Genomic DNA, 72,089 nt, shown 5'->3' with positions numbered 1-72,089 from the left:
CTGGAAAAATGTGTTTCAATTTTTTAGGGATCCCAAGGATTCTGGTCAAGCAAGGGTTTAAGTACGAAACACTTAGTATTCTGTATCAGAGTCCTTGCTTTATCATATAGTTTTGAAAGTGATTTCAGTGATGAGGGAAAAGTTGGCATCTAAATAATAGAAGAGTATGACACCCAAGGCTGAACTAGGCTGTAGAATAGGAGTCTAAGAATTGACCCTGGAAAAATGTGTTTCAATTTTTTAGGGATCCCAAGGATTCTGGTCAAGCAAGGGTTTAAGTACGGAACACTTAGTATTCTGTATCAGAGTCCTTGCTTTATCATATAGTTTTGAAAGTGACTCCAGTGATGAGGGAAAAGTTGGCATCTAAATAATAGAAGAGTATGACACATAAGGCTGAACTAGGCTGTAGAATAGGAGTCTAAGAATTGACCCTGGAAAAATGTGTTTCAATCTTTTAGGGATCCCAAGGATTCTGGTCAAGCAAGGGTTTCAGTACGGAACACTTAGTATTCTGTATCAGAGTCCTTGCTTTATCATATAGTTTTGAAAGTGACTCCAGTGATGAGGGAAAAGTTGGCATCTAAATAATAGAAGAGTATGACACATAAGGCTGAACTAGGCTGTAGAATAGGAGTCTAAGAATTGACCCTGGAAAAATGTGTTTCAATATTTTAGGGATCCCAAGGATTCTGGTCAAGCAAGGGTTTAAGTACGGAACACTTAGTATTCTGTATCAGAGTCCTTGCTTTATCATATAGTTTTGAAAGTGACTCCAGTGATGAGGGAAAAGTTGGCATCTAAATAATAGAAGAGTATGACACATAAGGCTGAACTAGGCTGTAGAATAGGAGTCTAAGAATTGACCCTGGAAAAATGTGTTTCAATTTTTTAGGGATCCCAAGGATTCTGGTCAAGCAAGGGTTTAAGTACGGAACACTTAGTATTCTGTATCAGAGTCCTTGCTTTATCATATAGTTTTGAAAGTGACTCCAGTGATGAGGGAAAAGTTGGCATCTAAATAATAGAAGAGTATGACACATAAGGCTGAACTAGGCTGTAGAATAGGAGTCTAAGAATTGACCCTGGAAAAATGTGTTTCAATTTTTTAGGGATCCCAAGGATTCTGGTCAAGCAAGGGTTTAAGTACGGAACACTTAGTATTCTGTATCAGAGTCCTTGCTTTATCATATAGTTTTGAAGGTGGCTTCAGTGATGAGGGAAAAGTTGACATCCAAATAATAGAAGAGTATGACACCCAAGGCTGAACTAGGCTGTAAAATGGGAGTCTAAGAATTGACCCTGGAAAAATGTATTTCAATTTTTTAGGGATCCCAAGGCTTCTGGTGACTTTCATTTTAATGAGGTCAATACGAGGCTTGAAGGAGAGATTTTCATCAAGCAAGATGTTTAGGAATCAGACGCAACGATCCTTAGGCCTATTAAGGAAACCCCTCGATACAAATACTTGATTTAAACCAGAACAAGCCCTTGAAACTCTTGAGAAAATAAGAAAACATGAATTTCCAATATTTATGGCAAGATAATTAACATCGAACCACTGAGTAACTCTTTCAAAAAGGGCAATCACGTTTGAACGGAGATCGGACTCAGTTCTACCGGCTGTGCCAAGAGTACTGTCATCAGCAGAAGCTATAAGTGTATCAGAGAAAGACGAACTCTTGTCACAATTAGTGACAGTTGCAGGTTGACAAAGACGACAGCAAGTGGTAGCTTTTAGATTTTTAACCGCATTTATAAGTCGTTAACATAAATTAAAAAGAGTATCGGCCCAATCACAGATCCTTGTGGAACGCCAAACTCTATTTCAGAGGGGTTGGAAAAGAGAGGATCAACCGAGATAACTCGACCAGATAAATATGATAGAAATTCAGAATATGTACTCCCTCGTATTCCAATAAGGGATAGTTTCCAAAGAAGAATCTTCTGTGTTATTGAATCAAATGCTTTTCGTACATCGAGAAAAAGAGCAGCAGATATCAGACCAGAGTAAAGAGATGTATGTATATAGTTCAGAAGATTCACAAATGCATGCTCAGTTGAGTGCTTTGCCCTAAAACCAAACTGAGAATCACGAAAAAAATGTTTAGAATTAAGAAAATCAAGAAGTCGAGAAAGCATAGCTTTTTAAAATTTGTTATTAAAAACTGATAAGAGAGATATCGGACTATAACTAGCAGTGTCATTCCGTGATCCACCTTTAAAAAGTATAATAACACGGGCACGCTTTAAAGCATTTGGGAAGACACCCTTTCCAAAAGACATATTGACAAGTCTCATAAGAGCAGAAGCGATGACAGGAAGAATGAACTTGAGAACCTTTATTAGAAATACGGTCTGGACCAGAAGACGAAGAACCCTCCAAAGCATTAACAATTCTGGCTATTTTAACTTCACAGATAGGCTCCAAAGCCATTGATTTAAGACAAGGAGGTCCAAGATAAGACCTATAATTATTTAGAGAAGAAGAAGGACTTATACAAAAGACAGTAGTTTCCCCGATATTAGTAAAGTAAGAAGTAAGTGCGTCTTGCACTTTCAGATCACCCTCTACCATTTTACCATCAATCAAAACACTTAAATGGACAGAAGGGGGCCGAAGAGATGGCCTGATAGCAGAATTGATTACTTGCCATGTTTTCTTAGTGGGTTTACCGCACGCAGAGGATTTACTATAGTAAAATTTCGATTTGGCCCTCCGGCAAACCGATTTGTAAACTCTTTTGTAATTCAACTGGGATGCATAACAAGTATCCAATATAATTTCTTTCAAAGAGTCATAAAAAGAATTAAAAAGACAATCTACATCAGATTAATTTTCAAAAATAGCCCAAGAATGATCTGCCAACCGCGATCTAAGAAGAGCCAACTCCTGACCATTAAATTTTAAAGATGAAAAACGAGCTCCTTGGAGCCTCCTAGGTAAGGAGTCAGAAAAATCATACACAGAAAAAAACCGGTAAATAGTCTGCGATATCACTCATCAAAACAGAATTTTGCACCAAAGTCAACGATGAAAGAACATTACCAAGCAAAGAAGCAGCAGTATCAGTTATGCGAGTTGGAATGCATGCTGAAGCTAATGTGCCACAAGCAAGCATAGCTGAGAGGTATTTTGATGGCTCGAGGTATATATTTCGAGGTATTTTTAATGGTAAACCTCCATATGCAGTTATACAAAACAGTTTTTTAGTAGTAGCAGGTGCCCAATAAATAAAAAGAAACGTGGCTGACAAATCAGCAAAAATAAACTAAAACACACGGTACAAACTGCTTAAGAAGGTATAGCTTTTCTTCGAAGTTGTAGTTGTCTTTAAAACTAACCAAATTATAAAAAACTAAGCTCCTGAAACTTATAAAAATAAGCTCCTGAGTGCACGAAACAAGAAAGACATTTTCAAGTATGTCGTATTTTTCAAGTATGCCCGATATCTTCTTCAAGTGCCGCCTTTTGTTAGAAACCGCCATATTGTTGTGAAATATGGAATTGTTGAGCCTCTGAGTGCCGTGGAGGAGGTAATTCAGAATTAAGTGAAAAAACTAGAGCTTCTGGATCACGAGTGGGCCCACCTCAAATAGTTATGGTATTATGTAGTTCTTTCTGTTTGTATTTTTTTTTCTTGCCAGTTTTGCTTTTTCTTTCTTTTTTGTTTGTGCTCGTTTAAGACAGGTTATTAATAAAATTCATTCATTCATTCATTCAATTAATGTTTGAATTTTTGCGGACGAAAAGTGATGTCAAATTTAACAACTTAGTTTTGCTTATTGATTTCACGGTTTAACATGGCAACACTGACAAATATTTAGTAGTGCCTTAAAACATTCCTTATTGTTTTGATTTCCACGGTTCAACGTGGCAACACAGACAAAATTTGGTAATGCCTTAAAAAATTTATTGTTGTAAAAAAAAATTAAAGAATTAACAGGTTGCAAATGTTTCAATATTCAAGGATAAAAAGCTATGTCAAATATAAAAACTTAGGTTTGCTTATTGATTTTCACGCTTCAACGTTACAACACAGACACAAATTTGGTACTGACTTAAAAACTTCATAACTTTGAAATATCCAAAAGAGATATCTTAAAAAATCAGGGTTTTCAGATAAGACTAGACCGAAGACGGGCCTAAGGGACCAAAAAAGTGTTTTTACTATAATTTACTAGGAATTTTAATTGTTTTGAAAATATGCTTTTTGTTTATTCTGGGAAGAAGACGGGACGCAGAAGGGAAGAAGGCAGAACCCACTTGAAGCATCTTTACGCACTAAATCACAAGGCTGTATCCAGGGGGGGGGTATCCGGTTTGAACCCCCCCCCCCCTGAAATTTTTGACCGAGTCGAAAATTAGTCTAAAAAACACCCATCTCGAGCATGTTAGACAAAGTCCACGGGAAAAAATCGGGTAACCCTCCCCCCCCCCCCCGAACAAAAATCTTGGATATGGCCCTGCTAAATCAATAGTTTTTGAAAACCAACATATTACATTGTGTCAAACACTTGCATTTTTATGTATTTTGTATTTGTCGTGTATATTTGTCTTGTTTATCTTTTTCTTGTATTTTTATGTACTCCGTCTCTTTTGTTTGATTTTAACGGGTAACAAAATATTATAATTATTATTGTTATATCTTTTAATCTTTGTCATGGAGAAATGAATCTTACCAGAATGATACATTTTTGTACTTTTGTTTATTTTGAAAGTGTCTATTTTCGTTTTATTTTGGAAAGAAGATATGAGGAAAGACGGCGGCAGCCTTTTGGAAGGATGTAAAAATTTTTTATTACTTCCAATATAACTAATTTGTACCGGAAACTGTTTAATGTAACTGGAAACTAACAAATATGTCTTTTGGCCTTTGTCATAACGAAACAAAATAAATCTTACCAGTAGGATACATTTTTGTACTGGAAGTAATACATAAAGCTCCCAAGGTTCTGATCCTGGCTATAAACAGCCTCTCGTCTCTTTGCTTCTACTATGTCTATCAAGTCACCGGCGTATTCTAAAACAAACTCACCCTTCTTAAAATATCGAGTTGTCACAACCCCTCGACCCTTTTCAGGAAACAGCTCAACCTAGACATCAAAAAGCATTTAAGAATCATAAAAATTGAAATAATGATCAAACCCATCATAAATTTCATGCGCTAAAGAAACAAATATCTAGAAATATATAAATATATATATATATATATATATATATATATAAATATATATATATATATATATATATATATATATATATATATATATATATATATATATATATATATATATATATATATATATATATATATATATATATATATATATATATATATATATAGCTGTTAATATACTAAAAATATTCAAGAGGCAACAGAACAACATAAAATATTAACAGAGTATGAAAAGGATTAATTGTCATTTAATGATTCTTATTCGGTATATAAGAAAAAAGACTCAATTAATCAAAGTGAATGATCAATGGCAAATATATTAAAGATGACAAATGTGGCACTTAGTGAGCCTTGATAAAAAAATGACCAAAGTGGCGCTTTTGGGATTTTTATAAGAATCAACTAGAAATAGGGCAGATGACGAAAGCGGATGACAAAACATGCAATGGCTAACTGATCAAACTACATAATCAAAGTGACACTTTTAGTTCATTTCGTATGACATAAACATTTTTACATATTTTTGGAGTGAACCAAAATCAACCTTTGTTAGGATGAGCTGACGTCTAAACTGTTCAAATAGTATGTTCCCTTTCTGTATGATCCTTTGCAACCATAATTGTATTTTCCTGTATGATCCTTTGCAACCATAATTGTATTTTCCTATATGATCCTTTGCAACAAAAATTGTATTTTCCTGTATGATCCTTTGCAACCATAACTGTATTTTCCTGTACGATCCTGTGCAACCATAATTGTATTTTACTGTATGATCCTTTGCAACCATAATTGTATTTTCCAGTATGATCCTTTGCAACCATTATTGTATTTTCCTGTATGGTTCTTTGCAACCATAATTGTATTTTCCTGTATGATCCTTTGCAACCTTAATTGTATTTTCCTGTATGATCCTTTGCAACCATAATTGCATTTTCCTGTATGATCCTTTGCAACCATAATTACATTTTCCTGTATAATCCATTGCAACCATAATTGTATTTTCCTGTATGATCCTGTGCAACCATAATTATATTTTTCTGTATGATCCTTTGCAACCACAATTGTATTTTCCTGTATGATCCTTTGCAACCACAACTGATCTGTATGATTCTTTAGAACCATAATTGGAGGTTCAACAACGTCACCTCACTACCCTAGAATAAGGACTTGTCCTCATGAGCCTAATTCTGACTAAAATAATGAATAACTTATTTTTTTAAGTTATATTTATAATCATAGTTGCAAATAGATCTGGCTCTTATGGGGAGAGGGAGGGGGAATATATATTAAGCCTATTTTATTCCAGTGGAAAGGGCCCTTTAGACCCATCTGAGGAATTGTGATTTCCCACTTTGTACAAGTATATTTATTATTGTCCCAGAAGTAATCATATGTACTAAAATATATTAAAATACATACTAAAGTATAATTTCAAATATGCAAAAAATGAATATTTTGTATTTTTTTATAATTCTTTTGAATTTTTTTTTTACAAAAGCAATCCATTTTTACAAACAAAAATTAACTCTTACTTTATTTTTGAAACAGTAAACACCCTGCTCTCAAAAGTTGGATCTAGTTTTTGGCAAGAAATAAAGGAATCATCTAAAATTAGCAATTATTAAGTTGTAGACATTTGTACAGGAAAATTTATAGCAGCTTTTTTTAGTTCCGCTTGACAGTTAAACATCAGTAGTTAAATTAACTTATATTCAATGTTTAAATTAAACTTTATAAGTAATTAAGTTTAAATTAAAATATAAGGAAATGATTCAGAATTGTCAACTATTAAGTAGGAAAGTAATTATTACAAACGAATGAATTCAAAAAAATATTCAGCAGCTTACGAAAGCGTCGTTTGCGAGGGCGGCTGCTAAACACAAATAAACAAAATGCAGCATTAAATGCTGTAATAATGGACAAGAAAATGTTTGTAATATAATTCGTTTTCAGTGAAGCACCATTGACGCAGTAGGCTTTAGACTTATACAGTTATGAAAGGGGGCAGTATCTAAACTCTAGTCTTTTGTGAAACTATATTTGTCTTGAACGATCTTGGAAAGGACTAATAAAATTAAACTGTATATTTGATATAAAATGATATTAATTCCTTCAGGCTCATCAGTTCAAAATTTAATTTTACTGTAATTTTTATGTTTATTTTCAACTTTGTAATAAGTACAAAAGAAAGTACTTGTAATATAATTTGTTTTCAGTAAAGCGCCAATGATGCGGTAGGTTTTAGACTTTTACATTGAGAGAAGAAGGCAAAAACCAAACTCTAGTTTGCAGTGATTTTTGTTCGTTTTAAGATTTATTTATTCGTTTATATCATTACTTATTGTATGTTTGTTTGCTCTGATTGTTTATTTAATTTCTGTTCGTTTTTGTTTCGTTTATACTTCAATAGCAAAATATTTTTGTTCGTTTTAAGATTCATTTATTCATTTATATTAACACCTATTGTATGTTTGTTTGCTCTGATTGTTTATTTAATGTTTGTTTGTTTTGAGTTTCGTTTATACTTCAATAGCAAAATATTGTTGTTCATTTTACGTTTAATTTGATTACTCAATTTAAACTTTACTCGTTTTAAGATTTAATTGTTCATTTATATTACTACCTTCTGTATGCTTTTTGCTATGATTGTTTATTTAATTTCTGTTCGTTTTGGGTTTCATTTATTCTTAAATAGTAATTTCTGATTGTTTTGAGTATGAGTTATAGTAGGTTTCCATTTATTCTGATCTTAAGTTTTATATGGCCTTTAATTTTCTTTAAAAATAACTTCTTTTTCGGAAACTTTGTTTTAATTTATAATAATGGAAAATTGAAAAATTCCAAATAATTGGAATTGGAAAAACGTTAAAAACAAATGCGAACAAAAAGAAAGAGAGCTGCAGCAAAAATGGAAAAAAAATAACGTACAAGAGGCCCTAGACGATCGATCATTTTGATCAAAAGCTTCCTTCAATCGATTGACTCAAGCATTGACGGTGTTTGATAGAAAGTTTAACTGACTCAATCATTTTGATCAAAAGGAGTGTTTTACATTACTTTTGGTCAAGATTGAAGGGTCAATTGAAGATTAATTAAAGCACACGTTAATCGATTGATCAAAACTTTTGATCAAAATAATTGACCGTCTAGGGCCTCCTTAAGGATTTTTTTTTTTTTTTTTGTGTGTAACCCAACCTAGACGCCTAAAAATAACTCTTAATTTTAAAATATATTGAATAAAGAACATAACTAACCTTAACGCCATCTTCTTTTCCCGACAGCACCGCCAGTTCCAAATTATATTTTTCGATTTCTGTAATAATATTCTTTGGCTTTCTTTCACTCCGACGAATTGGATAGTACTCGGTAAGTTTGTGGCTCCCAATGGAGTCACCTAATTTTAACCTAAAATTTTTTTGCATTAAAATTAATAAAAGAAACTATTTATTTTTAACAACTGAGACTACTGACCATACATTAACATCAAAGTACTTTGTTGAACCTTATTTGTACCACAGAGAAAAAGAAAATTGCACTCCAATTTTCCTATGTAAATAAAAACATGCTTTAATTCCATTGGTTTATTTTTGTAACGTATTTTCGCATCAGTTAGTCACAATATTCCTTGATTCTAAAGTGTCAAACTGCGACGCTTCTTCGAACCTGAAATAATGACACGGATAGGGCATTCTTTTAAATATTTCCAGAGAAGATTCCTTCAGGCAATCCCTAAAAGAGACGAGACCTGTTTCCAAAACTCCTCTAATGTATCCAATGTACTTATATTATTTTAAGCTGTGTCAGTTCCACGACTAGTTGTTATTAGAAGCTGTTTCATAACTGAAATCCAAAAACTATATAGAACATATGAGATTAAAAATTCTAGCTGACCCCAGAGAAACATCTCATTTTGTAACCCTAATATTATTTTGATTGAACTGGGTAGTGATATATTGCTTTTGTGGTAATTATCTTTAGTTATTTCCTTTGTTTTATGGTTGTATACAAAAATGTATTGATTTGTTATAAATTATTATTATTACTATAATTATTATTATATAAATTATTATGCTTGAAAAACTGCACTTCAAAGGTCGTCTTAAAATCAACTTAACAGACTCGACCATCACTAGCATAGATTTCAAAGGCAACCAGGTATATTGGGAGTCAATCAATAAGCTTTTTTGAGTTTTAGTTTTTTTTTTCTTATGTAGGATCTTACAGCCATTAAAATTTCAGCTCAATCAGAGCCTGATTTTTAAGCCTCCTTATCCAATCCCCCCTCACCGAAATCAAAATTCCAAAAACAATATGAGACAAAAAAGTTGTTGCCGGTTAACGAAAAAGAGCACAATGAAAAGCAATGCAACTTTTTTGTTTACCCCCTGAGATACAAATGACACCTCTTCCCTCAAACACCCCCTGATACACCTCTTCTTAGCCTCATTAGCCATTCCCCCAACTCATAACTTCAAACAAAATACGAAAGAGCAAAGTAAGGGTGACACCGATTAAAGAGAAAGTGTATCTCCTAGTTAGAAATTGCCGGGTTTATACACCCCCCCCCCCTAAACTGTGAAAACGATCAAGAGTTCCATAGCAAGGACTGTTGATAGTATAATTATAAATAATGAAACAGTAATTAATTTATCCTATGTGGGGTCTTTCTACTATTAAAATTCCAGCTCAATCAGAGCCCCTTTTTGGTCTCCTCAGCCCCTCTCCCCAAACCAACTCATAATACCATACAAAATATAAGAAAACAAAGGAAGGGAGATATTGATTAACTGAAAAAGCTAAACGAAATACAACACAACTGCTTTGTTTCCCTTCTCAAACACAAATAAACACAATGGCATAACCAATTGAAATACAAAATAGTGTTTTCATGTTCTTCTGAAATAATTAAGTATTATATCACATAAATATAAAATAACCAAGTAGGTATTGACAATAAAATCAGTAGGTAAATTTAAATAAAGTAAAAAATATAAATAATAAAAAAAGCAAGTATTGTATCATACATATAAATAAAAAAGCAAGTAGGTATTGAATATGAAATAAGTAAGAGAATGGAAATAAAAGTAAGTGATATAAATAATAAAATATGCAAGTATAAATTGTTATACTCGTCAATAAGTGCATTCCAGTTTAACACCTTTGCAAACTAAGCAAATTTTATTTTTCTGTGTTTGTACTATGTGAAGGAACTCCTCCCAAAACATGAGCAATCCAAAATCACAAGATATTTTTTTTTTTTTATTATTATTGAACGATAAGAAAAATGTTTCATGGATTAGCTTACCTAGGTTGATACTAACGCCAAGGAAGACTGTGAACTTGCTTGTAAAAAATTTTGTGCCTAAAACTTATGATGTGTATATTCCAAAATATCAATTTCCAAAAATATCAGGTTCAAAGGTTGTGCACGGACATTTAAACCTTTAAATCCAATCTATAATATACCCTCAAAAAAAATCATGGGAGTGTATAAAATTTAGAATAAGATATTTCAATGCAATAGCGTTGAAATAACTTTTTAATTAACATTTTAAATGTATCGACAAACTCTCCAACAAGGCAGTCTATATGTGCCTGGCACAGATACACATCTGTGCCAGGCACAGATAAACACAGATACAGAGGTATGTATGATACTGCAGCCTATCATTGCCGGAGATGCTAGATGACACTGTCTCCGGACATATTAGATGGTAGCCCTGTTTCAATATCGTTCCAAGCCTTGTTGCTTAACAACGATTGACAATTTGCTAAAAAAAAAAGAAAATAATAAAAGCGACAAAACGCTGTAATCTTTAGCACCGAAATATCAAAAGAGTATGGCTACCGAGGCATGCAAAACTGTTAGGCCGTCAACTATTGCAACTAATAGAACACATAGGAGGTTTGTGGATACAATTTAAAAACTCAGCGGGATGACATCACGACTGTAGGCGTTACTGCTCTGCAGCTCACAACACTCCGACCAGTGCCCAAGTCACCTACAAGGAATTCGACGTTCAATCTTAAGGAGTTCTTGGTTAACCCAATGGTGAACTAAACTTTCTCCATCTCTCTGGGCAAACAAACACAGAATCTTATCTGCAGAGCAAGGACATCGTTAAAAGAGACACAATACTGAGCATTAATGGGGACATAGGGTGCAAGGCTGAACAGCAAGGACTAGGGGCACAAGCAATAGGACGCAGAGCTAAACATCGAATGGTAGGGGCCTCAATATTGGAATCAATATATTAGTTAAGAACAAAAGCGCTTACTTTCTTCGGTTTTTATTTTTCACTAGATCCTTCTTTGGTTGAATTTTGAGATTCGATGAGCTAGTTGATGGAGTGAGCACCTTCTTCTGCTTTGCCTCCCTCTCTACATCCACCACATAGATCTTGTGAGCTGTGGACGGTGATATAGTTGAGCTATCCTGTGGAGGTCCAACCTTCTTTGGAGATGCAGAGAGCGATCTTTCATTGATGGATACCATCTTTTCATCTAAATGGTTCTCATCTTTAGATATAGCTTCCACCTTAGCATCTTTAAAGGGAAAGCATTTTGCAGACAATGTTAATTTGCCTCGGGATTGCTGAGATCCTTTAACATTGGTAAAAATCTACAAAAATAAGCAACATTACAATTTTTTTAGACTTAATTGGACCAGCTTGGCAAAGAAAAATATTAAAGAAACGAATAGATTAGGCAAATATAGGTCAAAAATGGTATTTCAAAATAGGTAGAGAATATTTTGAAAGACCAAGAAATTCCGGATATGACAAGCAAAGAATGAAGCTGTAAAATTTTCAAGAATATTTTGTCGGGTGAAAGAGACTCGCGGGGAATCTGCTGTTTCTAAGGTGGGTTTAAACAAAAGATTCTAATGTGGGTTATTGAATTAACTGGATGACTGTTTGCCTTTCGGAGAAAGAAGAAAATATATTTGGAAGGTTAGAAGAAGAAAAGAAGAAAAAATATATAGAAGGAAAGTTAGAAAGCAGAAAGCACTTTTACATCTTCGACGTCAATATGTCTGAATGAGAGGGTGTTTCACCTGAAGTGTGAGTGCGAAACACTAAGAAATTTTAAAGACATCATCTTTGAGCGTGGAAAATACGAGGAAAAATGGCCAACAAGTGTAACTTCGAGCGTGACTTGTTTTCCAATTAGTTTTCATAGAAGTGTGAGATTTTTGTTTTTGGGTACTATAATATATTTATAACTTATGATTAGCTTGAACTTGACCTTGAATTGATTTAATGAAATTTATTTTAGATTTCAAACTGCTGACATAATGGCCATCCAATGGGATTATCTAATTCCAGAACACTGTTATAGTAAAATCAGTATATTCTTCAACGGAAAATAGTATTTCTATCGAGAAAAAAACAACAATATTGAAAGTGGTGTTTCCTAATCTCGAGGAAGACATTGAATACAAGTTTCAAATTCTAGCTATTACCTCCAAGGGCGCTGGAGTTAGCGTATTCACGAATGTTTGACCCCTATTTTTTTTTTAAATATAATATTGACATCTGTTTTGTTAGCGCAACGGTTTTAACAAGTAATGGGCCGACAGGTACCCTGTACATACAGAGGTATTAACAAGCTTTCTATATTCATCTATTGGATTTCTTGAGCGCGAATTTAGATGTCGCTATCACTGTATTCAGATATAAAAATTTCCAGGGTACCCAAATTAGCCTGCTGCAACAACCTTCAATCGAAAGAAGCCCAACCCGGGTATTGAAGAATCAACTCTAGTCTTATCATACTGTTTGCCGCATTACTTCTTTTTTTTCACGCACTTAGGTAGTTTTAAACTTAGCGAGTGCCAAGTTTGAAAAAAAAGAACGCGTGTGAAAAATAAGAGGAAAATTATCGAAAAGAATACATTATCATGGAACTCTAGAAGTGTAACTCTCCTGATTGCTTGAGCGAAAGAAAAACTGTCACAAATCTAAGCTATGCATTAATATGGATGCTAATAATATTATTAAAGATTAAAACTTCGAATTATTAGTTAATTGCATTACCTACAAAAAACTGTTTAGAAAGATCAATTTAGGCTATTCTATTCCGTTTTATTTATCCCTTTAGTTGACACCCAACACATCAATAGAATCCTTGCTTTCTTCTATTTTAAAGATATTACTTTTATTAGCCTACTTAATTTTAAATATTCCCACTAGCCTAAATTTTTTTAATAGCCCAACTAAACGTAGTTGGTGTATCATCCTATTGTATGTTTTATTGCTCAACGATCAGCTGCAGATAGATTATGGCAACAACAGAGAGGATTTACACAACAATAACAAATTTGATAGGTGTGAAATAACCAAAGGAAAATTCGTTGAAAATCCCGGTTTTAGGTATGAATAAATTAAAGATGGAGCCAGTGGGGGGGGGGGGAATGTTTTCATTTTGATGTCCTTGGTATTTCAAACATGTTATTTTATGGTGAAATAAGTCATGTGGCTAAGTAATTTTCGCATTGAAATTTATGTTCCCAGGGATACAAACGATTTTACGACAATCCTATAGCTAAAAGTTACACCACATAATGCACAAGATTAGGGACAACAAAGCAGAAAGAAAAATTTGGTGGCGTCAATTTGTAGCGCATTCTTTTTTTTTTTCGCTGATCCACTTGCTAATTTCATGGCATAAACACAGGGGCAAAGGAACTTCCATTAAGACAGAAAATTAATGAAACAAATCTAGTTCCATTGATTCTTTACGTCAGATTTTTAAAAGACGGAAGCTTTGGGGTTGGTTGGTTAGGTGTGAGGATCTTTACATGGAAGATGTTTTCATGGGAGAAGGGATATTTTATGAAGGGGTGCCGGATTTCCCAGCATTATTTAAAAAAAGATAAGAAATTAAATAAAAAAAAAACAAGTCTTTTTTCAACTGAGAGTAAGGAGCAACATTAATACTTAAAACGAACAGAAATTATTACGTATAGGGGGGGGGGGGTTCGCCACCGAGTCAATACATCGCTCTTTACGATAATTTTTTTTAGTACTTTCAAAAGAGCTATCAATTCTAATTAAACGGCCTTAGTGATTTAGGGGTCATTCTTAAAGAATTGGAACAAAATTCGAACTTTAGGTAAAGAGCAAGGTATTGACTATTGGGCGAACCCCCTTATATACGTAATAATTTCTGTTCGTCTTAAGTTTTATTGTTGCTCCTTACTCTCAGTTGATTTTTTTTTATTTAATTCGTTAGATGAATCAAGCTAATCTCAGCAGTCGAAACTAAAAGAAATTGGCGCCTTAGGTTAAAGCATTCAAATCGTATGGCTGCACAGAACAACGTATGGAAAACCTGCACAGTGAACATTAACCTTAAAACACAAAAGACACAAGGCCATACGATGGGGGGACCCCCTGAAATGTTTGTCCGACTCGTAAAAACATAGTAACAAAGCATAAAAACATACTTTGATGCGCTTTTTAAAGTTTTTTTGACCCCCCCCCCCCCGAACAAAAATCCTAGATATGGCCTTGCAAGGACATCACAATAAAAACATTTTTGCCTGCCTGGACACATATTAGATCTACTTATATCTGAAAACCTTGATTTTCTAAAAATTTTTTTTGGTTGTCTAAAAAATTTATCTTCAAAAAGAGATAAAATAAAGCCTACTAAAAAAAGGAGGTTTGTATCAAACACATTCATTTACAGAAGTTTTATCCCACCATTTATGAAACATCTCCAATTTTTATGGAATTATAAAGAAGGCCATGAAATATTTCATAATAATAGGTTACGAAATGCAATAAAATAATAATTATCAAGCCACTATACAAAATACAAATAAGTAGTGGAGCAACACACAAAAAACTACCGGAAACACATTCCTGTCAGCGACTGACAGGAACCACTCTCCTGTTAGCGGCACCGATTCATGAAAATGTAGGGGTAGGGGCAAATGTATCTTTTTTAGGAATAAATGAGGCTATTTCACATTTTTTTTCAATGAAAATACAAAAAAAAAAAAAAATCTAGGGGTCCTCCCCCTATCAACCCATTACTTAAGCTTTAAACGAAGTTGGGTTTGAAAGGATTTTAATTTATTACAAAAAGTGGCAATTTTTTGCTAACAGTAAGCAGAACTGAGACAAAATTGATATTTTTAAGAGTAGACATGCGAGAACCTGGGAACCTTGAAATTTTAGGCCTCTACTTCATATGCACCAGCAAACAGATATGCCTAGATAAAGTTCAGAAGACTCAAAGACGCCCCCTCCTCAAAGAAACATAACAAAAAGCTTCTACTCGATCCCCCCGCCAGAAGACAGCTAATTATATGGTAGGAAGATTATACAAATATACGAAAAACCATGAGATTCCTGAGATTTTTTTAGGGGGAGACAAACGGAGGGGGGGGGGTCTGACAAACGAGACATAGACTTAAATAGACACTTCTTTTAGAGGATTATCTATGGCTGGTTGGTGGTGAAAATGTGACGAGAAATTTTATGGCCAGATTTTCCTAAAAGATAACCTTTGGACCAACAGCCCCCCCCTTTCCTGTGTAGGTAGGCTAATACGAAGCCTGCTGTATTTCAGGTTGCTTTGAAGAAGTAAATCCAGCACTAGCTTTTATATCATAACATTCCAAAACACACAAACAATGCATTGAATTTACTAACCTGATTTAAGACTGTTTGCTTTAAATTTTGATCATTTGATTTAGGTATTGCTTGCTGCGTTTTTTCAGTCTGTGTTAGGGGTTTGATACTAGCTTGGGGTTTGAAACTGGCTGCTAGGTCATTGCAACAGCCAAACTTGCATGTCAGGTTACCTAGAAGAAAGACACAGGAAACAAAATTCCACAAGAGAAAAATTTCCAGCTTCAAATGTCAAATGTCCAACTCCAGCTACCAAAAACAAAAAAATATCTTTAGAACAATTTTTTTTTTAATTTCCATTATAATAACAAAAAAAAAGAATTACGTCAGCTTCCCCAGCCAGCTCAAGGCTATTACTGTCACATTTATATGGTATGATAAACTGTGACAAACAGCACAGAAAACCTTAAATTGGCAAAAAAATTAAGGGTTTATAAAAAAACTAAAAATTTGCAAAAAGGTAACAAGTCAAATTTGTTAATTATTGCAAAGTACCTGTTATCAACATACCACCATTTCACTAGTGGTCTTATTAACAGGTTACATAGTTCTGGAACATGGTTTTTTTTATAGCTTTTCTTGAAGAAAATCTTAAGTTTTTGCAGTTTTGGTAGGTTATTGGTAGATGGCTCACTCAAGCTATCTACTTTGACACAATTAGAAATAGGATGACAATAACTTCTATAGTTGTATATTTTCAAAACTTCAGATGAAAGTCCATTGTAAAAACTAAAATGGAATATACTGCTTCAGGTATCATACACCCAGATTCTACACCAATTGACTACCAGTTATTGCCTTACATGGATAGTGTTTGTTATGCCTAAAGGTCATTTTCAACATTTTTACACTTCCAAGGTAGTTGCCAAAACCCATTTGTTAAGCTGTACTCAGTGAGAAGATCTGCAGGATAATGTAAATTAGGAATATCAAAGTGTGACTGAACATGCATTACGCTGTTGATCCCCCCTTTGAACGCAGCTCACCAAACAGCTCTTGGCAATGTGTCAACTTTGGCATTTAAATAGCAATGCGGTAATTCTAAACAGCAAAATTATCTGTAACTGAAATTAATCAGCTCTTACTCTGTTATTGAAAGAATTGCCTTTTTTGCACAGATTTTCAGCAGGGAGAGGGGGGGGGTAAAAATAGATAAATAGTATTTTAAGGCAGAGCTGCAGTGCTTCAAATGTTTTGTGTCTTGCTATTTTAGGCCTGTAAGCCTTGATGCCAATTAGCATCGACTTTGTTGAATATGTATTCTAGGATGTTCCCTGACAGTTCAAGAAGCACCACAGAGATCTCCATTTGCAACCGCATTTGTTCAAGCTGGTGAAATATAGACTACAAAAACAGGGATGACAATGTCGATTTTCAAAACGGTTTTATGAAGTGTTTCCATTTGAAGAAGAGCCAAACTGAAGGAAGATTACACTGAGAAACAGATTAAGAGAATGGCTATGAAGTATTTCCATTTGAAGAAGAGCCAAACTGAAAGAAGATTATACTGAGAAACAGATTAAATGAGTGTCTATGAAGAGGTTACATTTGAAGAAGAGCCAAACTGAAAGAAGATTATACTGAAAAACAGATTAAGAGAATGGCTATGAAGTGGTTTCATTTGAAGAAGAGCCAAACTGAAGGAAGATTATACTGAGAAACAGGTTAAGAGAGTGGCTATGAAGTGGTTCCATTTGAAGAAGATCCAAACTGAAAGAAGATTATACTTAGAAACAGATTAACAGAGTGGTTATGAAGTGGTTACATTTGAAGAAGAGCCAAACTGAAAGAAGAGTATACTGAAAAACAGATTAAGGGAATGGCTATGAAGTGTTTTCATTTGAAGAAGAGCCAAACTGAAAGAAGATTATACTGAGAAACAGATTAAGAGAGTGGCTATGAAATTTTTCCATTTGAAGAAGAGCCAAACTGAAGGAAGATTATACTGAAAAACAGATTAAGAGAGTGGCTATGAAGTGTTTTCATTTGAAGAAGAGCCAAACTGAAAGAAGATTATACTGAGAAACAGATTAAGAGAGTGGCTATGAAGTGGTTCCATTTGAAGAAGAGCCAAACTGAAAGAACATTATACTGTGAAACAGATTAAGAGAGTGGCTATAAAATGTATCCCTAAAAAAGAATATTCAAACACGTCAAAAAGTGAAATATTAATTACTTCCTTTTTCCCTGCACATGTGCTTCTAATACTTTATAATTTTTTCCGATCAGAATGGGCAATGAAGACAACAAAATTGAATTATTTTGATCCAGAAACGGAATCTAAATTCTAGACAACATTACTTTTATCTTTGAACTTATCTAAGCAGTGAGTATAAACAATTACCATTTCTTCTGTTGCTTCGACTTCTTAAAGATCTACCTTCACTGCAAACTGTTCCATTTAAGATCCCATTTGTAAGCTGGAAAATGGAAAGGCAATTATATCAACAAATTGTACAACAATAAAAACTGATACAAGCTGGGCTAGATTAAACTAATAAAACAATTTTGAACTCAGTTTGAGATGCATCAAAAATCAGTATGAGAAGCAACATATTTTCGTCCCATGCCACTTTGTAAAGAAAGGATGGTTGTAAAAGCTTGAGAAAAGGCTCACTTGACTGAAAATTCAAAGTTCTAGTGCCCTTTTTAAGAGTCAAAAATGACATGCTGTATCGTTTCTCTAACCAGGCCCCCAAATCACCTTCCCCCATGATATTGGATTGAACTCAAGAATTGCAATTTTTCCTAAAATTGTCAGAAGATCCAATAAATATGTTTCAGGGATGACATTACCCTCCCTTCATCTCTGCAGGGCAAGGGTAATAGATTATGCACACTACCCAATGTCTACAGATAGGTTTTATAGAAGAAAACACAGCAATTATTTGATCTTGGGTGGCCTGTTAGCTCGAAACTTTCAATTTATTTCTTTGAGCCAAGATTCTTGGAATTTCTCAAGGGTATACTCAGGATGACACACATACCATCTTGCATTTGGGGAAGGGAAAATTGCGAAACTTTTCTTGACTCTGATCCACAAGAATTTTTTTTGCACTTTAAGCTCCTACAAGATTTATAATTTATGCACAATTAAGTGGCAAGGTAAATCAAGAAACTATGTGTTGCCAGATTATTACAATGGCAAACCTAAAATATCTCTGGAACAGCTTAGGATATTAAATAATAATAATTTTATTCACCCATTCAAAAAAAAGTGCATACAAAATGCATGAATGGAGCAAAAGAGAAATAATAGAAAAAAAAAAAAAAACACTAATGCAACAAATTTACACAACACATGAAAACAATCAATTAACAACAAATAGCTACTAAAATAAAGAGTAACTCAAGGGCTAATTGCCAAATTCAGGCTATTAGATGGATCTAAGGACCTCAGAAACTTGGCTTGGTGTTTCAAAATGGCAGCAACTGGCTCCGTAGCACCATACTTATTGCTTGAAAATGAATTTTTGGCCCATAGAGGAAAATTCAGTAGAAACCTTAAAATTTATAGAATGTAGACCGAAGTTTTCTCTTATCCGTTAAAGAAAAAATATTCCAAAACGGAGCCAGTGCTAAAACATGGGCCAATATTAGCGCATTATATAGTCTAGCACGAATTCGGCGATTATATTTTACCTTTGTTGAAGCAAGAGTTCCGTATGCTTTCCTGGCTTTTCTACAAAACTACAAAGTAGGCCAGCGCGAGTAGAAATTATATCAGAACTTATTGGCAGTCCTAAATACATGATGGAACTAGATCCTATAAATTGCTGATTTCCAAATTTACAAACAGCACCAGAGGAATCACCATTAAAAACAATAAACTCGCTTTTACTAGAATTAAACGACAGGCCAATCTTTCCATATATTTCATTAAGAATATCAAAATTCTCTTCAATACGAGTTAAAGATCTACTTATTTTAAGAATATCGTCTGCATAATTTAATAACATAATATCTACACGACGAAATATAAAACTTGGTTTAACCTACTTTTGCGCTTCTATGATGCTGTTATTATAAAATAGAGGCGATGATATTGCACCCTGCCTAATACCCTTCTTCACTTGGACTATCTGGGAAGATAAAACTGGACCCTCATTTGACGGTATATTAATTTGTACTTGAAGATTTTTATACATATTTCTAAATGCTAACATCACAGACTGGTCAGCCCCGCGCTTAAGAGCCGACAGGAGTAACTGGGAATGAATCCCCAAATCGAAAGCCCGGCGCACGTCATGACTTGCGCGTATAAATCTTTCATTTAAGTCATGTGCTTCTGCCATTACATTAGAAAGAATATAATGCACAAGCTCGCAGCTAACCCCCTTTTTGAAACCAAACTGGGAGTCGAACACTTATCTATGAGCATATCCACTACAAGTGGTTATGCATGAACTAAATGTAAACCACATAGCTTATCAGAACCTCTAGATTTCTTCTTTTTCAGCTTTAAAATAGAACAAACAAAATTAGAAATACCTACAACAAAACTGTACCTAGACCTACACAAACATAAAACACTTATCAAGCTCCCCATTAAACTTATCCTCGAGCACAGGATCAGGGGGTGAGAATTCAGCTGTAAAGTGAGATAACCAATCATGTTTATTTGGGGGAGCAGTTTCAGACTTTATGATGCTACTTTTTCGTTCAAGTAGTTTCCATGCCATATTTGGCTCCACTAGAAGTACCCTTAGAAGTACCACTTCTAAGTACCAACTTAAGCGACCACTTAGAAGTACCAACTTTGACCTTGCATGTTGGGACAGCAGCCGTTTCAGCACATAATAATGTATGAGTTATTTCACTGCAGTAAATACTAAGTAGCACTTGTCTCTCCTTATCTGGTATATGCACACTCTGTTGAAGCAACTGAAAATGTACTTTGATCTTATCTAAAATATTATCGAACATAGCTTGATAGAGGATAGGATCAATCTTATTCCAATCTTCTCTAGTAATCCACTTTTTGGTGTAACCAGCATTAGCTGCTTTAATTATTTTAAAACTGTTTATAATTGGGAAATGATCTGATGCGTAAACACTCAGATCTACAAGAGAGTTGCCATGCATCTCAATCATCAATGAATTTAACATAAAATCAAGAGAAGAGGTAGAGCCAGAATTATGCACATAAGTAAAGTCAGAATCACTGATGGTCAGGCACAGATCGTCACAGGAGGCTAACAATGATTGGGTTCTTGCACTATTATTATCTGTTAAATCACAATTCGTATTTCCGGCAAGAATACATTCGAAACCTTGACTAAGACAGCTCCTAATAAAATTAGATAGCTTACTGCATGCCCCACTAAATTTCACTTCAGATTTACTGTTTCTATAGTCAGTAGGCATATACACAGAGAATACGATTGTCTTATGGATCTTAACAGCAGTGAAAAAGTCAGAAGTCTTATATAACAAAGAGTTTAATGCGCAACTAACTAAGATGGCTACCCCACCAGATGGTCTCCCATTTACAGATGACTTTGCAGGAACCGCAAAAGCTTTCACTCCTTTGTTTAACTCGAGGATACTGGTGGCTTCTATTGAAAGGAAATTTCCTGTAAGCAGACTGTATCATTAAAACACAACAATCTCTCCAATAATGGTAGTTTTTTTCATCACACCACCATTTAAGTTCCATGAGGCTACACGTAATGTATCGAAATTCATTTCGTTAGACAGGACTTTCTGGGCTTCTGGACATTTAGTACTGTAGCTTGGATCCCTATCAGGTCCACACAAAGCACATTTTTGAGCATTTGGGCAAGAATTAGCCCGAGAATTCGAATGACTTCTACCGCACCTAGAGCAGATTGGAGGACTAGTACACGATTTAGCTGCACGACCGAATGATTGACAATTATAGCATTGTATAGGCTTAAATTTGAATTCCTTTACTAATAACCTTTCGTAACCAAATATCGGCAGAGAATCCATTACAGCACTTAATTGAAGCTTGCTATCAAACTGTATCTTAAAGGATCGAGTATTACCCATCTGTATTGCCTTAACACAATTTGGTATCATTGCACAAAGCTCTTCAGCTGAAATTTCATTAAGAACATGACGAATAATTCCAAAAAACGAAGGGCTTTTTACTTTTGCATTTACTGTTGTATCTTTTACACTCACTGTTTCAACGAGTGATTCCGCTGCACATTTGTTGTTAAAAAGTTTCCATTCAGTTTTTTTGCTTTTAATTCGACGATATTTGAACTATTATCTCCACATATACTGTCTAAATATGCTTTTTGCGCTTTAGGGTTAGGTAGATCTTTGGGGGGATTCTTTACGACTACAGCATATGACGATTTCGCTGCAGTAGAATGAGGCTCAGCAACACACACACAGGAGGAGCAGGAATATGAGAAGAGGGACTAGACTCAACAAAGTTGTTAAACTTGACGCACAATTCGTTTACTTTTCTGGTAAGAGTAGCCGTGATCTCGCCTGTGATTATAGGAGCTTCGTCGGGCTCGAAAATTACTAAACGTGGCAAACAAGTCTTTTTTGTCTTCACAGGCATGAAATACTTTTATTATATCCAAAACGTTGTCTATAATTTTTGTTCGCACAGTAAAACGAGTAGAAATTCCTGCCAGAGGCCACAACAATTCTTTAGCATTAACAATCGAATCCTCTGAAAAAAATTCCACTGCTTTTCGGGCTATATCGTCAGAGCGATTCCCGGCTTTAATTGCCCGACAAATGTAATGCTGAATAGAATTCCATATAAGATTGTTGTCACTCATTATTGTAATAGCAGAAACACAGTTCACAATACTTAAACTGAAACTTTCAACAGGGGGAGGGAAGTGGAAGTTGAATTATGGCTTAGGGGAAAGGGACGAGATAAATCAAAAAAACTTTATGTATATCCCAAGTATCAAAATGTCACGCATGCAATGTCTTGGGAATAGCATGAGGGGCAGGGTTGAAACTTTCAGGTAGTGTAGGAGAAAAAAGGGATAAGGACAACCATCTTTTAAAATACAACTACCACTGCTGTGACAATTGTATCCCAGCTCCCTCTCCCCTGACAGGGCCAAATACAGGCCTAGAGCTTAAACTAAAGTTTGCTGATTTGTAGGTTTACATTATTTATTGTGCTTATTTTATCAGTTGGTTCGTATTGTCAAATAAAATCAATTCAAAAAAAGAAAATCATTAAATTAGGGATATAGCCTAGGGCCACATCAACACACCTTACATCATGTTGAGGGTGCAAGTATGATAGCAGTGATGTTAATCATAATAAATTAGCACTGACTAATCCTATTTATTTTGCTTATTTTGAAGTTCTTTTTTTACCTATAGAAAGCAATGTTTAATTTGACTCCTTTTGTATTGATTTTGTTAAGAAAAGTGGTCTGTAATTTGTTTCATTTACACTACAAAAGCGCACTCAGAAACAATTAACGACAATGAAACATAAAATGGCAGAATGAATAGATCTATAAATGCTAAGTTTCTTGGATTTTCCTTGTAAATCAAAGCATGTGGAATACCTGACAGTGGAGTGCCAAGCTAGCATTTTATTTTGAATAAACTGATTTTAATTCTATTAGCCTAAGATAAAACCCCTAGCACTCGGACAGTGTCTAATACAAACCCTTTGATTAAAATGCATCTTTCTTAAACAATACACTAGCTACCTAACCTTGGATACAATATAAATTACCTTAAATTGCAGCTTGGAGCAATCTAAGGATTTCTCCTTGTAGAGAATGATGACTTGAGTTATATAGAAAGTTCTTTAGTGACCAGGTGCTGTTCCATGATCAGAAGCATCCCAATTGAGTTTACGCTCTCTGGAGGACCTATCAGCATCCAGCTTTTGTTTGAAAACATAAACGGATTCAGCAGTAACTGTTTCTTCAGGTAATTTGTTCCAACTGTTGACAATTTTTGATGAAAAGAATTGACTCTAGATATGATAGATTGCTTGGCAAGTTTCAGATAATGACCTCTAGTTCTTGATTTGGGACCAACATTAGGGAATAATGATGGGAGAGTATTAGCCCTCATTAACTTATAGCCTAAAATGGCATCCTCTCTATTTCTCCTGTAAACAAGTCTAGGGAGATCCAGCTTTGATAGTCTTGCTGGGTAGGAAAATTCCTGCATGCCAGATATCACTTTAGTGGGACGTCTCTGCACATTTTCAAGCACTTTTATACCTTTTTCAAAATATGGGGAGCCAAGAGACATTCCATCTTCAAGCTTATGATGCACAAGTCCCTTATGTAGAAGACTGATGACTTTAGGGGAACAAGTGGAAAGAGTATGCTTAATTAGTCCCATAGTTGAACTAGCACCAGCAGCAGACCATTTAGCATGAGTGCTTAATTTTAGTTCATTGTCAACAGTGACACTAAGGTCGCGCTCATTATTTACAGAGAAGAGTGAGTGACCTAAGAAAAAATAAGGTAGACAAGGATTCAGTTTGCCAAAGTGAATGACATGGCACTTGGCAACATTGAATTCAAGAAACCAAGCCTCAGCCCATTGACCAAGCAGTTGAAGATCATTTTATAGAAAGGCGTGATCTTCACAGGACAAGGCTGGTCCAAGAAGCTTCAGGTCATCTGCATACAGAGTTGATTTACTGTTGATAATGGAAGGAGCATCCTTGATAAATGATTGGGATTAGCTAATAGCTAGGACTAGGCTAGTTAGGATTGGCAGACTACAATCCTGGAAAACTTCTTTTTCAAAATGTAAGCTTAAGCCAAAGTTGCTGTTATAACCTACCTATTTAAATACAATTGTACTTCTTCACAATATATGTTCGTGATTAAATTTGTCAATGATTGAGTCTATATGTGATTAGGCATTTGTTCCATCTTTGGGATCATGTCTCTAAGAAATGGCATTATTCTCAGAGTTTAAGCTCTAGTGAAGGAAAGTAACCTTAAGGAGTGAGAGTTATAAGTATTTTAGAATGTTTCAAAAGTAATTTTGAGAGATGTTAAAGTTTCTTTAACATCTGTGCATTCAGAGTGCATTTAGGGTGCATTCAAAGATGTCAAAGACACCCAATCCCAGGTACTCTATTTGCCTAAACTTGGGATTCAAGCTAGGGCAAGACTCCTAGTATTCGGAAAGTATTTAATCTTCAGAAAATATTTTGGTTAGAACATATCTTTCCTAAACTTCTTTCCATTGTGAAAAAGCCCCCTGGGCCTAACTTATTTACCTCTCTCCTGCATCCACCATCTTTATTAATAACACTACCTGGGTAAGTGATGCCATCCACTTGATCAATCTTTTTGCTTGACCCAATCTCACCTTGATTCCTACTGTGAGTGATTCTCTATTATTAACATTCATTTTCAGACATATTTTTGCATGATAAACTCTCAAAACCTCCAAATATTGATTCATTTTGCTAAGAACAACAAAGAGAGACAACATCTCAATGAAGAATAAACTAACAAGACTGATGCCAGTAGAGAGAAAAGATAAAAAACTGAAACGACGCGGATATTTCGCCAGTACGAAAACGTGGTCTCTTCAGCACAGAAAAAACAAAGATAATAACTAAATTAAACTAAAAACAAATAAAACTACAACCAATATTAATAAACTACAGACCAAAGAACACCAAAGCAACTCTATTAGCTTCTGTAACCTATGAGGATTGGTTGCGACAATTGTATTTTATTAATATTGGTTGTGACTTTATTTGTTTTAAGTTTATTTTAGCCATTATCTTTGTTTTTCTGTGCAAAGATGCCTCATTTTCATAAAGGCAAAATATCCACCTTGTTTTGGTTTTTTATCTTTTCTGTATACTGGCCACAGTCTCGTTTGTTTATTCTTCATTGAGTTGTTTTCTCTCTTTGTTGTTCTTTGTCATGACTGGCCAGCTTGGCTTAAGATCTTTAATTCATTTTGCTAAAAAATTTATCTAGGACACTCAAATCATCTGTACTGTATAGTTTATGAGAATTACTCTTTTTCAAAAATCCTATTCACTGTCTTCCTTCAGCCATTTACCTCAAAAAGTAGGTAAAATCTCCAAAGGTAAAAGAAAGTAACCTTTTAAAGCATATTTTCAAAATTTAACCATTTCCTATTGGCAAATAATCTCTAACAAGGCGTTTAAGAGCTCAAAATGGAATTTTTAAAGGAAATGATTAGGGTCTAAACATCCTAAAATGATTAAGATCTTAGAGTCTAAGCAAACTTAGATAGGGTCATGAACCTATGTAAGGTGAGAAAGCTAAGACTTATAAATTTGTTTTATGATTTTAGTTAAAAAAGTATTTATCAATGAGGTTTTTTGAGAAAGTTTCTTTTCTTTTCATTTGTTTTATATTGTATTTTGTTGATGATTGCTTTTGCATTTTTAGTCAAAATATTTGCTTAGGTTGTGTTAACTGTGTTCACAAATTTCTTTGTTATCTTCTCTTATTCTGTATGATGGAAAGGCAAAGTGGGCTTTGTCAGTATTTAATATAGCTTAGAATCCTACTCAAGATAAAAGAATTGTGTTTTAAAGAAAAGCAGAGAATTTTAGAAAAAAAGAAGAATGTTTCAAAAGTTAACACAACTATAGGCAAGACCTGTCTTGTTTGAAATTTTCAAAGCTTTTGTAACAGGGAAGGAGATAAGATAGGAGCTAGAATACACCTCACCGTGGCATAGTTCAGGCTCTCAGTTCATTCCTGAAAGTTTCATTTTCATCATCAAGTATTCAGTGAAAAGTTGCCAACCAAGAGTTTATCAAGAAGCTTTACACAGCCCTTGTTTGTCCCCATCTTGAGTTTGGCATGTTGATTGCCAACCCCACACTTTAAGTGTGACATGGAGATACTTAAGAAGGTCCAGTATAGAGCAGCCAAGCTCCCTTTTGCCAAAAAACGAATTTCCTACAAGCAACAACTAGAAAAGAATGACCTGCCTAGCCTAAAATACTGTAAAAAGAGAGGAGATGTCATCCTTGTTTTGAAGATGATGACCAGTGACACCATTAAGCCCATTTTTGATCCAGTGAATACACCAGATCACAAGGAACCCCAAAAACCTACATAAAAAATTTAGCAAAAAGCATGAGAGGATCAACTTCTTGGAACAATTGCATTGTTCCACCGTGGAACTCACTAATCAAATCTACCATGCCAGCCAGATCAGTTGACAGCTTCAGTATTGGTGTTGACCATGATTGGAGCAGCAAGTCATGGAAGACACAGTAGGACAAACCAGTATTATCCAGCAGGGTCTATTAGGTGTGAATGCTCAGTTATGGCACCATAGACAAACTGCCACTTGTCACCCTCTACCACATGGCACACTCATCTGAAGTTGCTGTTGTGCTATGGCCTCAACTTTAAAATGTCCAGGTAATGGCTGGCACAGGCCAGTCATACGTCTGGAGGGTGGCCACTGCCAAGTGGGTTTAAATTGCAGAGCTTACACCACCTGACTAACCCACCCTTTTAGCTCTCAAACATGCCTGGTCAGCAATACATCTAGTGACACCCAATGATGAAACCAAACTGTCCTGTGTGTATGTAAATAGTGATGATCCACTCATGAACTGTGACATGAATATCAAGTCACTGTTACCTGGCAACATCTATGGGTTCTTCAACCTTAGTTGCTGGAAGATGCAATTTAAAGTATAATTGTTATTAAACAAATATTATAAAACAAAGAGAGCATTAGGTTCTTTATTTTATACTCATTTCAAATATCATATTCACAATTCTCACAATGCAACCCACCCTCTCTTTTGGTCCTAGATATAGTGCTAAATAATGAGTTTTTTTTAAATATTTTTCATCTTGTGATTGTGCTGTATGTCTGTGTTAATGGGGTAGTGATAATGAGGGGGGGCAGTTGCCCCCAATAATTTGGAGAAAAAAATATAATTCAGAAAGTAACTTTAAAACTGTTGCTTGCTTTAGGCTTCAAATTTGCTCTTTACTTCAACCAGGTAATTTTTTTCATTAATCCCAGTTTGTTTTAATGTATAAAACGCAAAAATAGTGGTCCATTGTGCTTCCTCACTAATATTTATGCAAATATACTGCCTTTGAAGTCTTATCATCAAGGAAATAGGTCATCCACTTCTTATACAAGCTCAGCATGACATCAACCAGAAAGAATTTTGCTCTTGTTGGCAGGTCTAGTGCTTAAAATACATTATAGTGAGAAACAAGTTCAACTGTTTTCAATATCTGAACTAGACTATGGTATGTTAATTTTGTGTTTTCAGCTAGATTAAGCAATTATTTGATACTTGGTCTTGACTATCCCATAGGGCAATGCTGTAAGAATTCAGAATTACAGAGGTCTAAGAACCTAAAATCCCAAGTATTAAATGGTATTATGGTATTGTTGCTATTAAAACTAGTTCCAGTGGCATCAATCACAGGGGGAGGGGTATTAGCCTGCTGGATTTCCCCCCATCCCTTGATTTCAAAATAATTTTTTATTTGGTGAAAAAGAAGGTGAATCCTTTTCATTTTCATGGAAAAAAAGAAGAAAATAAATTGCCCCCTCCCTAAGTTTTTTATAAGTATAGAATTGAAGCAGTTGAGAAGGAAATACGTTAAAAAACAATTCTTAGACCTACTTCATATTCTATAGAATAGTAATAGTTAACACATTTTGACTCCAGCTGCACTATAGTTTACCCACTACCCCCCCCCTACTATGCAAATATATAACCCAAAATACATATTTCCATTTGCCATGCATTACTCTTGGTGTCAACCCATGAAATTAAATAAAAAAGATATTAAATGTTTAATATAGAACAAATAAATATTAAATAAAAAAAGCAAGTTTTTTTTAACAAAAGTACACATTGTGGGTGTCAAATGGCACTTTATGATTGCCTATACTGCTCAAAATTAGCTAATAAATGTGGCTTTAGAGGTCCTGAGTTGCTCCAGTAACATAAAGTTCTAGTGAAATTAGGTGGGGGTAGAATAGTTCCATATGAGACAGCACAAGAGTTTTTCAAAATTACAGTGTTGTATCATGTTATTGATGTTCTAACTAGCCTACAGAGATTGAAAGTAGGTTAGAACAGTTTGTAAGTTTTGAACAACTTAAGCCTAATGCTAGGTGCAAAAAATGAACAAAGACAGTGTAAGCTTTTTTTGTTTGTTTGCTATAAGCTCGATTTTGAATTATGTATGTCTGAGCTACAGTGTTTTATACAGAGTTGAGGATATAAAAAACAAAAACATTCTAGAAAGAGGATCTGTTTTTGCTGAAAAACGCTTGAAATGTGTGTTTCCTCTGATATTTGGTCTATTTAAACTGTGCTTCACTATCCCTATGAATTCTGCATCATATGAAAGATCTTTTTCTTGCCTTTGATGGCTGAAGACGTACTGCCACAACACAACGTCACAAGAAAGATTATCTTCAATTGAACTGTTGACAATTGAAAGAGAAGTATAAATTGACCTTGATAAACTGATGAAGGAATTGAATATAGAAAAACATAGACAACTACAATTTTTGTAACAAGTCTGTCTAATACAGAGCCAACACATTGTTTTTTTATTCCAGGATTAGGTGTGTATTTGAGGTTTATTTTATGTGTAAATTCATCTAATTTTGAAATATCATAAGATTCAAGTTATAATATAATAATAGACTTGGAATTATATGTGATTAAACTTGAATTATTCTGATTTTTGGCTTTATGTAGCCACTTATTCCAATGCTATCTATTAATATAAAGCAGCAAACCCACTACCAAATCAATTTGATAAAAATCCATAAATAATATTTCAATGAATCACACATAGTAAAAGTTTGGCACAACAAATTTAATCTTACAGGGTCAAAACCTGTTTAAAATTGCATGCAACTGAATAGCACAATACACAGGGTTGTTAGAATGGTGCTTGGTTCAACTATAAGATTGAGCATCTTGTGCTGGGATGGGAGGTTGGGGAAGTGGAGGGGATAGGTTCTGCAACATTAGCAGTGAAGTCTGCTGAAAAAAGCCAAATGTATATGAAATTCACCTTAGCACATGCAAAAGCTTCTTTAAACCATACAACAGTTGCCTGCAGCAACTCATTGCTGATAATTTTAGTAAAAACTTGATCACCAGTACTTAATTTTATGTTTGTTTAATGTGTGTTTATTGTTTATTATTTATTGTGTAATATTTTGAATTTAACCTAGTAGCATCTTCAGTAAATGGTAACTTTTCTTCAGTAGCGCTTGAATAAAATTCTTGCCCCCCCCCCAATAAAATGCTGGTGCTACACCTCTATAAAAGGTCAAAACTGAATTACCTTAGTTTTGTAGGGCTATATCTGGGACTATCAGGAGGGAGGGAGGGGGCTCATTGTTGGAAAAGCAAGTATGATATTTGGAAAGAGCATTAATCAATAAACCTAATTTTACTAATTCTATTTTCAGCCTTTTTTTAAACCTGGAAAGCCCAGTTGGTTTAGCTTTTGGTACTTATCTAAAATACAAAACACACTCGAGAACTTGTATTGCAAATACCCGGTTTTTTATGCTGTCTTTACCAGGCAATAACCTTTGACAAATTGAGAAACCACATTATAGCTTTTTCTAAATCAAATATTTAGTTGGTATTTGGGTTATTTTAGGTTTTGTGCTCTAGGCAGACCCCCTTTCATAATTCTTTGTGGTAGTTTTCATAATTTTGTTACTAAAACATTGTATTTTTCAACATATTTTGTTTTATTTCAGTAGCATTCACCAAACTTCACTTCTGAAGTGTGTTTTATATAATAGACAACTATCTAGCTTTTTATAGCTGATTCCTATAATTCATGACTAGCAGAAAGCTGCCAGACCAGTATCATAGTTTTGGTGAAGAATATTATTTCAAGTTAAATTTACCAATTAAAAATATTAGAATCTTGATTCAGGTATGTGTTAACTGTCTACAACTTGTAACAAATTGGTGGAAAATTAATTTTTTAAATAGACTACAAATTTGCCCACTATGTGGCATTTTAGGGGATGAAGTGGAACATTTTCTTTGGTAAAACTCTGGTTTAGCTACTTTTCACTCTCTTGGAAAGGGGTTAGGTTAGGAAAATGAAACTTTCAGTAATGAATCGAGGGCCAAAACATACTCTCTGAAGGTATTGTCAAGCTTCCATTTTAACACTCTTCTGATTTCTCAGTCTTAGAAGTTGCCTACTTGACAGGTGACCTATTGAAATTTTGACAAAACAATATTTTACATTAATTTCCAGTTATCAGTTTCCTTGTCTCTGGTTTTAGTTCTTAAGATGCAATTCCTGTTATTTGGGTAGAATTTTAATTTCTGGTTTAGCTACTTTTCACTATCTTGGAAAGGGGTTAGGTTAGGAAAATGAAACTTTCAGTAATGAATCCAGGGCCAAAACATACTCTCTGAAGGTATTGTCAAGCTTCCATTTTAACACTCTTCTGATTTTTCAGTCTTCGAAATTTGCCTACTTGACACCTATTGGAAATTTTGACAAAACAACATTTTACCTTAATTTTCAGTTATTAGTTCCTTTTTCTCTGGTTTTAGTTCTGAAGATACAATTCCTGTTATTTTGGTAGAATTATAACCAATATCAATAGATTTTTTCAATTTAGGAAACATATTTGCAGATCTTTGAAACCTCACAAATTAGGATTAAGCAAAGTTGTGAAGCTGAAAACAGTTTTCTTGTACTTAATTTAAACAGAAGATCTGTTTTGCAAGGTTTCACTTCCCATTAATCAAGTGGGTTGATTACCTTAAATTACCTTAAATCGCACTAGCCAGCGATAAGGACGAATCCTGTAGACGCCGGGTCAATGATGATGGTGGCTCAGCTCATTGGGCGCATCCCAAACTGTGCGCCATGGCTTGCTGCACCAATCTCTGTCAACAGCTGACTTGAAGGCTTCAGTATTAGGGGACATGACTGCATTCTGGCTAAGGGAATTCCATAAGCCAACCACATGGTTGGAGAAAAATTTGTTTTGCAGCCTGGTATTAGTGCGTTTCCGGTAGAGCTTTAGGGGTGCCCTCTTGTTCTTGACGAACTATCTAACTGGAATAAGTCAGGGGTGATATCGGGGTTGCAGATCAATTTGAATGTCATCAATACATCTCCTCGCTTATGTTGGTATGTGAGAGATGGTATTTTGAGCCTCTGGAGTCTGGTAGAATATGGCAAATTTTGAAAACCCCTTATGCATTTTGTTGCTCTCCGCTGCACCGATTCTAGAATTGATTGGTCAAGCTTGTTAACTGGCGTGGTAATGGACATCCCAAATTCTAATTTTGGACGGATCAGGCCATTTAGGAGCTTAGTAATCACTGCTGGAGTTCTACTGCAGAATGTTCTCTTTATTATACCGAGAGTTTGGTTGGCTTTGGCTACTGCAAACTGCATGTGTAAGTTGAATTTGAGCTTGTTATCAACCAAGACTCCCAGATCTTTTTCGCAGTGACTGGTTGTAAGTGGCTGTTTAGAACCACAATTGGATTCCATAAAATACTGGCTGAGAGCGTTGTTTGCTCCAAAGTGTATGACCTTGCATTTCTGGATATTAAATTCTAGTCGCCAGGTTTTTGCCCACATTGAGAGTGCATCAAAATCTGGTTGGATGTCTTTGGTAGTTTGGAGGTCACAAATTGGACCGATTATTTTAGAATTATCAGCATATAAGCATAACTTATTCTTTATGATTGAAGACGCATCATTAATATAGATGTTGAATAGAGTTGGGCCCAAAACTGTGCCTTGGGGTACTCTGCTTTCTACACCCGCTGATTCTGAGAAGAAAATTGATCCACCATCCCCAAATACTCTTACCACCTGCTTCCTTTTGGTAAGAAATTGCATTGTCCAATTTATGACTTCATCGTGGAGGCCTATTGTGTGGAGTTTAGAATTTAGTCTCCTGTGACATACTTTATCAAATGCTTTTGCTAAGCCTAATAATATCATATCAACTGGGGATCCTGTGTCCATAAGTTCTGTGACACGCTCATAAGCATCAATGAGGTTAGTATCAACTGATTGACTGGGGCAGAAGCCATGTTGGCTAGGAGATAGTAGCTTGTTTGCATTTAGGTGTTCAATAATGGCTGAGTTAACTATGCATTCAAGAAGTTTTCCCACTCCTGAAGTGAGACTAATTGGTCAATAATTGCTGGCTTCATCTCTGCTGCTTCCTTTATAAACAGGTGTAATCTAAGCTTCCTTCCAATCTTGTGGAATAGATTTAGTATTTAGGGACTTTTGGAATAGTAGGGTGAGAGGACGTGATAGTACTGCATACGTCTCCTTTAAGAGCTGAAGGGGCACTCCATCAGGTCCTGTTGATTTATTTGGGTTAATCTTCTTTAGTCGAGTCTCTACATCTACTTTAGTAATATTGATGGGCGGCATGCTTTTTTGAATTTCGGACGGTGGAGGGTCTGGAAATGGGGTATTATTTGCAACTGTGAATACTGAAATGATCTGCTTATTTAATGCACTAGCTATCTCCCTTGGGTAGCAGATTTTAGATTCGTCTTGTACAAGTTAAGCGACAGAATGCCTTCCAGGCTTACCCGATGACACATATCTCCAAAATTTCTTAGGGTTAGTTTTTGTTGCAGCTGCCACTGATTCCTCATACTTCTCGGTGATATTTCTGGAGAGACTTCTAAGCTTGTTACACTCCTGCTTATATTTTGTGTAATAGTCAGCCTGGTTTTGATTCTTTGTGTACAGCTTCCAGTATTTCTTTTTTCTGTTCCTAGCCATTTTTATTTCTTTTGTAATATACGGGAGGGTTATTGGTTTCCTTTTCCATTTTGTAGAAGAGTGATTTTCAATAGCCTTCAGTAATATTCTTTTTGTAGTTGTCCATGACTCTTCCACATCTGTATTCTCAATGAAAGACCAATCACATTGAGTCAGTTCCTGACGAATTAGACTGTAATCAGTGTACACGTGTTTTGTAAATTCTAGTCTTTGGGGATACAGTCTAAAACTGCAACTTATGACAATGTGGTCACTAGCTCCAAATGGTGGTAGGGGCTTGATGCTTATTGTAGACTCTTGGTCTTTTGCTAGTAGTAGATCAAGTAGCGAAGGGTTCCGGCTATTTTTATATCTTGTCGGGAAGTTAACTGCCTGGTACAAAGAATGATTAAATAGGCACTCCAGGAATGGTCTTATTAAACTATTTTCAGAAAAACTGAATCCGTTGACCCATTGAATATTTGGGAGATTGAAATCACCAATAATAATTATGTTTCCTCGTAGCTTCATTTTAATATCAATTGAAGTACTCATAGCAAGTAAAGAGGATTCAAGGCTAGGGGAACTGGGGCTTCTATACATGCAACCAATGTAAAATGGCCCACAAGGCAGGAGGACAGATATCCACACTTGCTCAATATATGGTTCATAATCTGAATTAATATCTATGCTTCCTACCTTCAAAGAGCTTTGGATGTACACGGCTATTCCTCTTCCTCCTTCTCTAGATAAGTTGGTGACCAAGGTATAGTCGGGTATCTGGATCTGGGTATCTCCAAGAGGAGTGTTGGTCCATTTAGGTTTAATCTCTGCAGAAAGCGTAAACGTCTGCTTTTTCTGTCGAAACGGCATATTTCATCTCATGGAGCTTTGACATTAAACAATCTACGTTACTGAAGACAACTTTCAGACCATTGTTCATCCAATGAGTGCAACTTTTATTTGGGCTATTATCCAGATCATTACATTCCCCAGACTCTATGCTGCTGTGGTTTGAAACACCACTCATGAAAACAGTCTGCTTGGAAAGAATACAGCTTACTGATCTTGCACTGCAAAAAGATTCACTTGATTCATCAATAGTACTTATTTCAACATTAGAAGACACAATGATGGTCTTGGTCATACAGTATCTAGTAATGGAGATTCACCATTTGTGTCTTCACTTATCTGATAACTTCCTGCATCAAATGGTTGACAAGGCATCATGGTGACCAGAATCTTTCCTTGCTGGATCTCATAATTTTGAGCAATCCAGATTCTCCCATCGAAAATGAACTTCTTCCTCCAGTTGGCAACAGTAACCACCCAGTCATCCTCTCTGTGTTATCCATGAATAAACATCTGCAACCTAATCTTCATTCTCAAACTTTTATTAAATATCAAGCAATACAGAAGGAACTAGCCTCAATAAATTAGTCAGAACTAATCATTTCTGATGTCAACATATCATTGACAAATGTTAAAGAAGCTCTCCTATCAATTGGAAAAAGCACTCCCATATCATCTACCAAAAACACTTCCATTCCTCAAAAAGGATACAAAAAGAATAATTAACAGGAAAGCCAGAGTTTGGAAAAGATACAACAAGGAGAAAACACAGAAAAATTGGAAAAGGTATGACAAGGCTTGGAATCTTGCCTCCAATGTAGTTAGGAAACTGAAGTCTCAAAATGAGGAGAAGCTTGCCACAGATATCAAGGCAAACCCCAAATCTTTCTGGAGACATGTATCTACTAAAAATCCTAACCATCACATCATTCCTGACCTCAAACATAATGGCATAACCCACTCATCACCAGTAGATAAGGCTAATGTATTGAATATCCAGTGTGGCTCTGCCTTCACCATCCAATCTTGTCCAACTATCCCTGCAGCACCATCAAACTTAATATGTGATCCAATGCCAAAATTATCAATTACTAAAGATATGGTCTTAAATAGCCTGGATGAACTTGATGTTAATAAATCCAAAGGCTCAGATGGGATACACCCAAGGCTTCTCAAGGAATGCTGAATTGTTCTCAGTTCTCCCTTGTGTAGACTCTTCCAGTTGTCCCTACAAAACAGAGAACAACTGTCAGATTTGAAAACATCCTATATCACACCAATCCACAAAATAGGCCCCAAAGATCAGGCAGAAAATTACCATCTTATCAGCATCACTTCTGCAGTTGTAGATTTGCTTGAGAGATTTGTCAATATAGTATGGTGCTCCTGGATCTCTTAAAAACATTTGACAGGGTTTGCCCTAAATTCCTCATCACCAAAATAAAAGCAGCAGCTGTTGATGATGTTTTTGCCCAGTGGATACAGAGCTCCCTTGCAGAAAGAACTCAATTAGCGAGAGTTCACAACTCTCAAGGTGTCCCTCATTTCTCCTTGTCGACAACTGTTTTAAGCAGTATTCCCCAGGGGATCATTCTTGGGCTGAGTCTCTTCAACTTATATATAGCCTATATGATTCACCCAATCTTCCTCACTCTTTATGCTGATGATTCAAAACCTGTTGGTAAAGCAGCCACAACCTCTGACTTGCAATCTATCCAAAAGAACCTTAGCATTCTTGGGATTTGGGCTGATACATGACTCCTCTCTTCCAATGCTGATAAATGCCATGTCTACACCTTGGCAATCAAAATATACATCAGCAGTACCATCTCCAAGGTGGCCCCCTTTTTGCAGTCTCTGAAGAAAGAGATATTGGAGTCATTGTTGTTTGTCAACTTAAGTTCAGCACCAATGCAAAAACTATATTGTTGTCAGCCCTTCAATCTCTTGGAATGATCAAAAGAACTATCTCAAGCAGATACCCAAGTGTGTTTATGAAGCTCTACAAGGCACTAGCTTCCCTGCACCTAGAGGTTGGAATGTCCCTGGTGTCATTCTATTTCAAGAAGGACAAAGAAATACTAGAAAGAGTACAACAAAGAGCAACCAAAATGGTCAAAGGCCTCAAACAAATGCCATATAAAGAGTGTTTACATCACTTGAAGCTTCCTACTCTTGTATACTGGAGGAAGTGTATATAAATCAAGAGCCAATTTCTGGAGTGTAATAGCTGTAGACAACTGGAACAGTCTCCCAGAAAGTGTTGTGAAAGCAGACACCCTAAACACATTCAAAATGGACTTGATCAATTCTGGAAAGAACACATGTACACAAACATCTCTTAAACATCTGACTTTAGTGACTTAAAACTGTTAACACTACCATCTGTGCACACTCCTCCGAAGTTGATGTTGTATTGAGGCTTTGCTGGCCATACATTCTGGGGAGACCCTTACCCACAGTTTAAATTGCAGAATTTCAAATAGCCAAGTATCAGAGAAACAAGACTTGATGCACCAACTGACAGCCATCTAGAGAGTGCCATAACAGGGATGTTTCCCCAAAGACACTGAGGATCCTGTAAGTTAACATTATTATGGCCAACAAAATTATTACCAAAAATGTTCTCCCTGGTCTCCTTGCCCCCCCCCCCCCAGAATGTTCTGTGACTAAAGGGCATTCCAAGAAAACCTTCAAGAAATGCTCCTTAATCCAATAAAAAAGTCATTTCTTCAGTCAGTGAGTAACAAACTTGTGGAATCAACTCTCTTAAGATACAGTGGCTGCTGATTTGACAGGTGCATTCAAGTAAAATCTTGACAAAGAATACCTACAACAAGAGTTCCTATGTAACTGGGAAGCTGTTGAGTCCTCAGTCCAAATGTAGCAAACAACCTACAGAAGTTGCAATAGAGCATTAGCCTAGGGTTACCTACATATGTCAATATAGAAATTTTTTCTTTATATCTGAGCAATAGAATATTGTCATTTACTCTTATATAAAATGCAGTATAAAGTCAAACAGAAGACAATATCATGCTTTCTCCTACTATGCAGAATGATAAAGTCATACAGATGACTTTTTATATCTCATTTATAGAGCAAGCAAAAATAAAGCCATACAGATGACTTTTTATACCTTACACTATTATAGAGCAAACATGAATAAAGTAATGCAGATGACATGTTATACCTTGTACTATTATTTAGCAAACATGAACAAAGTCCTTTTTAAACTTAATAATTTTATGGAGCAAACACAAATAAAGTCATACAAATGACTTTTTATACCTTGTATGTTTGTAATTATATATTTCTATTTCTAGAGAAAAGATGGAGAATGATATAAAGTCTTCTGTATGACTTTTTAAACATTGAATTATTGTAGAGAAGTACAAATAAAGTTATACAGAAGACTTTTTGGTTTTCTTATTTCATATATGATCCACTAAAATGTCATACAGAAGAAATTATATTACCCCCCTGATACATAGAGAAAACAACAAAAAATCATATGTAAGAATTTATTCATGTTTGCTCTATACTATTATGAGGTATAAAAAGTCATCTGTATGACTTTATTTAAGTTTGCTCTATAATAAGAGGAGGCATTCAAAGTCATCTGTATGACTTTATTCATAATGCTTTATAGTAGAATGATATATTAAAGTCATCTGTATGACTTTATTTAGGCTGCTCTATAAATGAAATCATGTCAGACTAGGCCTATAAAAAGCCATCTGTATGACTTTTTGTTCTTTTCTCTATGTACTAGCAGGAGGTATAAAAAGTTATCTGTATGATTTTTATTTAAGTTTGCTCTATAAAAGAAAGGCATAAAAAGTCATATGTAGGACTTCATTCCTGTTTGCTCTATAGGCTAATAGTATGAGGTATAAAAAGCCATCTGGACTCCTAGGCTTAAAATACTGGTTGGTTGGTTGGCTAATTCAAAGATTTGTATATATATATATACACTGTCAAATTAGCCATCTGGTGGTATCCCTTCACAGAATAGGGTAAAGTTCTACCAAATCATATTATTGAGTTAGGTCTAAAGTGAATACACCATTTGATGCCTTTTTTTATGCTGATTACAAATATAATAATCATTTCTATCAGAAATTAATTTCAGCCCCCCCCCTATATATACCTAACCTAACCCTGAATTGGCATTCAGGGATACTTCAGTGGAGTGGAGGTGGATACCTCCACTCCACTACCTCCACATTTTCCTAACCCAACTCCTTTCCAAGATAGCCAAAAGTAACTAAAGTAGAATTTTACCTAGAATTTTACCAAATATTTTCCCAGGACATACTTTAGCCTGTAGACCCATCCCTGAAAGTTTCATTTTCCTAACCTAACCCCTTTCCAAGATAGTCAAAAGTAGCTAAAGTAGAATTTTACCAAAAATTTAATCAAAAAGTACCAGCCCCAAGCTCTGGACCCCGCCCTCCCTGTGCAGCACCGGGACAGCGGCCCGGGTGGCCCCCTGCGTAATGACTTTGGTATGGGGGCTAGGCTCTAGCGAGTCGGACCCTCAGGGGGGGGGGGCATAGGTAATTTTAAGAACTCTGACAGGAATGTTTGTAAAGAATATAAAATAATGACTCTAGGGATAATATTATTATTTTAATAGGCTAGCATGTTTACTTGAGGAGTAATCAACCGCTAGTGATAGGCTACCAATACATAAAATTATGCTTCACCATAGCTTTACATTTACCTTTTGCGCTTCTATTTGAACTGTAGATAGATTAGCAAACATTATTAAAGCTTTCTAAGGTGTGCCATGAATTTAAATTTAAAGGGAAGGGAATTTAAAATTGAGATTTAACTAATTAGCTTCGCCTTCATCTTTTCATTTTTAATGAATATGAACTTACATGTAGACAGCGCTATAATATTTATATAGATAACAATTCTATAAGCCTCAAAAAACTTCACTGTTACATGGATACATTTCACAAACAAGGCTTTTGCTTCAATATTTACTGAAAAGTTTCCCCTTTTTTTAATATATTAGTTGTTTTTTAATCTTTTACGGAATTTGTTGATTAAAAGAAGAATATACCATTCAATACATCTTTCAACGCTTTTTCCAAATATGCTAACATCTAACATCTATTGTCGTAAATTTTATTCATAGTCTTTGAAATTGAAAGGATCTTTAAAATGACATCTTTCCCCTGATTAGTTTTTGGACTAGTAGAGATATACCATTCGACAAACATTTCAACTTTTTCTCCATAAGAACTTTTTTCTGTCGTTGCAAATTCCATTGCAAAAAGTGGGAAATAATAATGTTTGTTCATTTTAAGTTGCAACTTCACTCTTCACGTCCATCAGAAAAACTTTGTTTTTTTCTGAATTATTTCTTGAGTGTTTAATCCAAAAGGTACTAGAAATCGAATCAGCAGTAAAAAATCAATTGAATTTCGGGACATCACTTTTTTCCACGACTTAACAGTTTACATGGTCGCGTGCATGGTTCTCGCTTCAGAGGTCGGCCCCCGAAGAGATGGAAAGAGAACTTCTCTACACTCAACCTGCCGCAACTTCTATGCATGTCTGAAGATAGATGCTCATACAGACGCCACATCAATAAAATAGTGAATGAAGAGGCCCCAAAACAACCTCCGAGGATGGATGGGACTTAAGTCAAGTCAAGTCAGTTAACGGTATCAAGTTTAACTGAGCGAGGATCATCTTTACCCGAAATTTGATTACCATTAGGTTACGGTTCCAAAAGCATACCGAACCTAGATTACAACAGTATCATCTTTATTACAATGCTGACACTGGTCTAGATGAGTAAAGAGGTCCTAAGAAAAAAAAAGTAAAATAAATCGAAAACTCAAATTTGAGTCAATTTTAAAGGAACTAAAATTAATAGAAACGATATTTTACTTACTTCTAACCCGTTCTAACCGTCAAAGCTCAATTATTGATTGTGTCATTTATGCTTCACTGGAAAAAACTTGTTATAAACATTTTTTTTTACATTGATAGCATTAATAACTAAAACAAAGTTGATGTTTCAAAAAATTAAAACACATTGTTCAAAATACATACAATTTTCAAAAGAACAATGATGATGCAGTAGGCTTTAACACTTTTACAAATAAAACAAGGAGAGGGAGGCAGTAGCCAAACTCCTGTTTGTAGCAATTTTGGTTCGTTCGAAATTTAACTTGATTATTAAATTTAATTTTTATTCGTTTAGGATTCATTTTTTACAGATCAGTATAAAAGATCAGTATATGTTAATTTTATGCTTGATATTATTATTTATTTCAATCTCTCTTTGCTTTGGGTTTCATTTATCATTCAACACTAATTTCTGGTCGTTTTAATTTTAAATTATTATAGAACTTCATTTCTACGTAAATTTAATATGAGTTTTTACTTTTCTTTTAAAATTTGTTTTTAAGTTTTTTTTATTAATTAAAGAGGTACTAACGAATTTACTTCATACCATGTAAATTTAGGTACAATATAATACTGTTTGAGGATCTTTATTAGCCTACTACTTGCGGTTATCTCTGGCATTTTTTTGTATTTTGAGGACGAGAAGAGATCTATCATGACTGATAGATATCAAGTTTTAAGAACTAAATGTTTTAAATTTCAACCGTTTGATATTTTTTATATCTTCACTCGCTTTTGAAAATCTTTTACTTTAATCTTAACCAACTTCAGTGTGCATGATGTCAGTTTAATAGTCTGATGGGCCGAGATTCGTAAATGATAACCCATGCGCCGAGAATTTTTGGATCAACTTCGGAGAATAAGATACTTCCACAATGGTAAGACACCCAAAAAAAGAAGACTTCACAGATTTGACCTATTTTCATCCGACAACGATTTATTAGCTAAAAGTCTTATTTCCTTCTAGTAACCTTGAACTTTCTTTCTCATAGGATTCAGGTTTGCCATATTGGAGGTAAACTCACCGACTGACAGCGATGCATCAGCTTCCCATTTAGCCTCTTTGTTTTTGAAATATTATCTCAATCAACCGTCAAACTTATTTAAAAATTCATAGTTTTTATCATTTCTTTTATTCCAATGATATTGTATAATTTCTTATATATAATTTCTTTTATTCCACTGAATTACCTTTACAATTCCCAAAATTTTCAGCATTTATCTCTTCGTAGTCACGAAAGTTTCCATCAGATTGAAAATTCATCATTCATCATTACGCTTATTTGGCTGTCATCTATTTTTAACCACTTACTATTTTTTTACCCTCACTTGTCCATCTTATTCTTTGACTACTGCTTCCCATCCATAATAGTTGATAATGAAATCAAAATTATGCTTACCTCCCAACAAGCCTTATTTTACCCATGAAGCTTAATCTTGAAATAATCCTGCTGTTAATAGGGCCCGCAAAAATCTAGATTATGCTGGTAATCCGTTGGTACATTCACTCGCTAGAAAATTAAACAATTTACCATAGAGACAGTGACGTAATCTCAAAAAAATCCTGGGGGTCAAAGTTGGAGCCCATTTAGAGGGATGTTGTTGTTGGTTTCGGTAAACAGTAAGAATTTTTTGCTATGTAAGAGAATAAAACTGCTGCGGTTAAGGTACGAAATGAGGTTAGCAGCTGGTTTTGTTGAAATTGGAGTTAAACAGGATTGTGTTCTATCCCTTTTTATTTGGATCATTTTGAACGACTTTGTCTTAAAAAGCACAGGAAAAGCAATCAGAGAAAATAGACTCAAATGGTAAGGACAACATTTTCTGGACTTAGGTTATGCTGCTGATTTGAGCATCCTAAATGAAAGGTTGCGCAAAATGAATGAACTTATAGAGGTTTTGCGAATTCAAAGTGCTGGAATAGGTTTGAAAATTAATGTTAAGAAGACTAAGTCACTAAGGTTAGGAATAAGTGAAGATGAAAAGGCGACATTGGGTAACGAACCGATTAATCAGGTGGACAGCTTCACTTACTTTGGTAGTATACTGGTATTATAAGTAAAGATGGTGGGACCAGCGAAAATGTTAAAAGTAGTATAGCCAAGTATCAGGGTGTTTTTTTCACAGTTGAAAAAAGTTTGGTAGAATAGGATGATAATTTTACAAACTAAGATTAGAATATTGGAAGCTACAGTGATGACAGTGGTCAAACATGGTTTTGAAGCATGTGCGCTCCGAAAGTCGGATGGATACCTGCTCGATGTTTTCCAGAGAAATTCCCTAAAGACTGTTCTAGGTATCTGGTCGCCTGACCGTAAGTATGATTCAATCCCGCTTTCTAGGACTATAATGAAAGAGAGGGTGAGATGGCTAGGGTAGGTTCTTTGGACGAAGGATAACATATTGCCGAATATTGTTCTTTTGGCCAACCGTCAAGGGCTAAACGGAAAGCAGGTCGTCCGGAGTTGGGGTGGAAGGGTGTCATAAAGAAAGATTTAAGGGAAATGGGAACTTCATGGGAGGATACAAAAAGGAGGCTTTGAATAGATTGAGATAGAGGAGGAGCGTGCATAGCTATGTTTGCCTCACGTGGCTTGGTGTTACGTTGAGTTGTTAGTAGTAGTAGTAGTTTTTTCTATTAAGAGTCTAGAATATTAAGTTGATGATATTTATTTGTAAGAAATTTATCAAAATCTGTGTAGCAACTTTCATCCAAGAAAATTCTCTCAGAGACTGTACAAAGATCAATCCGTACGCTAATGAGATATCCGATGATTAAAAGACGTCTTTTTAGGAGATGAGTGTTCACAATATCTAATGACATCAATGCAGAGAGTAGAAATAACCCCTGAGGACGTCAAAACTTTCCAAGAAAGGTGTTTAGGTTTCTATATTACCACTGCAATACAGACACTGAAACGATTCTTGCGCGATGATCTTTTTACTGAAGTACCTTTAGTTTTTAAATGATAAAATGCCCTAAAAAAAAAGAATTTCATCCCTACACATTGCACTGAAAAGATTTTCGAGTCTCATTCCAAAACTCACAGATGTTGACTTCCAGTGGTGCAAGTTGCCATATGCTTTTAGTGAATCCAACAAGGACAATATGGCCAAATTTCCACAGAGCTTATGTGAATAAAAATACTCGCAATGAAGAACTTCACTGCCAGAACAGATATTCCAGATCTATCAGAACTCACAGAGAGGATACTCTCTCTATCGTATTTGAAAGCAGATTCAGAAGTAATTTTTTCTTGGATCAGTGAGTTAAATTCCATTGTGACATTTGTTTACAAATTTGTTCATACATGACAAACATCTAAATCTTTTAATTGGGATTTGCGTGTGCGTTTGCATTTTCCCATTCATCGCTCTGATTAACTGGAGATATATTTTTATTCCCCTAATGATCCTTTATATTAAAAGAGAAATATAATCTATTAATAATTAGGAAAATATGTTTTACAATGTCTTAGCAGGAACTCTATGTAAAGCGTCTATGCTGGACCTCATGGTTTCGGCATACATTAAAAAAGATAAAGTATTGACCTGAAACCAATCGCTGCACATGCCGCAACACACACAGTAAACCAAAATCGCTTTTTAGTACATAAATCTGGGCTTTTGTAGCACTTCAGAAACTCATTGCGGTGTAATTCTAGCGTAAAGAAAGATAAACCGATCGGCTTTCAACCAGCGTTTCCAAGACTTTGAGATAAACTGTTTCAGAGTTCCTTCCTTTTCTTTTTCATTACAAGGTCCTTTATTGTATGTTTGCAAGCAAGCAAGAATAAGTCTACCTTGTCTTTAGAGTTGTGATGAAATTTTTCCTCTTTTGTTCTTATTCAGATCTCTCCTATAGTTGTCGTTTATTGTCTCTTTGCAAACATAAATGGGGCTCATAACTAGATGGCACCATAGTACTGCTATGGGTAGCATCATAAATACGAGTAACTCTTGTTAAAAGAGAGAGAGAGAGGGTAAGTAGAAAACATGAACAGGGGGATAATAGTTCCATGTTTTTTCTTCTAATGTTTCACTATAAACTACTATAAGCCTTTTCCTATGTCCATGAAGCACATAAACTAAAATCTGAAAAAAAATTAACATAAATTATACTGCTAAAAAAAATTAATATAGGGAAAACAAAGCAGAGAGTATCAAGCAGCTTTATTTAGTTCCAGATTCCAGAAAATAACTCGTATTTATAAAACTCGGATTTATACGAGTAGGCCTATTTATACGAGAAGAAACTCGTATTCATAAGGCTACCCATAGCAGTACTATGGTGCCATCTAGTTATGAGCCCCATTTGTGTTTGCAAAGAGACAATAAACGACAATTATAGGAGAGATCTGAGTAAGAACAAAAGATGACAAATTTCATCACAATTCTAAAGACAAGGTAGGCTTATTCTTACTTGCTTGCAAACATACAATAAAGGACTTTGTAATGAAAAAGAAAAGGAAGGAACTGTAAAACATAATTTAAAAATCAGCTTCTAAATAATACAAAACAAATCGTATTGAACACATTAAACTTGAAAAATTGAATGGCATTTTAAGTAGTTTGCAAAATAAAACTATTCCATCGAAACGACAAGAAACAGAATAAAAACTTAAAGGTCGCAAACAAAATACAATAAAGATGTTTAGAATATTTCGTTTTACGCCAAAAATCCCGAACCAATCTTCAATCGCTTTTTTTAGACTATGAACCCCAAAGTGTCAAAGCACAAAATGTGCAAGATAGAGCCAGGAGATAATTCAGAGTAGAAGTACCATTTGCTATAACTATACTGTAGCGTGCACCAATTGCGCCGTAAATGTCCATTTTTGTGTGTTTAATGAATGGCTAAAATGTGACGGAGCATTTAAACTGAAATGTGAGCTTTTTCAGGAGCGTTGTTTTGTCAGGCATAGATTACCTTAGAAAATGTGCTCCAACATTTTCTTGAGCAATGGAAGGCTCTTATTTCATACTTTCAGGGCTTGATGGCAGTTAATATTCCAGCAAGAAATTCTTTGTTGAAGGGCCTGAAGAGCCTAAGAGGTGAAATTCGTCTATTTATTCCTTGGATAAATTTTGTCCGAAGTGAACAAGCTCAATGCTGAGCTCCAGAGTACCTTGATAATGGTTCATTTGCAACTTACCAAGGTCAGGGGTGGTGTTTGGGGGAGGTGGGGAAGGGGAGATTTATCCCAATAATTTGGAGATTTTTTTTACATCCCTTGCCCCTTGAATATCTGGATATGAAACCCTCTCCCCCCCCAATAATTCTGGAGATTTGCCCCTGACCAAGGTAGAAACATGCTTGAGAGAGATAATGGATTCTTTTGCAGTAAAGAGCGCTTATGACCACAATCCATTTGGTATTGATGTTAGCAACCCAAGAAATCTCAAATCCTACCAGAATCTTTTATTTCAATGCCAAGTTCACGGCCCATTTAGCACAGGAAGACGTTGATCTCCTCATAGTAGAAAAGGTGAAAGGATCAATTTATGCCGTTTTGACCCTAATGCTGTTACTTATGACCGGGTTCTTTCCATAGCACCGATTTATGAAAGATGTTATGACATGCTGAACCTTGACGTCAATGATTTGGGCAGAGAGTTTCGATCTCTACGGCAATCAGACAATGCAATTCACTCCAAAACTTGCTTCAATCTGGCAAAATTTTGATCTTTCTTGTCTGAATGTAAGAATTGAGTAAGTGATTTTCTTTTTCCTAACTTGCTGAAATTCGTGGGTATTCTGATTGGACTCCCACGCTCAAGCGCCGCAGGATAGAGGCAGATTTAACTGCTGAAGATCATTAAAAGTCCCCTCAGAAATAAACCAGAGCAAGAAACTTTAAGTGCTTTAATGTATGTGCACAGGTTTGTAGCAGACCCAACCAGTGGTGGATCCAAGTGGGGGTGCAGGGGGCGCGCCCCCCATCTAATCTAGTGGCAGATTTGAGGTTGGGGTTGGGACCGCCTGCTCCGACTGAGGTTGGGACACTGTGACACTTTAAAGTTATTTTTTGTAATTGGTTTTTACTATTTGAATTATAAATAAGTTTTTTATTGTTAAGACTGTATCTTTTTCCAAACAAATTCGGAACAAAGTTTCAGTTACTTTTTGTGGTCTCTGTTATATTTTACTGATGACGCATACCACCTAAAAGTATTTAATTAAATTTAGATTTATCACGAGAATCTGTCCGTATTACCAGAAAAGCCAACTGGGAGGCGAAAATCTTTATTTCATATTAAAAAGAAGAGGAAACTTAAAATCATAACTTCTTTAGGCTGTCAAAATAATATTTCAGGATTGTGCTGTCACATTAGGGCTGAAAAAAATAATATTTAAACTTCTTTTTACTGTCATAGATTTGTGTCTTGCTGTGGTACACAGGCGAAGAAATTGATTTCATTACTTGTTTTGGTTGTCATAAAATTTGGGTTTGCCTTTTTTGCAAAGCGGCCTGGTTTTTACAACATTATTGTTTTTTGGGGATTTGTATAATTGAGAGAAAATGCTTGAGAAGTGCAAAGATATTATTAAATTACATTTTAGATTTTCATTAGCAAATAGTGGCCACTTTACTGCCTATTTTCATCTAATTAAAGCTATACGTTACATGAAATATCACTGCCTCTGTTCATCTTAAAACATTAGAATAAAGGCAAAACTCTTTAGGAATATCTGAACTTCAATAAAGGTTCGTATAAGTATGCACTTACAACTAAGTATATGATTCGAAATACTCTTTCAAAGGTCGGAGTAATCATTTAAGTAAAATAGATTTTCAGAAAATTGTTTATAAAAAAAGCATATAATTACTTTAATGCTACCAAAATAAGAAGGAGATCAAATGTCCCCTCAAACGGGATCAAATGCGACCGTTTAATATTGAAAGGTGTATCGATTTTCCAATTTTTGGTTTCTTGTTGCAGAATAAATTTTATTGATGAATTTTGACGTAAGCTAATAGTCCGCAAAAAGCTTATGTTTCGTTCAAAACATAAGTTATGTTTTCGTTAAGAAACATAACGTTATCACGGAGGACTCGTTAAGAGAGATGTAAGCAAACAGAGTAGCACCCTTCTTCATTCAGCAAATCAATGTGTTAAGATCTTACATCCTGTGACAATAAACGATTTTAAAGAGAATCTAAGGACTCTGATATTACTTTTTGGCCTGTCTAAGGACTTTGATGAGATTTTTATGAGTCAGTTACCTTTATGGAAAGTAAAAAATTATTGAGGGACTGAGATAAGGGAGTCTTTTATGTTCTACAAGCTACTTACGGTTTTTTTTTAGCATTAGTTCTAGGAAAAACAGCATGAATATCCAAGTTCTTTTTACATCAGATTCAACAAGATAGCTATATGATTACGCTGTAATATGAAGTATTTTTGGTACTTGTATGATAAGCCCCCTACCACTCAAGTTGTTAATTAATTGACGCATTACAGAAGCGTTTTTTTCGTTAGTTTCTTACAGCTTAGGGCGAGACAAAACACATAGAAGTAACGTGACAGACTAGAGGGAAAATATATAATTTAGGCTATATATTTGCACATTAGGGGGGGGGGTGTACAGTATTTGGAGAGTGTGAAGTTAGCAATAATTCTTACTACATAATATGCAGAATAATTGTACCTAGCACATTAGGCATGCAGACCCGCTGTTCTTTACCTCCAACCCCTCCCCCCTTTAATGTGTAAACAAATAGCCCAAATTGGTTTCTAAAGTATTACATTTTATCTTACTTTGGTATATTTTATTAGGATTGAGCGTCAGAGAAACATATTACAATAATTTTAGGTAAGGGGTATATCATACAAGTGCCGTATTTTAATTCAAATATTATACTAACATTAAACTTGAATTAAAAAATTGAAAGGAATGGTAGTCATAATCACAGAGCATGTAGAAATAAACAGAAAGTAAAAAGCTTCTCCTCTTATTTTGGTAATATGTTTTTTTCGAAACATTAAATTTTTTTCTAAAAAGAACGCAAAGTAAATCACCCTTTTCCCCCTTGAATCATTATTTTGCATATAAAGTTCTTTTAAATTTAAAGTTTTAAGGCCTAAAATTTAGAAGTGTAGAAGTCCTCCGTACATTATATGTAACCATGACAATATTAATAACAATGAACAGAAATTATATTTAAATATACAAGATTGTTTTTGTTATATATAGTATGCTAGTAACAAATACAAGCGGGTCCATATTCCCTACTCCTTCTTTCTTATTGGCTTAATATCACGAAGAAGGTTTAACGGCAATTCCCCAAATGTTCCCATTTACATAACCAAAATCATAGATGGCGTTATTGTTAACTACAGTCATAGATGGTGACATTTTTCTTTTCCAACAACACATTTTTTTTAGCTTCTAAGCAGTTTTTTCCGTTGATTTTATGAAATTTATATCTGATGTATGAATCGAACGTGAGATCTATTATTTCCTATGGCAAAAGATTGAAACGTTACTTGACAGAGCTAACAAGTCATTTATGCTATTAAGTTCTTAGAAATATATTCTTGACAATCAATGCATTGTTTCTGGGACACTGGCCAGCTGATGTTAAGTGATACAACACCGTAACAAGTTAATTGCGCAATCAATTCTTCAATTTATTTTATGTAAGTGTTATCAGTGATCTGTTTCCGGGCACCTGTTTTTGGCATCAATTAAAAAAACTTTTTCCACAAAATAAGTTTGTCAAAAAAAGTAAAGAACTCCATTAAACCACAAATGAAGAAAAATAGAATCAAATAATTTACCAAGCCTACAACTCCCACAAATCACAATCAATAAATAAATGAAACTAAAAACGATTAAAAACCAAAATAAATAACAGAGTCAAACTCAAAACGAGCACAAATTAATATGAGTAGGGTTCAAAACCCCTGTTCTTTCTAAAAGCAAGAATATAATTTGTATTTTACTAAAAAAAAGTCAAATGAATATTCAATATCAGTTTTATTTACATATGCTGAAATTTATTTCTTAATATCTTAATAAGTTATTGATTTCTTAAAGTTATAAAAGTGAAAACATATAAAAGAATTTTTTCAGTAAAGTACAAATTATATTCTGTCTTTTAGAAAGCATAAGGTTTAGAACCCTACTCATATTAATTTCTGCTTGTTTTGAGTTTGACTCTGTTATTTATTTTAATTTCTCTGGAAGAAGATAATATCACGTAAGTTTTTGATAATATTTGACAAGATTTTGATAATTTTGATAATAAAGCATTCTTTTTAAGCAAGTCGATATTTTGATAATATGTGATATGTTTCATAACATCACACAACATTTTGAAAGTATCATACAAAAAATTGGTAATACTCGGCAAGATTTTGATAATCTTGATAATGACAGACACCATTTAATCACACTACGTTAAATTTGGTATTAGCAGACATGATTTAGATATCATCATGTTAGATTTGATGATATCAGACACGTTTTGATATTACCAGAAAATATTGTCATGTAGAATATTCATAATACCATGCATGATTTTGTTAATAACTTGCAAAATTTTGATTATACTATGTAAAGTTTTGTTATTATTATAGAGGTTTCTCAATATACCATTTAGAATTTTGATAATGTAGCACAAGATATTTGATAATTTCGGGTATGATTTTGTTAATATCACACGAGTTTTCGGTAATGCTCGATAGTATTTTGATTACCAGACACAATTTTGCTAGCATCATTCTAAATTTTTATAATAACTTGCAATATTTAAGTAATAGCGGAAAGGATTTTCAAAATATTTCACAAGACTTTGAAAATGAAGGACAAGATTTTACAATATTGAAATATGATTTGGTAATATAATATGAGACTTTGATAATATCGTTTAAGGCTTTGATAATACTTGACAAGGTTTGATAATCTTGATAATAACAGACATGATTTTTGATAGCACAAGGTTAAATTTTTTTAGTAGGTAACAGGATTTTGATAGAACCATATCAGATTTTGGTAATAGCATATATTTTGATTATAGCTGAAAATATTTTGTTAGTAACTGGCGAAATTAAATGATAATACCATGCAAGATTTTTTTAATAGCCTGCATGATTTCGATAATACCATGTATAGCTTTGATATTGTCATAAAGATTCTCAGTAAACCAGTCGAGATTTTGATGATGTATTGTGGGATGTTTCATAATATCAGACAAGATTTTGATACTATCATACAAGAGCTGGGTAATACTCGGCAAGATTTTGATAATATAGTGCAAGATGTTTGATAAATTCAGACAATACTTTCATAATACTAAACACAAGATTTGGGTAATACTTCACTATATCTTGATAGTACCAGGCACGATTTTGCTAAAACCATTCTAATTTTTTGATAATAACTTGTACAGGTTTAGGTTTTGCTAGAAAGGATTCTCATAATATCTCACATGACTTTGATAATGCAAGACGAGATTTTGTAATATTTAAAAGGATTTGGTAATATCATGCAAGACTTTGGTAATATCTTGTGAGGTTTTGATAATATTTGACAAGATTTTGATAATCTTGATAAGGACAGATAAGATTTTGATAGGAACATAGTAGATTTTTGTAATAGAAGACACGTTTTGATTATAGCTGAAAATACTTTGTTAATAACTTATTAGATTAAGTGATAATGCCATGCAAGATTTTGTTAATACCTTGCATAATTTTGATAATATCTTGTACAGTTTCGATATTCTCATAAAGGATTCGCATTAAACCTGTCGAGATATTGGTAATGTAGTGTGAGATGTTTCATAATATCAGACTAGATTTTGATAGTATCATACAGGAGTTGGGCAATACATGGAAATATTTTGATAATCTTGATTATTTCAGACACGATTTGATCACACTATGCTAAAGCTGGTAAAGGCAGACATGATTTAGATATAATCATTTCAGATTTGACGATATCAGACACGTTTTGATATTAACAAAAAAAATATTATTGTTAATATTATATAGAAAATTCATAATACCATGCAAAAATTTTTAATAACTTGCAAGATTTTGATGATACTATGTAAAGTTTTGATAATATCATTGAGGATTCTCATTATACCATGTGGGATTTTGATAATTTCGCACAAGCTATTTGATAATTTTGGGTATAATTTTGACAATATCACACACGATTTTGGTGTTGCTTCATAATATTTTGATAATACCAGACACAATTTTACTAGCATAATTCTAGATTTTGATAATAACTTGATAGATTTAGGTAATAGTGGAAAGGATTTTCATAAAGGAATCTGATAAGATTTTGAAAAATACAAGACAAGATTTTTTAACATTTAAATATGATTTGGTAATAAAATGCAAGACTTTGATAAGATCATGTAAGATTTTTATAATCTTGATAATACAAACATTATTTTTCTTATAGAAAAATCACGATTGACGTATTTATAACATTTTCATTTTGTATTTTTCAAACTATCTTATATGATTTTTTTTGCTATAAGTATATTTAATGTGATTTTAAGACATGAAAAAAAAGTTGAAAAAGTTCCAGTTTCAAAATTCAATATAAAACTAAATAAAAAAATCACTACAAAAATTATTTTTATAATTGAAAAAATCACGACTGACATATCATCCTCATTTTGTATTTTTAAAGTATCACCAGTAATTTTTCTTAGGTAAATTTACAGTGATTTTAAGACAGAGGAAAAGTTTAAAAAATTTTAGTTAAAAAAGTATAATTAAAAAAAAACAATTGGAAGTTATAACAAAATCGGGGGTGGGGGTTATCGGGGCCTTGTCGGGGGATATGGGATCCTGGATGGGAATATTGGGACTGAAACTCATGCGCAAGCCTGGTATTAGAAAGCCGATGTGCTCAGGACCACCAAATTAAAAAAATGATATCCGCCCTGTTGTATTCATTACAGGTTTTGGAGATAGAAACAAGTTTCATGAACCATCAAAAAAATATGCCTGTCAAGCAAGCATCTCAAATGACCGTGGTAGGCATATTCTCGGGATGAGGCCATAAAAAGCTGCACGGAAACAGATCACTGATAATGCTTACCAAAAATACAATTAGAAATCGATTGCGCAATTAACTTGTTACGATATTATCACGCTTAACATCAGTTGGCATGTGTCTCAGAAACAATACATTGATTTTCTAGAATGTATTTCTAAGAACATAATATCATCAATGACTTGTTAGCTCAGTCGAGTAACGTGTCGTTCTTTTTGACAATCAATGCATTGTTTCTGGGACGCTCCAACTGATGTTAAGTGATAAAATACCGTAACAAGTTAATTGCGCAATCAATTCCTCAATTGATTTTATGTAAGTGTTATCAGTGATCTGTTTCCGGGCACCTGTTTTGGCATCAATTAAAAACAACTTTTTCCAAAAAATAAGTTTGTCAAAAAAAGTAAAGAACTCCATTAAACCACAAATGAAGAAAAATAGAATCAAATAATTTACCAAGCCTACAACTCCCACAAATCACAATCAATAAATAAATGAAACTAAAAACGATTAAAAACCAAAATAAATAACAGAGTCAAACTCAAAACGAGCAGAAATTAATATGAGTAGGGTTCAAAACCCCTGTGCTTTCTAAAAGCAATAATATAATTTGTACTTTACTAAAAAAGTCAAATAAATTCAATGTCAGTTTAATATACATATGCTGATATTTATTCCTTAATATCTTAATTAGTTTTTGATTTCTTAAAGTTATAAAAGTGAAAACATATAAAAGAATTTTTTTAGTAAAGTACAAATTATATTCTGTCTTTTAGAAAGCATAGGGGGTTTTGAACCCTACTCATATTAGTTTCTGCTCGTTTTGAGTTTGACTCTGTTATTTATTTTAATTTCTCTGGAAGAAGATAATATCACGTAGGTTTTTGATAAAATTTGACAAGATTTTGATAATCTTGATAATAAAGCATTCTTATTAAGCCAGTCGATATTTTGATAATATGTGATATGTTTCATAACATCAGACAACATTTTGAAAGTATCATACAAAAAATGGGTAATACTCGGCAAGATTTTGATAATCTTGATAATGACAGACACCATTTAATCGTACTACGTTAAATTTGGTATTAGCAGACATTATTTAGATATCATCATGGTAGAAAATTCCTCCATTGAAAGTTCCTCCTGCATAAAATTTCCCAGTGGAAAATTCCACCAAGTATTTTTTTTTCCAGATAATGCCGCCGTGAAAAATTCTCTTTAGCCTACTTTCATTTGAAAAAAGACTCGTCTTTAATTTGATTTAATTTTTTTTTCAAATTATGCTGGGAAAACCCATCGGTAGAAACATTTTTCTGGAAATCTCGCCCTCCCATTAGAAAATTTCTCCAACGGAATATTTTCCAATGAAAAATTTCTTCCGTGGAAAACTCCCCCACCATGAATTTTATCTGTGGAAAATTCCACCATAGAGTTTTTCCAACAGAAAACTCTCCCGTAGAGATTTTCTCCCGCAAGAAATATCTCCTCCATAAGAAATTCTACAGTCAATCCTTACCACTTAAAAATTTCCCTAGGTAAAGTTCCCTGGAACATCATTAAATGCAAAATTGAATCTGCAAAGAGAAAGTAAGACAAATTTCCTATAGAAGCTCTGGCAGATTCTCATGTGTAAAATTTCCCCTTGTAAGTTTATCCCCAGAAAAACTTCCCTACGAGGGAGAATTCTCCCTGTGGAAAATCCCCAGATAATTCCTCCCCAACCCGAAAAACGTCCATTTACTTCCAAATAACAATTACGTAGTGTAAACAATTGACAATTTAAAAAAATATATTCCTTCCCCCAGGTACTGGTGGGGGTCTTGTCATCTCCAGAGGCATAGTTATATTATTTTTCAACTATGCTGAACAAAATGAATATCCCAAATTTTTGCCAGATGCCTTTGGGGAAAAAGGCTTCAAATAACAAAATAAATAAAATAAAAATAAAATAAAAAATAATAAATACAATAAACACGCAACCATGATCTTTCTTATGGCAAAAAACAGAAAATTCCACATTTTGCAGATGGGAGCTAGAAACCTTTACAGCGGGGTTCCCAGACATGCAGAATATGATGGTACGATTTTAATTAAGATTCCTTAACTTTTTTGGAGATTTTCCCCCTCTTTCTCGATTATCACGCAAATTTTCTCAGGCTCATAGCTTTTGATGGGTACATTAAACTTAATGAATATTATATATTTTAGTAATCAGCGTAAAAAAGTTGACTCTTATGATGTATTAAAGAAAAGTTTTTTCTAACGGAAAGTAAGGAGCGACATTAAAACTTAAGACGAACAGAAATTATTCCGTATATGAAAGGGGCTGTCCCTTCCTCAACGACTCGCTCTTTACGCTAAAGTTTTTTTTATTGTTTTAAAAAATAGAGCTGTGAGACAGTCAGACTTTTGCGTAAAGAGCGTGGCGATGACGAGGGGACAGCCCCTTTCATATACGGAATAATTTCTGTTCGATTTAAGTTTTAATGTCGAAAATCCCCAGATAGTTCCTCCCCAACCCCAAAAATGTCCGTTTACTTCCAAATAACAATTACATAGTGCAAACAATAGACGAATATTTTTAAAAGACATTCCTTCCTCCAGGTACTGTTGGGGGTCTTGTCATCTCCAGGGGCATAGTTATATTATCTTTCAACTATGCTAAACAAAATGAATATCCAAAAATTTTTGTCAGAGGCCTTTGGGGAAAAAGGCTTGACAGGGGGCTAATTACCATCCAATATTTTTGGTCCCTAAAAAACTGTAGTTTTCGTTCAAACGAACCCTCTCTCGATATTTTTGGACCATTTCGCAATAAGATCACCCTGACGAAAAAAATAATTAACACGCAACCGTGAGTAGGTGGAGAGGTAATACCGCTACACGTACAAGATCATTGACCTACAATGAGCTAGAATACTGTCAGTACAAGAAGACAGCCAATGAGTTGAAATACTGGGCAAACAATATCCCGTGCCTCTTTCCAGGCCAATCAGGGAGTCAGAAATACTAACGGGAGTGGCGCAACATGCTCAGTGAATACAACCAGGACATGATCATTGACCTCCAATGAATTTACCCTGAATTTATGTAACAGGATGTTACTGAAATCAAAGTATTGTGTTATCAGTGATGTTACAATTCTACCTTCAGACATTGCTTATATTGTTCTAGGGGATTTGAAAGTAGAAACGAAAAAGGTATGACATCTAAGGGAATGCTAACTCTATTATGAGATACATATTATTTTTTATTTGGGTGGTTCTCGACAGTGTTCCTTTTAATACACAAGTACCATTTAAGCAGCGTTGTCAATATAAAATATGTTTTAACATTCAAGTATACTAAAAAAGTTGGAAGTAATAGACTCATAGAGATGACCTAGCTTTACTACTCGTAGTGTGTTCTGTATAATACACAAGTACCATCGAGCAGTGTTGTCAATATAAAATATGCAATAAAAGAGATAAAAATTTGTGACTTAACGCTAAAAATGCTGAAAGTAATAGACTCATCAAGATGACCTGGTAATACTTCTCGACTGTGGTCAATATAATAGACAAGTATACAATATGGAATTAGTGAGATGATTATGAGTATGAACCATCAAGGACCGCAAGCACCAAGGGTCTCAACCTCCAAGGGTCACCTCTACCCAACCTCTTAGGGCCCTCCACCCTTCCAACTTTTTTGACACCCCCCAATTTTTCATGATAGAGGCGCCATTAAGAGTTAAAAATGTGTAAGAAAAATGTTAACAGAACGTAATTTCTGACCTAATCTTTCGGGATTTGGACAAGCAGATGCTTTGAACATCTAATTCTATTACTTTTTACCTCACATTATCAAATATGTCCTTTAGAATGTTATCCATTTTTTAAAAAGTCTCTCCGTGACCTAAAATGTTTCTTCATTATGACTTTTCTATTTACTAACCTAAGGTACTTCAGCTATTCATGCAAACATCCGGCAATAAAATCCCTATTAAAAGAATTTTTGTCACTATAAAAATTAAGACACAACGAAAACATTCTATTTTCAAAGCATATTTTCAAAAATTAAGACACAACGAAAATATATATTTTCAGAGCATATTTTCTAATCGACTAATTTAAACGGATAGAAAATGCAATAGAGTTTGAAGACGTTCGTGAAACGTTGAATAGTTCTCTGTCCCATAATGGCTCTAATAAAATTTGGTTCATCTGTGATGTAAGAATCAGAGCAATTTCTTTGAATATTTTCATTTATTTGACTGAAATTGTTTATTGATAATAAAAGATATCATAATGAGCTTCTGAGATCTATGATTCAGGAGATTGCAATTAAATGACTTTTTTGAATATTCTCTTTTATTTGTTTGCAACTGTTTACTAATAATAAAAATAAGGGTACTGTTTTCCTCTACTAGGTATAGTTTCGGACAGTTGTTAAGGAAGTTGGTATAGGTGAATCCTGTATTTTTGAGATATCTTTAGCGAAGAAATAAATATTTTAGAGAATACAACTCAGAGGTCTTAGGCAGCATGTTGGGCATATGGTTGCTTTTTTTCTCAACTATGTATAGTTTCGGAGAGTTGTTAAGGAAGTTTGGTATAGGTGATATTTCTTATTCAAATGTTAAATCAACGTTAACGACCATGTTTAAAAATATGATATTATCTTCAACCTCTCATCATCAATATTAAACATTTCAATATGAGACACCGATGATGAACGCATTAAATCAGCTTTAGCATCATCATCAACCTCGTGAATTCTGATGTCCCTCAGAGGTGGAAGATCATCAAATAAATCCTCTCGTATTCTTATATTCCTCGGAGAGGGTAGACTGTCAACCAAACGCTCTTAATCTTCAACGCAGAGCCAACCCGAAGGCACCCTCCTCACCAAATCCCCATAAATGTAGGAAATTCCATCCTCTATATAGTGAATTTCTACTATGTCATCTTTAGCAGTAACATCTTCACTAGCGCTAAAAAGAAGAAATTCTTCCTCGGACTCATTCAAACTCCACGCATTGCATGCATTCTCCCCTTCGTCAACATAATCAGGAATGTCCTATAAAAGAAATAAACAAATGAGAAACAGCATTACTTAATATTTTTCTATATATTCATAATTTTTGTGTCTAAAATTCATCCCTTATTAAAATGATTTGAGTATTGGTCTCGTATGTAATAGTCAATTTGGTGGATATGGATTACCCTTTACTAATATTTTTTTCCCAGAAAACTGTTTGAACATGAGCAATTTCTCAGTCACCATCTTTAATCATTCTTAAACACTACTGAAGAAAAAAAAACCAGACTGTTTATCGCCATTAAATTATTAAAAAGGCTATTTTTTCATTGAAATGCACCTTTTCAATGTAATTATCATGTCTAAAATTCATCTATTATTAAAATGATTTGTATATTTTTGGTGTAAAAAAGATTTATAGGCCCTTAATTTATGGGTCCGGCTATCTCGTAATGGCTATAAACTGCTAAAAATCTCTATATTGCAATAGCTTCTTAAATTGAAATATCTGAACCTTGTTTGACAATTTACTTCATTTTAAGGTTTTCTTTAGTTTCAAAATGTTTTTGATTTCATATTGATGAAGAATTTAAACACAGCTTCAACTAGTTATTTTTTTTCGGTATAGTTGAAAGGTCCATACCTCAGTCAAACTAAGAGATTTCATTTTGACATTGTTTGACAATTTACTTCTTAAAAAAAAGTCTTACATCGGTTGAACTATTCATCGCTGTTCTTTAGTTAATATATCTCTAGTTTGAAGTAGACAGTTCTATGAATTAACATACACAGACATATATTATGAATGAGAGTAACGGTAAACTACATTCAATATTTAGATTAGCCTATGTTATTAGAGAAATAGAAAAAACAAGCAAATGTTTTCTCTCACTTACATGCAAACAGAACCATCACCCTGAATCCGTTATATTAATCAGATAAAATATTATCATTTAATTCCCAGCGCTGGGAATTAAATGATTATATTTTATCTGATTAATACAACGGATTCAGGGTGATAGTTCTGTCTTCATGGAAGCGAGAGAAAAAATTTGCTTGTTTTTCTATTTCTTTAATAACATAGGTTAATCTAAATATTGAATGTAGTTTACCGTTACTCTCATTCATAATATATGTCTGTGTATGTTAATTCATAGAATAGTCTACTTTGAACTAGAGATATATTAACTAGAGAACAGCAATGAATAGTTCAACCGATGTTAGACATATATATTTTTTTTTAAGAAGTAAGTTGTCAAACAATGTCAAAATAAAATCTCTTAGTTTGACTGAGGTATGGACCTTTCAACTAAGCCGAACAATAAAATAACTAGTTGAAGCTGTGTTTAAATTCTTCATCAATATGAAATCAAAAACATTTTGAAACTAAAGAAAACCTTAAAATGAAGTAAATTGTCAAACAAGGTTCAGATATTTCAATTTAAGAAGCTATTGCAATATAGAGATTTTTAGCAGTTTATAGCCATTACGAGATAGCCGGACCCATAAATTAAGGGCCTATAAATCTTTTTTACACCAAAAATATACAAATCATTTTAATAATAGATGAATTTTAGACATGATAATTACATTGAAAAGGTGCATTTCAATGAAAAAATAGCCTTCTTAATAATTTAATGTCGATAAACAGTGGTTTTTTCTTCAGTGTTGTTTAAGAATGATTAAAGATGGTGACTGAGAAATTGCTCGATACAGAAATTGAAAATTGGTTTCCTATACTTTTCTTATGTTCAAACAGTTCGGTGGGAAAAAGATGTTAGTGAAGGGTAATCCGAATCCACCAAATTGACTATTACCTACGAGACCAATATTCAAATCATTTGAATAATTGATGAATTTTAAACACTAAAATTATAATGCAAATGTGTATTTCAAATAAAAAATAGCTTTCTTAATAATTTGATGTCGATAAACAGTGGTGCCCCCCTTGGAAAAATGTTAGTAAAGGGTAAACCATATCCACCAGATTGACTATTACATACGAGAACAATATTCAAATCGTTTTAATAGTAGATCAATTTTAGAGGCGAAAATTATATTGAAAAGGTGTATTTCAATGAAAAAAAACCAACTTTATTTAAAAATATTCAAGGATATTAATAAAGTCAGATGTTTTTTAAACTATGATGTTCATATTTCCGAAAATTAGAATTCAACTTTATAAAAAAAATCAATTATTATTAATAAAATCAGATGTATTTTAAACCGGGATGTGCATATTTCTGAAAAGTAAAAGCACATTTTATTAAAAAAATGCAAAAATGTACCCAATGTTTGGCCCTTGGAAAAATGTTAATAAGCGGGAATCCATATCCATTAGATTGACTATTAAATACGAGAGCAATATTCAAATCATTTTAATAATAGATGAATTTTAGACATGAAAATCATATTGAATAGGTGCATTTCAATGAAAAAATAGCCTTCTTAATCATTTAATGTTGATAAACAGCGGTTTTTTCTTCAGTATTGTTTAAGAATGATTAAAGATGGTGACTGAGAAATTGTTCGATACAGAAATTGAAAATTGGTTCTCTATACTTTTCTTATGTTCAAACAGTTCGGTGGGAAAAAAATATTAGTAAAGGGTAATCCATATCCACCAAATTGACTATTACATACGAGACCAATACTCAAATCATTTTAATAATAGGTGAATTTTAGACACAAAAATTATGAATATATAGAAAAATATTAAGTAATGCTGTTTCTCATTTGTTTATTTCTTTTATACGACTTCCCTGATTATGTTCACAAGGGGGAAAATGCATGCAATGCGTGGAGTTTGAATGAGTCCGAGGAAGAATTTCTTCTTTTTAGCACTAGTGAAGCTGTTACTGCTAAAGATGACATAGTAGAAATTCACTATATAGAGGATGGAATTTTCTACATTTATGGGGATTTGGTGAGGAGGGTGCCTTCTGGTTGGCTCTGCGTTGATGATGATGATTCGCGTTTGGTTGACAGTCTACCCTCTCCGAGGAATATAAGAATTATACAAAACTAGCGCTTTACTGAAAACACAAAATAATATAGGAGTTTTGGCAAAGTAAATGCAAACCAATTAAGGACACTTTTTACCGAATAGAAATACTATCTATCCATTTTCGGATTAATCCCTTTTGAGATAAAGCATGAATCCATTTTAGGATTTTGCTTTATTTTTTTACGTTTAATTTGGTATCACTTCTGCACAATGGCTCAGTTCAATGACTGACTCTCGTTTTGGTTCTGAAAAGGACATGTCATGATTAGTTTGAACACAAGTTCGAAGTAAAGCCATCTTGATAGTATTAGAACAAAGACTAGCCTTAGAATTTGTGTCATAGCTTGAAATTCACTGTTGTATAGAGAGAAATAATCAGATTTCCAGAGTTCATATTATGTCTTATTTGATCTTCATTTCAAGTCGTACTAAAGCATATTTCTTACAATTTAAGACTGTATATTACCCACTAGTGGTGTTATAGCTGCTGAGAGCAAAATGCTGCTTGATAAATCAATCCAATATTTCTGTATGCTGTTCAATTATTTCGCGGTTATTAAAAAATATTTAGTTTTACGCTTATGTTCTTAAGAAAATTTTAATTGTATACAGAAAGTTACTAATGTCACAACTGGCGTAAGACTATGAAAAGCTTTATAGATTCGTTTAGTGTTATCAGGCTACATACTCACTTTTGACTCTTAAATCAATAATCCTGTTTTTTTATGCTTGAATTTTGTGTTTTCAGAAAAGCGCTAGTTTTGTATAATCCTAAAAGCATAGGGAAACATAATTAGTTAGTTTATTTGTCCTAGTTTTATTGATATATATATTAAATAGGCTGTGAAGTAATAATTCTTGTCCGTTTAAGTTTCAACTTCGCTCCTTGCTTCCCTGGGGAAAACTTTGTTTTTTTTTTAAATTAATTTATGATTATAAATAAATAGGCAAGGAAAATACTCTACTTCAGATTTTGTTCGTGAAAATTTCCGTTTATTTCAGTAATAATATAGTTTGGTTTATGGGCTGTCCCATTTATTTTCAGTTGAACGTTTACCTGTTTTTAAACAAAAGACACAAGTTTTTTAAAGGAAAGTAAAGAGCAAAATTAAACTTAAAATCGAAGGAAATTATTTCGTATGTGAGGCAAACCACCCACTAATCAGCCCCCTAATCTTTAGGCTAACATTTAATTGTGCTTAAAAAAAATTCTCGTTGATCGTTTTAAAGTTCTAGACGTTTGAAAATGATCAACTATTTTTTCCACTATTTAAAAATACATTATGGTTTAATCAAACCCAAAACCAAAAAAACCCTACAACAAGCAATGACGCTAAACTTCGAATAAATAAAAAATTACCATAAGTAAAGTTTCGTCCTGCCATCTCTTAACTGAAGGGTCGCAGACTTCCCACCGCCTGGAGCAAATCTTAGAACTGTGCCAAACATGGAATAAATGTGTCAAGTATGGTGGTGTGTCAAGTACCTATCGCCTTCAATAGAAGCAAGTTGTTGAAAGAAGGAAGCCTTCCCTTTCAGTTCAAGATAATTGAAGGGAAGGTTATTAAGAAATTCTAGAAAAACTTTATTTTAAAAATACTGTTTGTATTGAATAGGCTGGAGTATGTTGCAATTTTGAAGAGAATACTGTGTATATTGCTGTATTTTGCTTTGAAAAAACCAAACACCATGACGTACCCAGAATATTTTAATTATTAATATTAATATCAATATTTTTGTTGGTACTTGTCAATTATATCAACCACACTCAAATTCTTGATCTGATTAAAACCGGTTTCTCTGTCTGCATTCAGAAATAAGTAGTTTAGTCTCACTTAGATAAACAACTATAAAAGTGTATTTTAATTAAATATCTAACTTATAGAGTTGGTTAGGTTAGGTATTTTATATAATGTGTACTAGGCGGCCTTCTTTCCCTATATTTTCTGCTCTAGTTACCATAATTTTATTTCTATAAAGTATTATATTTTCTTCATATTTTGGTATATTTCATTATGACCAACTTAACTTTACTTCTTGGGTGTAATCGATAAAAGTGATAAGTTCAATTTTTTTAAACAAATATTCATGAAAAAATTATAAATTGCAAAATAATAGCTTATTTTACATTAAATAAACAACAAACATAAGACAAATGAAACTGTGATAAAGTTATCAAAACTTTTATTATTTAAATATGGGAATTCAGAAACTTTTAAAACATTGTATCAAATTTCACGTTAACATTTTGGTTTAAAATTTGACTAATAATAAATATGCACAAAATACAAAAAAGACAAAATCAACACTGAACTCAAGAAACCTAACAAATGAAGGTTTCATTGAATAACTATCCATTAAATCTGCATCACTGCATTACTCCATTTATTGCATCACTTTTTTGATTTTTTCTCCCGTTTCATATTTTTTTTATAATTATTATTTGGACAAATTTCTGGAGAAATATTTTTGAACTGTTCTTCAATTTGACTCAGCAAGACATCCCCATCAATATAAGCAATAGTTACACTTGCTATCGCCCTGCTTATTGCTTCTACAAGGTCAAAGGTTCTACACATTTTCCATTCTTTCGTATTAGGCTCTAAATTTTGAATAAATTCATTTGTCAAATATAAGCCTTTTTTTTCCAATTCTTCGCTGATAGTCTGATAGTCTTTTTCTGAAAATGATTTTGGTTGTTGAGTAACACATAGGATAATGTGACGATATTCCAATCCTCTTAGTGAAAAATCTACGGCCGCTTTATTGATAAAACTTATGGAATGTGCATCTTCAATTTCTAGAGTATCATCAAAAATTCCTAAAGCCCTCATAAGGTTGGTTACTTCGTTTTGGAAGTCATTTTTTCTAGCCCTAGAACAGAAAATTAAGTATTCATAAAGACTTGTATTGATTCTTACGCAGCAAACATACCATAGTTTCAGTACCTAGTATTATTCCCTCCCCCAGCCTTGAATTATTCGTCAGTTTTTTGGATTTCTTTTTTTAAATAAAAATTAAGCATTGACATATAATTTGGCTTACTTAATATTCTCAGCATACAATTTGAAAAACTGTTCTTCTTTAGGTATTTGTTTAGCCTTGTGACACCTGATAAGGAGACATGTTAAGAAAACAATTCTTACTTTAAAATATGTATAATGATCCTAGTTCTTATATTATCCAACGGGAGAACCTTTATCATCACGTCTTTCCTCTAAAAATCCTCAAAAGAGAAAAAGTTTCCAAATATCACCACATTGAAAATTCAATCCTCCAGTTTTTTTAAATTGCGGTTTTAAATTGCCACCTAATAAGTTCCTTTATAGATACCGTTCATGCCGGTCTTTTTAATGTTTTTTCTTAAAGAGCAGTGGGAAAGGGAGAATAGTAGTGGCGTAAATACAAAATATTAATAGCAGTGGCGAAAATCAAAATGTTGTATTTTCGGCAAAAAACCGAAAATACAAAATATGCACGGTATTGAAAAGAAATGAAATAATATAAAAAAAAATTATATAAAAAATCCGTTGATTTTGAATTGAAGTTATCCGGTTAGGTTAGGTTACAAAAGATGCACGTAATTTTTATAATTTCTATAATTTCAATTTACCACTACTTTTTCTTTCAACACGTTTTTTGACACACGTGCTAAACACCTAAAACAGCCATCCTAAAAAAGGGTGTGGGGGGGGGGGGGGGGGGGGGGGGGGGAGGGAGACCCCGTCGCTCCCCTCCTCCCATCAATTGTAGTTAAAAATAATTTTGGAATAAATAATTTTGAAAATAACTCCATTAAACAAAAAATTAGCAAAAATAACATCAAATAATCTACCAATCGTGAAACTGGCACAAATCCGCATCGATAAATAAATGAAACCGAAAAGTAACATACATTTTTGGTTTTGGAGGGGGGAGGGCGGGATTTCTCCGTGGAGTTGGGACTAGATTTACTGTCATTATTTAGAAAACGATAATACAATAAATTAAAAAAAAGTTTTTTAAACTGAAAGTAAGGAGCAAAATTAAAACTTAGAACGAAGAGAATTATTACGTATACGAAGGGGATCCCCCCCCTCCAGGGACCACAGGGACCGAAAGCCTACCACGAGTGGGACCCCCCCCCCACCCCCCGGGCCACACCCAGAGACAACACCCACACAGATACGAAACACCCACAGAGAGGACACATGCACAGAGACGACACATTCACAGAGACGACACACACACACACACAGAGTCCACTCAAACAGAGAGAGGACAAACACAGAGAGACGACAGACACAAAGAGACGAATCACGTGCCGGTCATTGGCACCTTTACAAACGACCGGGGATCCCCCACTGATTCCTACACATTGCAAAAAAGTGACCAGCACGAAAACTCCACGTTTTCCACCAGACTGGTTTTTTGACACGACACACAAACAGAGTCATAGTGAGAGAGATATCCAAAAAGTTGGGGTTAATCTAGGTTCACTTAGAGTGGCGCACCCCCCCCCCCCCCAACCCTGGGGCCACACACAGAGACAACACACACACACAGAAACTAAACACCCACAGAGATGACACATTCACAGAGACGACACACACACACAGACTCCACTCAAACAGAGAGAGGACAAACACACAGAGACGAATCACTTGCCTGTCCTTGGCACCTTTCCAAACGAGCGGGGATTCCCCACTGATTCCTACACAGTGTAAAAAAGTGACCAGCACGAAAACTCAACGTTTTCAACCAGACTGGTTTTTGACACGACACACAAACAGAGTCATAGTGAGAGAGATATCCAAAAAGTTGGGGTTAATCTAGGTTCACTTAGAGTGGCGCGCCACTGAATCTGTATGTAACTGAACTCTCGTGCAACTCAAGCCCCCAAATCTCGTAAACTAAAGCTTGTGTATTATAACGACCACAAAGTAACTTCGCTAATACATGGGTTGGGATGGGGGGATCGGAGTCCTTTGGGAGTGTGGTAGGGGATCTCACAACACTATTCAAATAGAAATTTTGTATTATAACGATCACCGACCCCATGTAACTGAACCCCTGTTTTGTTAGCAAATATTATAGATGTTTTTCTGAACTTTTAATACAGTTTTAAATAATTCTGTAGTTCTACATGGTAACAATTGTAACAATACCACTAAAAATTTTTATTTAATATATTTTTCTATTTTGAATTGTTTTTGTTTTTTTTTTTATTTATGGAGCCAAGATTTGATTGTTATCATTATATATAACATTATGGCTATTATTAATTATTGAGTTGGCGTAATCGTTAATATCGTATAATTATAAGAAAAATAAATGAAGGCGAAATGGAGACCGTAGCACCTGGAGGGAAAAACAATGAAAAATAATAGTCTTTTTTGTGCAATTAATATACTTTAAATAAAGCCGATTTACTTGTTTGAATGAAGTCCTATTCCTACAAGTTAAGTTAGATTGAAAATCAAGAATTTATGCGCATTTTTAACTAGCTAAGGCTATATTTGTTAAAGATGGGGCCATTTTCTTTGATTTTGAAAATCATTTATTTTTTATAGAAAACTACAATAGCTTCACGGGAATCATCTTTTAGCGTATTTTGAAACAATTTCTCTGATTATAATGTATATCTTCAGTCACAAAAGCATAGTTTCGGTTCAAAAATGAACCATTTCCATAAAAAAAGCTCTTAATAGAACTTTTTAAGCGTGAAGTCCTATTTTTCAGACTAAATTATAGAAAATAAAGTAAAAACACACTTTTCTGTTTTAGATGTGTACATTTTCACCTTTTCTGATTCAAGTGAACTCCTACTTTTAATACAAAAGTTTAAATGAACCCATGTCTTTTTGATTTTGAAAATCATTTATTTGTTATAGAAAACTACAATAGCTTCACGAGGATCATCTCTTAGCATATTTTTAAACAATTTCTCTTATTATAATGTGTATATTCATTCACAAAATAATATTTTCGGTTCAAAAATGAACCATTTCCATAAAAAAAAAAGCTCTTAATATAGCTTTTTAAGTTTGAAGTCATATTTTTCAGACTAAATTATAGAAAAAATAGTCAAAAAACACTTTTATGTTTTAGATGTGTACATTTTCACCTTTTCTGATTCAAATGTGTATGTTCAGTCAGAAAAGCATAGTTTTAGTTCAAAAATGAACCATTTCCATAAAAATAGCTCTTAATAGAACTTTTTTAAGTGTGAACTCCTATTTTTTCAGACGAAAATTTAACTAAAACACCGTATCTTTGATTTTGAAAATCATTTATTTTTTATAGAAAACGAGCCTAGATTGGATGATGATCATTATATAACACATGATGGCTATTATGAAGTATGGCGATGGCGTAATCGTTACTGTCGTATACTTAGAAGAAAACTAACTGAAAGCGAGATGGAGACCTTAGCACCTTGAGGTAAAAACAAGGAAAAATAATAGTCTTTTTTTGTGCAATTAATATACTTTAAATAAAGCTGATTTACTTGTTTGAATGAAGTCCTATTCCTACAAGTTAATTTAGATTGAAAATCAAGAATTTATGTGCATTTTTAACTAGCTGAGGCTATTTTTTTTAAAGATGGGGCCATTTTCTTTGATTTTGAAAATCATTTATTTTTTATAGAAAACTACAATAGCTTCACGGGAATCATCTTTTAGCATATTTTGAAACAATTTCTCTGATTATAATGTATATCTTCAGTCACAAAAGTATAGTTTCGGTTCGAAAATGAACCATTTCCAAAAAAAAAAGCTCTTAATAGAACTTTTTAAGTGTGAAGTCCTATTTTTCAGACTAAATTGTATAAAATATAGTCAAAACACACTTTTCTGTTTTAGATGTGTACATTTTAACCTTTTCTGATTCAAATGTTTATGTTCAGTCAGAAAAGCATAGTTTTAGTTCAAAAAATCAACCATTTCCATAAAAATAGCTCTTAATAGAACTTTTTTAAGCGTGAACTCCTATTTTTCAGACTAAAATTTAACTAAACCTCTCGGGTACCTGTATCTGTATGTAAATGAACTCTCGTGCAACTCACGCTCCCAACTTTCGTACACTGCCGCTTTTGCATTATACCGACCACAGAGTAACTTCGCTACTACCGGGGTTACGATGGGAGGATCGAAGTCCTTTGGGGGTATGGTAGGGGATCTCACAACACTAGTCAAATAGAAATTTTGTATTATAACGATCACCGACCCCATGTAACTGAACCCCTGTTTGTTAGTAAATAGTATAGATGTGTTTCTGAACTTTTAATACAGTTTTAAATCAGTCTGTAGTTATATATGGTAACAATTGTAACAGTACCACTAAAACTTGTTAGTTAACATCTAGTTCTATTTTGAATTGTTTTTGTTTTTTTTTTATATAGGGAGCCAAGATTGGATGATGATAATTAAATAGCACATGATTACTATTATGAAGTGTGGCGATGTCGTAATCGTTACTATCGTATACTTAGAAGAAAACTAACTGTAAGCGAGATGGACACCTTAACACCTGGAGGGAAAAACAAGGAAAAATGATAGTTTTTTTTGTGCAATTAATGTACTTTAAATAAAGCCAATTTACTTGTTTGAATGAAGTCCTATTCCTACAAGTTAAGTTAGATTGAAAATCAAGAATTTATGCGCATTTTTAACTAGCTAAGGCTATTTTTTTGAAAGATGGGGCCATTTTCTTTGATTTTGAAAATCATTTATTTTTTTTAGAAAACTACAATAGCTTCACGGGAATCATCTTTTAACGTATTTCTAAACAATTTTCTGATTATAATGTATATCTTCAGTCACAAAAGTATAGTTTCGGTTCAAAAAAATGAACCATTTCCATAAAAAAGCTCTTAATAGAACTTTCTAAGTGTGAAGTCCTATTTTTCAGACTAAATTATAGAAAATATAGTCAAAACACACTTTTCTGTTTTAGATGTGTACATTTTCACCTTTTCTGATTCAAATGTGTATCTTCAGTCAGAAAAGTATAGTTTTGGTTCAAAAATGAACCATTTCCATAAAAATAGCTCTTAATAGAACTTTTTAAGTGTGAACTCCTATTTTTCAGACGAAAATTTAACTAAACCCCCGTGTAACTGAATCCGTATGTAACTGAACTCTCGTGCAACTCAAGTCCCCACATTATGCAAACTACAGCTTGTGTATTCTCCCAACCCCCGAGTATCTTCGTGACGCCATGGGTGGGGGGAGGCGGAGGCCAGGGGAGGTGTGGTAGGGGATCTCACAACAATATTAAAATAGAACTTGTGTATTATAACAATCACCGACCCAGTGTAATTGAACCCCTTTATAACTGAAACCCCGTACGAAAGAAATCGCCTGAGTCCTCTTGCACTAGCAAACCAAACCAGATTATACTCACTTAACCAGATCAAAAAAATGGCGGTCACACTAGCTTGATTAGTAATTGGACTTTCAGTCCTACATTCACGGGTTTCTGCAAAGTGCTATGGACTTCATTGAAAAAATACCAGTTAAAAAAAATAAATAAACATGTATTATACTCGTTCCTCTTGGCAAAAAGGTGTAATGACCTATTCTTAACCATCGCAATACCTTTACGCAAATATCTTTTCGCAAAAAATTCGCAAATCTCGTAAAGTAAAGAAGTAATTACCCTTTTCAATATTAATTACCCCTTTTTTGCAAATGCTCACATATCCCATTACCCCTTTTTGCAATGGTGAATCAACCATCTCCGATTGTAAAAGCATTAAAAAATTTTACAATTACTAATTACCCTTTTTTTATTCAAATCCTAATCACCATACTTTGAAATTGCGTCATTCCCCTGGCAAAGAGTGTAATGATCCTGTAGAATAGGACTACCAGAAAAAACCTGTTTGGTACATAGGAGTCCCAGAATCGCTATGAGCTAGTCAAAAAACCTGTTTGTACGGGGGCGTACGCAAAGTATATAGCTTCACCCAAATTCCATATGATAAGGGAGTACTGGCTCTCTTTGAAAAGGTGTAGAGCTTCCATAGAAGTATTACCTAGATGCGAGGGGATACTCACTCTCTTTGAAAAATCGTAGAGCTTCCATAGAAATGTTTTCCTATAGCTTCCATAGAATCCATATGACGCATTCTACTTAAATTTAATATCTGATCGTTTTTTAAAATAAAGCTGGGAAATCCGGCGCTCCCTTCATTGCAATGCCCCTTCCCCCATAAAAAATTCCTCTAAGGAAAGATCCTCCCACGTAACCCTGACCCCCCTCTCCCCACTACAAGAAAAAATCCCCCCTCAAAACGTCTGTATACTTCCAATCACCAATACTATATGTAAACATTGGGCATAGTTCATAACTTGCAGCCCTTCCCCCGTGGACTTTGGGGATTAAATCATCGCAAAGACCTAGTTATTACATGCTTTGACCATGCTGAACAAAATGGCTATCTCAAAATTTTGATCGGATGACTATGGGAAAAAATCAGCGAGGGAGGGGGCCTAGTTGCCCTCCTTTTTTGGTCACTTAAAAAGAGCACTAGAGCTTTCAGTTTTCGTTCGAATGAGCCCTCCTGCTATATTCTAGGACTTCTGGGTCGATACGATCACCCATGGAAAAAAAAAAAAAAAAAAAAAAAAAAACACGCATTCGTGATCTTTATTCTGGCAAAAAATACAAAATTCCACGTTTTTTCAGATAGGAACTTAAAACCTCTACAGTAGGGTTTTCTGACACGCTGAATTTGATGGTGTGATTTTCATTAAGGTTCTATGACTTTTAGGGGATGTTTCCCTCTTTTTTGAAAATAAGGCAAATTTTCTCAGGCGTGTAAAAGTTTGATGGAAAAGATTAAACTTGATGAAACTTATATATTTGAAATCACCATAAAAACTTGATTCTTTTGATGTATTTATGATTCTTTTGATTCTTTCGATGTATTTCAAAATTCTGTTTTTTTAGAGTTTCGGTTACTATTGAGCCGGATCGCTCCTTACTTACAGTTTGTTACCACGAACTGTTTGATATTTAAATAGATAATTATGTAGTCAAGCATACCAATAATATCACATATCTTAGTGTTAGTGTTGATGAATGCCTTAGTTCTAAAAAGTATATATCTTTCATTAGTAGTAAGATCGCAAGAAATGATGGCACTAAGATATGTGATATTGATATTGTCCGACTCGTAAAAAAACGTAACAAAAATGAATATAAACAATTTTTTCATGAGTTTTTTTTATGGTTTTGCGTGTTTAAAATGGTCTCCCCCGAAAAAATCACATATCACATATCATAATATCACATATCCTAGTGTTAGTGTTGATGAATGCCTTAGTTCTAAAAAGTATATATCTTTCATTAGTAGTAAGATCGCAAGAAATGATGGCATGATGAAAAAGTCAAAGAATATATACTCGAAATATATGATGAGATTAATTTATTTCTCTTTAGTCTACCCGCATTTGGTATATTGTGTGTGTATATCGTCTAGTACGTTTTCAGTTCACTTGAAGTGTCATGCAAAGCATGGTATTCCGATTGTTGACTAGAGACAGTTAAGGAACATCCGTTCAGTTACTTCTGATGATGAAATTCACGATTATCTACGAAAAACAAATAATGTGAGGAGACCTCAACTTGTTAGAAATAAATATATATTTTGAATCCGTCATATTGGACAAAATTTTTGGAATAATTTGCTCAAATTTTCGAAAAAGTTGGCAAATTGAAAAAAGGTCTGATTTTCAAAGAGATCTTTAAACAATTTGTCTCAGGTTGTATGATTTTTGAAGAATAGTTAAATTTAATTTCATTTACTGTCAAGTTCCCAGAATTTGTTTTCGAATGGAAACAAATTGTTTAAATTTCGTTTGACTGAAATAAGTTTTTTTAGGTATGGTGGCAGGTGGAATGAAATGTTGTTTGGAAGAGTTTTTACAAGCAGGAGCCGAAGTACCTATTTTTCTCTTTCATTTTTTCCCTTTCTTCTGTTCTTTTAAATTTATTCCTATGTTTAAGGGTTACTTGTTGCTGGGTTAATTGTTGCTGGGTTTCTTGAATAAAATCCGTCAATAAATTGAAAATTAACTGCCTGAGGCCAACACAATAAATTAGCTGCCTGAGCCCAACACAGATATGTATGCTCCTTCTCCATATGAATCTATTCAAAGCCCCTCTCTTTATACCCTCCCAGGAAGCTTTTATTTCCCTTTAATCTTCCCATATAACATCCTCCCACCCCAATCGCGGACGACCTGCTTCCCGTTTAGCTCTGGACGGTTTGCTGAAAAGGAGAATCTTTGGCAATCATTCTTCATCCACAGAACACGCCCTTTTCCCATCTCAACTTTTCTCTCATTATAGCCCTAAAAAGCGGGATTGAACCACACTTTTCGTACAGCCTACAGTTTGAAATACGGCTAGTCAGCCGGCTACAATCCTTAGGCAGTTTCTCTGGAAAATATCTAGCAAATCTTCATTCGCTTTTCGGAGTACCCATGCTTCAGAGCCATATTTGACCACTGTCATCACTGAAATCAGCTTAAAAGTTGCGTTTAGAGAATTTTTACCTTTAATAGTGAAACAATATTTGACAACTGACATCACTGTAGCTTCCAATCTTCTAATCCTGGTTTGCAGACTTATCTTCCTATTCTTCCAAACAATTTTTCAACTATGAAAAAACACACTTAGCTT

At 34.0% G+C, this 72,089-nt stretch overlaps 4 protein-coding genes across 4 annotated transcripts in view; 2 read left to right on the top strand and 2 right to left on the bottom strand.

Moving 5' to 3' along the window:
* The window catches only part of LOC148941939 (uncharacterized), a 35,981-nt gene extending 16,196 nt beyond the window's left edge, over window positions 1–19,785 (bottom strand). Inside the window, exons 1-7 of the mRNA XM_089103187.1 lie at window positions 19,469–19,785; window positions 19,191–19,329; window positions 18,171–18,246; window positions 15,848–15,999; window positions 11,459–11,802; window positions 8,435–8,585; window positions 4,907–5,097 (exon numbers count right to left, since the gene is read on the bottom strand). Coding sequence (XP_088959313.1) covers window positions 4,907–5,097; window positions 8,435–8,585; window positions 11,459–11,802; window positions 15,848–15,999; window positions 18,171–18,246; window positions 19,191–19,329; window positions 19,469–19,785 — 1,370 coding nt within the window. The remainder of the gene's footprint in view (window positions 1–4,906; window positions 5,098–8,434; window positions 8,586–11,458; window positions 11,803–15,847; window positions 16,000–18,170; window positions 18,247–19,190; window positions 19,330–19,468) is intronic.
* Window positions 19,786–35,793: 16,008 nt separating this feature from the next.
* Window positions 35,794–36,174, top strand: LOC148941938 (uncharacterized). The gene has a single exon (XM_089103186.1). The coding sequence runs from the start codon at window positions 35,794–35,796 to the stop codon at window positions 36,172–36,174; it is 381 nt and encodes a 126-aa protein (XP_088959312.1).
* A 23-nt stretch (window positions 36,175–36,197) lies between these two features.
* On the top strand, window positions 36,198–36,617 carry LOC148941937 (uncharacterized). Its single transcript, XM_089103185.1, has one exon. It carries the CDS (start codon window positions 36,198–36,200, stop codon window positions 36,615–36,617), a length of 420 nt encoding a protein of 139 aa, XP_088959311.1.
* Window positions 36,618–62,580: 25,963 nt separating this feature from the next.
* On the bottom strand, window positions 62,581–63,689 carry LOC148941936 (uncharacterized). Its single transcript, XM_089102920.1, has 2 exons — window positions 63,560–63,689; window positions 62,581–63,287 (listed from the first exon to the last, which is right to left on the bottom strand). The coding sequence occupies exons 1-2, from the start codon at window positions 63,616–63,618 to the stop codon at window positions 62,807–62,809; spliced, it is 540 nt and encodes a 179-aa protein (XP_088959046.1). The 5' UTR covers window positions 63,619–63,689; the 3' UTR covers window positions 62,581–62,806.
* Between the last annotated feature and the right edge of the window lie 8,400 nt (window positions 63,690–72,089).

The sequence above is a fragment of the Artemia sp. Qi Xiang Cuo genome, chromosome 17 (genome assembly GCF_049724085.1).
Source record: "Artemia sp. Qi Xiang Cuo chromosome 17, ASM4972408v1, whole genome shotgun sequence".
NCBI lineage: Eukaryota > Metazoa > Arthropoda > Branchiopoda > Anostraca > Artemiidae > Artemia > Artemia sp. Qi Xiang Cuo.
Note: the sequence above shows the minus strand (reverse complement) of the source record. Positions and strands in the feature narration are given on the sequence as shown.

Excerpts from the sequence above, each read along its gene's own strand:
- LOC148941938 (XM_089103186.1), top strand. The coding sequence starts at position 35,794 with ATGGTGCTCCTGGATCTCTTAAAAACATTTGACAGGGTTTGCCCTAAA.
- LOC148941937 (XM_089103185.1), top strand. The coding sequence starts at position 36,198 with ATGCCATGTCTACACCTTGGCAATCAAAATATACATCAGCAGTACCAT.
- LOC148941936 (XM_089102920.1), bottom strand. The coding sequence starts at position 63,618 with ATGATAAAGGTTCTCCCGTTGGATAATATAAGAACTAGGATCATTATA. Across the intron at positions 63,288-63,559 it reads ATCATTATACATATTTTAAA|GGCTAGAAAAAATGACTTCC; the intron begins GTAAGAATTGTT and ends TTTCTGTTCTAG.